At 38.9% G+C, this 69,240-nt stretch overlaps 2 protein-coding genes and 1 non-coding gene across 3 annotated transcripts; 1 reads left to right on the top strand and 2 right to left on the bottom strand.

Annotated features, from left to right (window-relative positions):
- Positions 1–10,718: 10,718 nt before the first annotated feature.
- Positions 10,719–10,824, bottom strand: LOC118480795. Its single transcript, XR_004863773.1, has one exon. It is a non-coding gene; the product is annotated as a small nucleolar RNA R71 (small nucleolar RNA).
- Positions 10,825–43,650: 32,826 nt separating this feature from the next.
- LOC110926048 (scarecrow-like protein 15) lies at positions 43,651–45,567 on the top strand. Its single transcript, XM_022169809.2, has one exon. It carries the CDS (start codon positions 43,764–43,766, stop codon positions 45,387–45,389), a length of 1,626 nt encoding a protein of 541 aa, XP_022025501.1. The 5' UTR covers positions 43,651–43,763; the 3' UTR covers positions 45,390–45,567.
- Positions 45,568–45,704: 137 nt separating this feature from the next.
- Positions 45,705–50,851, bottom strand: LOC110926049 (G-box-binding factor 1). Its single transcript, XM_022169810.2, has 10 exons — positions 50,541–50,851; positions 49,499–49,560; positions 47,780–47,824; positions 47,582–47,668; positions 47,361–47,506; positions 46,796–46,827; positions 46,578–46,720; positions 46,416–46,496; positions 46,220–46,345; positions 45,705–46,121 (listed from the first exon to the last, which is right to left on the bottom strand). Exons 2-10 carry the CDS (start codon positions 49,553–49,555, stop codon positions 46,035–46,037), a joined length of 804 nt encoding a protein of 267 aa, XP_022025502.1. The 5' UTR covers positions 49,556–49,560; positions 50,541–50,851; the 3' UTR covers positions 45,705–46,034.
- Positions 50,852–69,240: the final 18,389 nt, after the last annotated feature.

Genomic DNA, 69,240 nt, shown 5'->3' on the forward strand with positions numbered 1-69,240 from the left:
ACGGACATCCGTGCATTTGATCTTCGTCGCCTCGGTGGCTCCGGAGGCGGCTGCTGTACTGGTGGTGGTGGCGGTGGAGTAACTGCCACAAAGCGAGAATCCTAAGAAGGATCCTGTTGTTGCTGCTGCTGGTGGGGCGGCGAGTGGTAAGAAGGTGTAAACACCCAATCATACTGGGTGAACCTCGCCTGATAACTATCTGGACCACGATAAGGTGATCCATGAAAAGAGGACCCATCAGAGATCTCGATGGGGTGGTTAGGGGTCCCGGTTGCAGGCTCGGCGGGATCCGTGTCCTCGTCCATGTCCATTGCATGGTCTCCCGAAAAATGGTCTTCAGGTACAAGTGGGTTAAAACCCACTGGTTCTTCAATATAGTTTGTCGGGTTGAACCGGCTATGGAAGACAGGAGTGGGGTCGCCAAAGGAATGGTGCGAATTGGACCACTCGGGAGGTATAAATGAAGGCTGCGGGTTGTTGGGCTCATTTCCGGACTGAGGCCCAAAGGAGTGGTGGTAAGAAGGTGATGAGCTTAGAGAGACAGATCGTCTCCCGGGCTCTATGTAAGTCCTCCAAGGTTCTTGAGGACTCGTACTCATTGTTATGGATGGGGTTCACCGGTGTGAGGGCCCGGCTTCATGATCATGACCCGTCATTGGGGCCTTGCCTCTTCCTCTTCTCATTCTTGGTGGCATATTTGTTCCTGTCAACATAAACAAAGATAACAAACAAGAATATATATAAAAGACAAAAATAAAACAAAACAAGATTTGTCGTATGTTCTTTGTCTAGACTCGAACATCGAGGAATGTGCAATTGTGTAACTGAGATTAAACACAAAAGGCTAGTGTTTAATTCATTCAGTGTTGGCTCTGATACCAAGCTGTCACACCCCGATATTTCCACGTATTACCGGTGGGCCCGGTGGGGAGTATCGTGACGTAGTTGATATCATCATAGTCAAACAACACAAACTTAAAATGCACAGCGGGAGCAAAAGATAGATTTATTTCAACCGAATAAAAGTGTAATATTAAGTATCACAAGATGGCTGAAAAAGATCCACAGGCGGATCAAAATAAAAAGGAAACTTTGTTCAACAGACTTTATAGGCATCTAAGCTTGCGAGACTTCTATTTGATGCTAGGAGAGACCAGCCTATTCCGATTAGTACCTGCACTTAGCCTTTTTGGGAAAATACGTCAGTTTACACTAGTAAATATAATTTAATTGGCTCATTTTGAAAATGTTTAAGAAATTGATTTGAATGCACATGGCACAAAAGATTTTTATAACTTGGGATAATTATTTATATATAAACTTATAAAAGAATTACATGTTTCTTATACGTTCAGTAGCCCGGGCTGAACACCGGGTTAAAGATTAATAGACACACCACATGATATAGTCCCGCGGCGAGTTATTCTCGAAACCTGCGGTTATATCTCTTTATTTATAAATGCAATGGCGGGTGTACGCCTACACCCGCGTGCTAAGGTCGTGGCCATTTCTACGAATGATGCCAAGGATATCCGGGACATGGTCATTAACCCCCCAAAGGCTTTAAGCAAACAAAACAATTTAAATGGGTCATTTCAATAAATTAACCTTCATACGATCAAAAATTCAATGCCCGACCAAGCGGTATTTTATATACGTACCCCAAGCCCGTATAGGGAAAATAAGTTAAAAGTATTTACCTTTACAAGTAATAATCACAAATAGCAAGTGCATGTAGCTTTTACCGGGTCTCCTATTCTGGAATGAAGGTTTATAATAACCTATTAGATTCCTAGCGGGTCTTTAATTAAGCCTAAACTTAGACCGGTTAGTTTTAAAGAAAGATATGGTTTACAACGCATGAATAAGCGAAGACCGGAATAGAATGTGATTTAGACCCGACAAGTTTGAAGACTTGTAAAATATGGGTAAACTAAACACATTCTGGATTTTGAGACAAAAATGATAAGGTTTAACCCGTTTTGGTCAATTTATGCAAACTAGTTACATAAACCGAACTGAACACGAATAATGCGTAACGGGTAACCATAAGAGTCATATACAGGTTTCCTAAGTTAATATGCCTTAAATATGTTGTGACATCAGTAAGATATCTTCTATTATGCCAAAACGAATTTAAACTCAAACTATGCCCCGTAGGGGCATTTTGGTCATTTTAAAGGTTATAAAAGAGTTTAAATAATAATCTGAGTTACAGGTCTAATATAATCAGTAAAAATACTTAATTTAATAAGTTATAACAGTAGGATATAACATATATGTGAAATTTATTATTTATAACCAAACTTTGCACCTTAGGGGCATTTTGGTAATTTCACATAGGCTAAAAAGGTCAAAACTGGAAATCTGAGTTTAAAACTTTTGCTTACTATTAAAATATAAAAATTTACTGAAATTATCAGTAGGCATTAAACCTTATATGTTTAAAATAGTTTTAATACATACTATGCGTTAAAAACGCCTAAAAAGGCGATTTTAAGCTATTTCCGGGTTTTATAAGAAAAGCTGATATTTTTATTATTCCAGAAGGCTTAAAATACTTTATTTATCGTATGAGATCAGTAGAAAAAGGTTTGGTATCAAAATGATTTGTAAAACTCATTTTATAGGCCAAAAGGGCAAAACCGGCAATTACCTAATCAAGCTTAAAACCCTATGTTATGCTCAGCCGAAAAATAAATAAAAATCTTCAAAAATCCCAAAATATTATATTACATTAGTGGGTAAAAAGTTTGGTATTAAAAATTGGGTTTAGATAGGCTATATGCTAATTACGCCGATTAATTAATAAAAAGCTTTTTCATTTACGCTAATGAGCATAATTCCTAATCTAGACCTCAAACTGATGTCAAATTTGAGGGACAAGTCTATAAATCAGTAATGAAGGTTTCTATTCTTATACTTTTTCAAAAATCACGTTTTAAGGTGAAAAGGGCATAATAGTCAACATTTAAGCATTTAACGAAAACATGCATATGAATCGGATAACTAATGAACCAAGTTGTATAATCACAGAGGGTTATACTAACATGAAACCTGGTCCTAATAAAGCTCTAAGGAATTTCTAAACTATGCTCTAACGGGTCAGAACTGAAAGTCAAAGTAAAAGTCAACTTATGCGACTTTCGGTTCCAATCCGAGCTTAAACTGAAAATTGTCGGGTTGAACATGTTTAGACATGTTCTTACATTAATTACCAAGTTATATTAATGATAAAACAGGTTGCATGGCTTCTACATTGCTAATTATGCATTTATTTGAAAATAAGCTTTCTGTTGACTTTTTAAGATTAGCTTTGACCCGACATTTGACCTACTTAGAGTTGGAATCAGAAAGTACCCTTTTAAGGGTTTATTACCCACATAATTACCAACTCATAGGTATTTTCAATTCGAGATTTTACTGGACAAATTATGAGTAATCTTGAAGTCAAACCTTAATTACGACAGTTTGACTTTAAGCTAATTAACTAAACAAAACTGAATTAAGGAAAGTTAAGGACACTTACAATAGTCCTAAGTACGACTAGAGACTCCTAGGAAGGGTGCTTGAGCTCCAAAATTCTCCAGAAGTGAAGTTGTGAAGTTTGCAAGTGGGTGTGCTCAATGTTGCAACATTGGAGCTTCTTAGGGTGTCCGGGGCACTTAGCGGGGAGGCGTGCGGTGAGTGAAGTCCCCGAGCGGGAACACCGCCGCCATCAAATCGGGGAGTGTAAGCGGGGTGGGGGAGCGGTGTGTGTTCACCGCACAAGAATTCATGTTTTAAACGTTAGGCAACGGTCGGATATAATTAAAAAAATCAGTTTTAACCAATATAAATAACCAACTTAAATCTAATTTTTTACCACACCCATTCTCAATCTTACTCTAAAAATCTTTCAAATACAACACAAAGCCAAACCGAGCAATGGAGAACCAACCCCGCGAAGCCAAGAAAAAGTCCGTCGGCTCTAACACTAAGGGACACGGCTCGCAACCGTCTCGTGGTGGTTCGAGCGGTGCAAGTGCACAATCACAACCCCCTTTCGGATATACTTCACAACCCCCGTTTTTTTACCAACAACCTTCACACCCCTCCTTTTACAACACCTAACCACAACCCCCTTTCGGCTATTTTCAAAATTTGTTATCAATGGATCCTCAATCCCCCGCCTTCGACCCGTACGGTTTTCGTTCCCCACAAGTTCCATCTCCACGAGAAAATGTTGAACGTCCTCTACCTATTAACGAGGACGACGACGAGGACGACGAAGTAGTGCCCGAAACTCAAAATTTGGGCGACTATGAAGATGACACCGACGACGATGAATACAATGTGAATGAAGACGCCGACAACGAAGTAGATGACGCTCGGGGAAAAAAGGCAAAAATGGAGCGCCAATCTTGGACAAAATACCAAGAAGAGGCGTTGGCGAAGGCGTGGGTACATTGCTCTACCAACAAAAAGAAGGGCAATCAACAAACCCGCGATGGTTTTTGGCGTAGGATTTTAGATCTTTATAACGCCACCGTTGGCGGAAGTAACCGGACCGTGCATCAAGTACGGTCTAAATAGAACCCGATGATGACGAAAATAAGCTTTTTCAACGGCCTATATCAACAAGCGGTAAAAATTATATTTTTTAACGTTGTATATTTTTTTAAATTATTTTTTTTAACGTTGTAAAAATTATATTTTTTAACGTTATATATTTTTTAACACTTGTTATTTTATAATATGTAGGATCGCACAAGAGAAAGCGGGTGTAGCGATCTCAACGTGATGAAAATCGCTTTAAAGGATTTTCAAGATAGATATCCGAGCGGTTTTCAACATGTCGAGGCATGGGAGGTCATTTGAAAACACGACAAATGGGCCCAAGTCCAATTGTTGGGTGAGGAAGGGGAAGGTTCGGCACAAAAAAGAAAGCCCGTTGACGTGGACCCTTCCATACCCGATATGAACGAAGACCCCTCGCCACAAAGAACACAACCGCGAGACAAGCGTCAAGCGACATCGTCCGAGGGCTCGGCCGAGTTGGTGGCACAATTCAAAGAGTACACCGCCATGAAAGAAGCGAAGCACACGATTGAATTGGAGGCGATTGAATTGAGGAAGAAAAGAGAGTCGGAGGCTCGCGATCTCATAACGAAACAACGCGAGACGATGAGAAACTACGTGCACGATCGAGATATGAGAATATTCCTCAAGCCGCACGACGATACTCCGTCGGAAATGTTGCCGTTCATCCTCGCCCGAAAGCGCGAGATCGCTAACAAGTACGGGTGGCCGTGTAATTTCTAAAATTTTTAGGTAGTATTGCGATGTAATTTTTATTTTATTAAATTAAATGTGGTTTTTTATTTTATGAAATTATGTTTTACTTTTTATAAAAATATTTTCTTAATTAAAAAAATAAAAAAACAAGTCCCCCAAGAGAGGAGTGCCGCCATCAAATTGAGGGTGTGAGGGGAGTTAAGAGGGGAGTTGACATGGCCCGTGTTGATTGGCCGTGAGTAAGAGAGGTCACTCCCCTAAGAGAGGAGTGCCCCTCTCACCCTTATATAGTGAATTTAGATCACCAAGATCATGACACATAGGTCTACAAGTGTTACAAGATGGTCCCATCTGTCCCTAATGCATGAAATAGCAGTGGAGGAGTCCCTGGTATATAAAAACAAGCTTTTAAGTCGGTTAACAGACCTGTACTCGCACCTACAGGTGATTTCTATCGCTGGCATGTCCACGCGGCCCGCGTAAGAGTCCCTAAGGGGCTTACGCAACCGGTATGGCTCCCCAGAACCAGCCAAACAAGTTTCAACAATTGCAATTCAGCCCCTGGTCCTTTTTAAACGTGGTTTTAAGTTGTTTTCTTGCATTTTTACCCCTTTAACTTTACTTTTAAGGGCTCCATCGCATAACCAAACACCGTTAAGTCCTTGGTTAACTTTGTGATCACCCGTAAAGCCTTAAATTTCAACGTTGACGCTTTTAACCCCTCGTATACGAATATTATCATAACTTTCTCATACTTTATCGAAACCTTGTGAAATTTTTATCACTTATTCTAGTGAGCATAATTAACCGTTACAAAGCTTCGGGTTTGCTAAAAGGTCACTCAGAGGTATACTTTAAACATGTTGACACATTTAACCCCTGTAGTTTGTAATTTCTCACTTTCTTTCACAATTAGCTTCGTATGATCCATGATTCATTCGTTTAAGGGTATAAACATCATGTATGGTTATTTAGAGGTACATTTATCCATTGTTGACATTTTGAACCCTTTTATTTACATACTTTCCTTGTTTGACAACTTTAGTCCCTCTAAAGTAATTCTTTACACGTTTTGAGCTCATGACACGTGTTGATATATTATTGGACATAAATTTACGAGGTGTTACATGATTTCACGGTTAAAAGTTAAGATTTAAAAGATAGAAAGGTGTAGGAGTGCGTGTAGATCAAGAAAGTACAAGATTTAGGTTGGAAACTTACAAGAATCGCGAGAAATTGAAAGAAAAGTGGGCTGGAGCGAGCTGGTCGAGTAAGAGCTGTCAACATCAAGTGATGTGACATATGAGGGGTATTTATAGGGTTTCCATAAATGGAAAGTGGGGGAGTGGCTGGTCGATCGGGTGGCAGCCCGATCGGGTGGCAACTCGGTCGGTTGGCCACTCAATTGGAGACTTCGGCGCGACGAGTTTTGCGGTTTCGATTCGCGTGTAGAGCATTGCGATGCGATAGAGTTTCCCATTCAAATTATTTTTAATACCAACTACTATATGTAACATACAATCATCCTAATTAACTTGCGTTTAGCGTCTGCGATTCGATTGCGATTGAGTTACGATTGAGTTTCGATTCATCACCACAATGTAAACATAAATAAACATGCACAAGTAACACATAAAGGCACACACACGTAAAAACAATATCCAGAACACATAATTCGAGTTGTGAATGCGATTGCGATGCGATAAGCGATAAAACATGCGATAAACATCGATTAACCTCGATTATTTAACAAGTACTCCACATAATACAACTAACGTAGAATCATAAATAGACTATCTACAAGTCTAAGAAATCAAAACAGGAATTGAGTAAGGAGAGACAGATCACAGTTAGCAATCTTTTCTCCCTTTGACTTCAATCTTGACTTTGACTTTGACTTTCGAAACACGGGGTGTTACAGCCACCCCTACTTAAGGGAATTCGTCCCGAAATTAGGCCGAAGCCGTAACGAAAAACTGTGGGTACTTCACCTTCATGTCGCTTTCGAGTTCCCAAGTGAACTCTACGCCTCGTTTGCCTTCCCAGCAAACCTTCACAATGGGAATGCGCGAGCGTCTGAGCTGCTTGGTTTGGCGATCCATGATCTCGACAGGCTTCTCCACGAAGTGTAGTGTTTCGTTCACCTGAAGATCTTCTAGAGGTACATACAAATCATGCTCAGCCAAGCACTTTCTGAGGTTCGAAACGTGGAAAGTCGGATGGACGTTGCTAAGTTCCTCCGGTAGTTCGAGTCTGTAAGCCACTTTTCTGATCCTTTCCAGAATCTTAAAGGGTCCAACATATCGAGGCGCAAGCTTTCCTTTCTTGCTGAATCTGACCACACCCTTCCAAGGTGATACCTTTAGGAGTACATGGTCGCCGACGTCAAATTCAAGGGGCTTTCGTCGTCTATCGGCGTAACTTTTCTGACGACTACAAGCTTTCAGCAGATTATCTCGTATTTGGAGGATTTTGTCAGTCGTTTCTTGCAGTAGCTCAGGACTGGTTAATTGCGAGTGTCTGATCTCGTGCCATACAATAGGCGATCGACATTTTCTTCCGTATAATGCCTCAAACGGTGCCATTTGAATGCTGGAATGATAACTGTTATTGTACGAGAATTCGACCAAAGGTAAGTGTGCTTCCCAATTACCACCAAAATCTATGACACACGAACGAAGCATGGCTTCAAGCGTACGAATCATTCTTTTAGTTTGACCGTCGGTTTGGGGATGGAATGCGGTACTTAGATTAAGCATAGTACCGAGAGCAGTTTGAAATGTTTCCCACAGACGCGAGGTAAACCGGGCATCACGGTTAGAGATGATGTCGCGAGGCGTCTGCCGGGTGGTTCGTAGGACAACCCTAAAAAGGTTTAATACAATGCACATTCTATACTTATTTCAGTTAATTGCTTGAATTTGGTAACCACTAGATGATTTGATGTGCAGGTGTTACAATGCTCAAAATGCAGGTTTTAGGAGGCTTGATTGGATGTTAGAAGTTGGCAGAGTCAAAGAGTGGAAGAAACGAAGATTTGATGAAGAAATAAAAAAATGGCCCCACTCAGCACCGTAACCTACAGCTCTTGCCGTAGGTTACGGCCACCACATGTGCATAAGGTTCTTGCCGTAGCTCAGTGTATAAGGATCGTAAAGAAATGCTGGCCGCCGTAACCTACGGCAGGCGGCGTAGCTTACGGCGGGTTGTTGACTTGTTCACACCCGCTGACCGCCGTAACCTACGGCAGGGTGCCGTAGGTTACGGCACCGACTCATCCAATTTTGTAACTTATGCATTAAAATCACTTTTGATGAGGGTTTTTATGGACCAATCATGCTAGTTGCGGTTACCACTTGATAGTGAACGAATTTTGGAGTATCTTGGAGACTTGGGAGCTGGAAGAACACTTGTTAACTTTTTGTTTTTATGTTGGTGATTCCTTTGAACATTGAAACTTTTGTTATGATGTTGCTTCAAGCCATGAGTGGCTAAACACTTGATGATTGTCCTGGATTGAAGGTTTGGTTGAGACATTTCATGTTTGATTTTTCTAATTTCTAGAATAACAATCTTTATCTCTATGATTTGTTGTTATGATGTGTGATTGTTTGTTAGTAATTTGTTGATTCTTATGTTGAACTAATTAGAAACCATACGTTCTTGGTGCCGTTGGCAATAGAGATATCATGGGTATAGTTAGGCTTGGGTAAGGGTTGATTGATCATCGGGTAACAACCTCACATTCTAGGAATCTGAGTACTTAGTTCCCTTTCAACACTGCAAGTAATCACACATGAGCTATATCTATGTAGTTCTTTCTAGTGAAATGATAATATGAATGTCGAAACAAACCGGAAATCTAGGATGGTCATTTGTCTCTAATTTGCTTACAACTAAAACTTCTCCTTTGCAATTTACTTAGTTAAATCTAGTTCCTAAACCAATTCACTCAAATCAACTCTTGAATTTACTTTTATTGTCATTAGTTTAATTTTAGTTAATTTAGATAAAACTTTGAATAACACATATTCCACAAACTCCCTGTGTTCGATACCCACTTGCCACTAACTATTTAGTAGTAATTGGATTAAATTTGATTGTGACCACGACATCACGTCAAATTTTGGCGCTGTTGCCGGGGAGTAGTGCGCAACGTGTGTTACTTTTGCTTTTCTTAAGTTTGGTGTGTTAGTGTGCAGGTATTTACAGGTGCATGCGTACTAGAAGCTCTCACAACCTTTCACCATTGGCATCCGGAAATTGAACGAACTTTGCGAGCAAACAGAATTTTGTTAAGGGAAAACACAATTAGCGGTTCACCAACAACACCAATCACACCGGTTACACCACTGAGATACGTGGATCGGGATCCACCACCACCACCCACTACGGGTGAACCTGTACCACCGTTTATACCAACATCCACTCAACCTTCACCAAATACCACCATTCCAACCACCACCACACAACCCATTACCTCTCAAGAAGAACCAACCATTACTTTCAACCCTTCTACTACTATTCCACCATTGTCCCATTTCTTCCCGGGTGCAAGTCAATCATATTCAAACTATACCATAGCACCGAATTCAACTGTTGTCCATGCCACTTCTACTTTTAGACCTTCAAACCAGTCGGGTTTTCAATACTTGACTCTTCCATTTGGGTAATCTTCAGGAATTCAAGGAGATGGTTATGATGAGGGATATGAGGATTTTGAGGGATATGATGAAGATGGTTATGCTTATGGAGGTGATGGGGATCAAGGAGAGTTCGGTTACGTGCAAGGCCAACTTCAAGGAATGCCAAGTGTTGGTGGAGTGCCACAACAACAACTTATACCACAACACATTAGGACAAGGCCACAAGGGCCGCAAATGCAACGTCCCATACCATTGCAACAAGTTCGTCCACCGAATGTTCAACAACAATTCCAAAGGCCAATTCAAAACCCACCGATGCCACAACAACAATTTCAACAACCAATTGCACGACAAGGGCATATACCAAGACTAATGGTTCCTGTTCGTCCAAGGGGGCGGTTTGGTGTACCAAGAAGGCATCTTAGAGAACATCCGAGGGTATTGAAGCGCATTTTAGGCCAGTGATTACTCATAATCCTTCACCGGTGGTTATTCCTCACAACAACCAAGGAAGAACTTTTGAAGTAAGAATAAATTCCTTGCAAAGTTTGCCGAAATATAAGGGTCTAGCAACGGAGGAACCCTATTTCCATTTGGAGGCCTATGATTCAATTTGCAACACTCTTGGGAGTCAAGGTTTTTCGGCCGATGATGTAAAGTTGGTCTTGTTTCAATTTTCTTTGGAGGATAAGGCAAAGAAGTGGTTCTACACTTTGCCTTCAGCATCTATTTACACTTGGGCGGAAATGCAACAAATTTTCCTTAATGAGTTTTACACCGCCCAAAAGACCAATGATGCAAGAAAGGGGTTGAGGAGTTTTCAACAACAACAAGGCGAAATGTTTCATGAAGCCTTCGAGCGCTTCAATATGATGATCAAGGATTGCCCGCATCGTGGGATTGAACTTTGGGAGTTGATGAATGCATTTCATGAGGGGTTGTGTGCTGAAGATGCTCGTGACTTAATGTCTATCACGAATGGCACTTTTGGCATGAATTATGAAAATGATGATTGGGAATTTTTGGAGCAAATGGCAATCACTTCAAAGAGGAAAGCTCAAGCATCGAGGAGAGCACGACCGGCCGTTACCCGAACACAAGTGCATGCGGTCGATGATGGTAATGTTCAAACCTCTAACCAAATTTATGATGTTTGTGCTATTTGCAATGAAATAGGTCATGCGGCTGAAAATTGCCAAGGAATGGTGGAAGGGCAATATGAAGAAGTTCATGCAGTACAAGGTCAAGGAGGGGGTGGTAGGAACTTCAACATGAATTCTAACACTTACCACCCCGGATTAAGGAACCACCCAAACTTTCGTTATGGGAACCCTTCAAAGCAAGCAAACCCGAATTTCCAAGGTAACCAAGGTAACTATGGTTCGCGCCAACCTTACAATAACCAAAGTGGATATCGAGGTGGGAACAACCAAGGATACCAAAGGCAATATCAAACAGGTCAAGAACAAGGGGGGTCTTCGGGTGGAAATGAAATGATGGATATGTTGAAGAGCATGCAAGCGGAGATGCAAAAGAGAAACCAAATGGATGACGCTTGCATACAAAAAGATGAGGCCCGAGATAAAGCAATTAAAACATTGACCACCCAAATGGGTCAACTCGCAACTGAAGTGTCAGAATTGAAGAAAAACAAAGGTCAATTACCAAGCAGTACTAAGGTAAACCCGTCTCATAGTACTTCAAGAGGTAATAATGTTAACATTCACCATGTAAGTGTTTTGAGAAGTGGGAAAGAGTACAAAACCAATCCTTCACCGGATTTGGTTGATGGGGTGGTTGAAGATATAACGGGTCAATATAGTGAGGAAGAAAATGAACCACCTATTGTTTCGTCTAAAAACCCGACTTTGAAAAACCCGACATTAATAAATAAAACGAAAAGAAAAATGAAGATGAGGGAACTAGTCAAGTACCATCTCCTTCGGCTTTATTAGATCTGGGTAGGAAAAATTTTATTTCAAAATGGGGTCCTCAAAAAGAGGAAATGTGGGAGGTTTTTAAACAGGTTAAAATTAATCTTCCTTTACTTGAAGCTATCAAACAGGTACCCGCTTACGCCAAGTTTTTAAAAGAATTGTGTACCCAAAAGAGGCAACAAAAAGTGCCTAAATTGGTTGACTTGACGGAGCGGGTAAGTGCGGTATTGAAAGGGGATCTTCCTCCTAAGCTACAAGATCCGGGAACGCCTCTAATATACATCCAAGTTGGAAATTTTCAAACTGCGAGGATGTTATTGGATCTTGGAGCTAGAGTGAGTATCCTACCGGGGGGGTTATAGGACCAATACGATTTTGGTCCATTGAAACGGGTTGAGACAACGGTTGTACTAGCCGACTTGTCTCACAAACTTCCGTGGGGCATTGTACGGGATGTGATAGTTAAGGTTGATGAGTTTTATTATCCCGTGGATTTTCTTGTGCTAGATTACTCATCCGCGGACCCAATTCAACAACAAAATGTTATTTTGGGTCGGCCGTTTTTTAACACCGCACATGTCGTTATTGATTGTCGATATGGTACGGTCGACATGACATTCGGTAATAGAAAGATGAGATTAAATGTTTTTACTAATGGTACTAACGTTTATGGTGATGAGTGTTTTCTAGCAGATTTCATAGACGGATACGACCCGAAGGAGTTTGAAGAAGAGATTGTGGGTTCTTGTGTTTGTGATGTGTCTTTGCAGGTGCATGCATGTGAGCTGGAAAATGAGGAGAAGGAGCAAGAGGCTCTTGCGGTAAAAGAAGGACGACCACCATGGACCCACCAAACGGATGCTTTACCGGTGGAAATCAATTCGGGTACAAAGCCTTCTTTGGAATGTCCACCAAGTGTGGAATTGAAAGAGCTACCAAAGCATCTAAAGTATACATTTTTGGGGGAGAATGACACTTTACCGGTGATCATTGCTTCCAATTTGGCGGTAGCTCAAGAGGAGGAATTAATATGGGTGTTGAAGGCTCACAAGGCTGCAATTGGGTGGACGATCGGCGATTTAAAAGGTATTAGTCCATCTATTGTGATGCATAAAATTATTACAAATGACGACGCAAAGCCGACCCGTGAAACACAAAGGAGGTTGAATCCGAATTTGAGAGAGGTGGTCAAGAAAGAAGTTATCAAGTGGTTGGATGCGGGGATCATTTATCCCATTTCGGATAGTGCATGGGTAAGTCCGACTTAGGTAGTGCCTAAAAAATCCAGTATCCAGGTAATAAAAGATGAGCAAGGTGAGCAAATTGCCACCCGCCCGGTCACCGGGTGGCGAGTTTGTATTGACTATAGAAAACTAAACGCTGCTACCTCCAAAGACCATTTCCCGTTACCCTTCATTAACCAAATAATTGAAAAACTTTCCGGTCAAAAATATTATTGTTTTTTTGGATGGGTACACGGGATATAACCAAATTGCTATTCACCCGGACGACCAACACAAAACCACATTTACATGTCCATATGGTACATTTGCTTTTCGGCGAATGCCATTTAGACTATGTAATGCCCTGGCCACATTTCAAAGATGTATGATGAGTATATTTTCAGATATGGTTGGGGAATCCCTTGAAGTGTTTATAGATGATTTTCCATTTTTGGCCCAAGTTTCGAGTCTTGTCTTGACGAATTAGAAAAAGTTTTAAAAAGGTGTGTTGAGACAAACTTGGTGCTAAGTTGGGAAAAGAGCCATTTTATGGTTCAAGAGGGTATTGTGTTGGGGCACGTGATATCGGATCGGGGAATGGAGGTAGACAAATCAAAAATTCGGGTAATTTCATCTCTACCCCCACCTAAGAATGTTAATGGGGTGAGATCATTTTTTGGACACGCGGGTTCTATAGAAGGTTTATTAAGGGTTTTAGTGTAATTACAAAACCTTTATGTAACTTATTATTGAAAGATGTTCCATTTGATTTTACTGACGAATGTTTGCAAGCGTTTCATGTGTTGAAGGAACAGTTGGTGAAGGCTCCTATCTTGCAACCACCGGATTGGTCAAAGCCGTTTGAAATTATGTGTGATGCTAGCGACACGACTTTGGAGTGGTTTTGGGTCAAAGGGTCGATAAGAAACCGGTGGTGATCTATTATGCAAGCAAAACTTTGTCCGAAGCGCAACTCAATTACACCACAACCGAGAAAGAATTATTAGCGGTGGTGTATGCCTTGGACAAGTTTAGATCTTACATTTGGGGGAGCAAGGTGATCGTGTACTCGGATCATAGTGCAGTCCTATATTTAATGAAAAAGAAGGATGCAAAGCCCCGGTTGATTCGATGGGTGCTTTTGTTGCAAGAGTTCGATCTCGAGATTCGGGACAAAAAGGGATGTGAAAATGTTGTAGCGGATCATTTGTCCCGGATCCCATTGGAAGGTGTTGATGACCCGAGCGAAATTAATGAACGGTTCCCCGATGAACAATTGTTAGCCGTTTCTACTTTTGTTGCACCTTGGTATGCCCATTACGTGAACTATTTGGCCAAGGGTGCAATTCCGAACCATTGGACGAAGAAAAGACGACAACAATTTCTTAGTCAAGTGAAACAGTATATTTGGGATGAACCGGATTTGTTCAAAATCGGACTCGATCAAGTGATACGAAGATGTGTTCCCGAAACTGAAGTTTTAGAGATTTTGACCCATGCTCATTCATCGGCATGTGGAGGGCATTTTAGTGGGAACAAGACAGGTTATCGGGTGTTATCTAGTGGGTTTTATTGGCCCACAATTTTCAAGGATTCCTGTGAGTATGCCCGAAATTGCATAAATTGTCAAAGAGTGGGAAGCATTTCAAAGCGGGATGAAATGCCGTTACAACCAATTTTGGTAGTGGAGGTATTTGATGTTTGGGGAATAGACTTCATGGGTCCTTTTCCAAACTCATATGGGTTCTTGTACATATTGGTTGCGGTTGATTACGTTTCAAAATGGATTGAAGTTATCGCTACAAGGACCAACGATCACTCCGTTATATGTAAGTTTGTACAATCCAATATTTTTGCTCGATTCGGTGTGCCTAGGGTGATAATAAGTGATGGCGGTTCACATTTCAAGAACTTCAATTTTGGGAAATTGTTAAAAAGGTACAATGTGAATCACCGTGTTGCTACACCGTACCATCCGCAAACGAGTGGTCAAGTGGAAGTGTCTAACCGGAAAATTAAAGAGATTCTAATGAAGACGGTAAGAACGGATCGGAAATATTGGTCAAGCAAACTTGATGATGCATTGTGGGCTTATCGAACGGCCTACAAAACTCCACTTGATACAACTCCTTATCGAATGGTGTATGGAAAAGGGTGTCATTTGCCTATGGAGTTAGCACATCGGGCATATTGGGCGATTAAAACGGTGAATGCAAACTATGACGAAGCGGGTCGGGCGAGAAAGCTGCAATTGAACGAGATTGAGGAAATACGGGATCAAGCCTATGAGTGTGCATCCGCATATAAAGACAAACTGAAGAAAGTTCATGATGCAAAGATAAGGAAAAAGAACTTCAAAGTGGGTCAAAAAGTGTGGTTGTATAATTCAAGGTTGAAAATGTTTGCGGGGAAACTCAAAAGCAAGTGGATGGGTCCTTACGTTGTCCGAAGAGTGGGGAGATTTGGTGATGTCGATATACAAGATGAACAAACAAATAAGCAACAAACGGTGACGGGCATCGGCTCAAACCGTATTGGGAAGGTAACGACATCAACAATCTCGAGCTTGACAAAGTGGGTTACATTCTACGCCCATTGGATGACGAAGAAACTTGAAAGAGGCCTAGATTTGGTGTTTTGTACATATTTTAGCTTAGTTTAGTGTTTGGAATAAAGTCTCGTTTAGAATCGGTGTTTGAAACAAGTGTGGGAAAATCAATACGAATTTCCCGAACGTAGTGTTGAGGACAACACGGGTTTTTAACGGGGGAGGGTTAATTTTCATGTTTTCAAAAATTTAGAAAAACAATAAAAATTAAACAATTTTATAAAGCTAAAAACTAAAAAAAAAACAAATAATAAACATAAAAAATTTTGACATATAACAGCTTGTGTCGGCCCCCTATGCCCAGTACCCGCCGTAAGCTACGGTGGGGGGGGGGCGTAGCTTACGACGGCTGATGAACATTTTTGAATCTTACACCGTCCCACTACTGTTTTACGACGAGAAAAATTTTGCCAGTAACCACCGTAACCTACGGACTGTGTCGTAGGCTACGGCGCCGTGAGAGGCCCTTGGGGTGTTTTTTGTCGTGGGTTACATATAAAAAAATATAAAATAAAAAAAACCGAAAACTTATTATTAATAATAATAATAAAACAATTAACAATAACTTCTCTCCACCCTATCCACACATATCGTTCCTTTTTCCCCAACCACTCAATCATCTTCTTCATCTTTCTTCTTCTAAGAACCCTAGCCACCATAACCTCAAAAACTCCATAACTTTTGCAAAACTTATCCGATTTTTGTGATTCTTGAGTCCATCTTGGGTGAAATTTTACTAGGATTCTAGTTTTATACTCATATCTCGAAGAATCCTTTGTTTTTCGGTCGGATTTACACATAAGGGTGCCGAAAATTTTGGGGCTTTTGTGGGTTTTTGTGTGAACTTCAAGTTCTTGTGATTCTCATCTTCTTCAACACTAAGGTATGCAATTTCTTGTTGCTCTTTTATGTACATTGAGGTTTGTAAGTTTCCATCTTCTTTTTTGCTTACACGCATTTGCTTGTACATGATAGATGTAGGAATTTGTGAACTATTGAATGTATGAGTATAAATGTGTTGATGTCTAATTAAAATTTTGGAAATATTCTGAATTATAGGGGACATCATGCCGAATTTTTGTTTGAAAGAATGAATTTTTGGTTTTTGCACACTTATACCCATAACATTAAGCAAGTGTGGGGAAGAAAGAGAAGGTGAAATAACTTGAAATGGTTTGTGTGGTTTATGAATGTGTGTAGGTATGGTGACGAAAAAAGGAAAAGCGGTTGCAAGTTCGTCTAACGAGCCTCAAGGGGATGATGCACAGCAAAAGAGGAGGAGATTGACACGGATAGGTGACCCGGACTCGGAGGAGGATGCACCTCCAAGGGGTCCGAAGCCGGATTGGACATCTGGTTCATTGCTAGACCAACCAGCGGAATGGCGAGAGGATTTATTTCACGAACAAATGAACAAGTTAAAACAAAGGGATGAAGCATTTATTTGTGAAAAGGAGATCCGGGAGGTCGATTTCGGGCCATTTGGGATAACGGCAAAGTTCAAGGAATTGGGTTGGGATGCAGCTTTGAAGTGTTATGATGGCGAGGTGAAGAAGATGTATGACACTCAGATTCAAGAGTGGGTGGCCTCACTCGAATGTCCCCCGTTTAAGGCCCCAAGCAAGATGAGGCTTGTTGGATGGTGTAACGGGGTAAAAGTTGAGATGTCTTATGATTCTTTGCACCGAATAGCGAAGTTTGACGACGGACCAGCCAATGAATACATCTACCCGAGACTCAAAGATCTCTACCACGAGCCCAACCAGCATCCGCAATGGCAAAATATGCTTGACTACCTCTTCCTTCCGGGTACGACACATGGAAGTTATATAGACGCAACTTGAGAATGGAAGCAAAGTTGTTGTTGACATTGTGCATGTACAATGTTGTACCGAGGCGGGGTGACAAGATGGAGGTTCGGTTCCAAGAGGTGCCGATCCTATATATTATAATGCATGGATCTCCCAAGGTCCCTTTCCGATTTCTAGTGCTGAATAACATCTTGTTGAGCAAAAATAGTGGAGAAAGAAAGATTATACCTCATTTCCGGTTGATCACGGCATTGTTGAAAAAATATGGGGCAATTAAAGGCGATGAAAAAGGTTCTTACAAGAGGTTTAGACCATTTGACCTTAAGAATCTGGGGCCAGGATGGATTTACACAGAATTGGAGAGGTTTCATAAGTTGAAAACAGATGGGAGAAGGTGGAGAGCGTTGAAGGTGGATGCAAGACCGTTACGACCGGGAGAGGCCGAGGAGCCCGAAACATCGGATGAAGAAGTGAGTGGAGACGACGACTACCGTGAAGACACATTCATGGTGGATGCTCAGATAGGGGACGTTGGTCAGGCGGGAGTTCAGGGAGTTGGGGTACAATCTGGTTACGTGGGGAGTGCATTTGATTATGCACAACAGGCTTATGATCCTTATTGGGCCCGTTCGGGGAATATGGGCCAAATTATTGAACAGAGGCGGCCACCCACTTTCGGTGAATGGAGTGAACAAAACCAGATGCTATTTGATCAACAAACTTTTATGGGTGCTAGCATGGAAAGAGCTATCAAACGGAGCTATGATAGAAACGAGCAATGGAACCGAGCTCAAATGTATGCCCATGAGGAAGAAGTGAACAACCGCTACCTAGATGATCGCCAGAGACGCATGCATGATCAGTGGCATGCGGGCCAACCACTTGAAGCGGATCTGCCTGTTGTGGACTATACCACATTGCCACCATATGATGGTAGTGTGTCATACCCCACCCCACCATTGCATCATTCTCAGTGGGTGGATCCACACACTATGAGTTATCAGCAGGCGAATCCAAGTGGTGATCAAGGAAGCAGCAGTAGCAGCGGAGCATTTGGCTTTGGCGAGTGGAATGATATGATGACATCCATCTTCGGGCCACCACAGCCGAAGTACTACTAGCCAGGTCGTATCTTGCTCCTTTGTACATTTTTGTATATGTTTATTTAGCATGTTTATGTTATGGTTGGGAGGTCGGGTGGTGTTTTGATGATGAGGTATTTTTGTTGGGGTGTGAAAGTTGGTGGTGTTTTTAGTAATAAAATAAAAAAAATAAAAAAATACAAAAAGAAACTTGGGATTTGAGATTATTAGCGGAAGCTAATTTTGTTGGTTTAAAGCGATCTTTTTCCTCAAAACCGTACATTGGGACAATGTATCCCAAGTGTGGGGATGGGGGAAATTTTTGAGAATTTTTAAATTTTTGTAAACCCAAGCGAAAATTGTCAAAAATTTGAAAAACTTGATATTGTTCCATTTGACACACCGACACCCATTCCTAGTTTCTTGGTGAGAATTTGAGACACATATGATTGTTATTGATGTTTCCTTGTTTGAGTGGCGGTGTGTATAGTGTGTTAATAGAACTTGTGTGTGAATCCTTGTTAAATCCAAGAGTTAGCATGCTTTTGAAAATGATAGGGGACTTTTAGGAAGCTTCGTCTAGATGTGTGAGAGTGCGGGATTGGTGGGTTGGACCTCATACTTTACATATATGAGCTTGGTATTGTGAGGGGTGGGGGTTTGGTCCTTAGAAGGCCACGTTTGAGCCTTAAACCATTCGGTTGTGACCCAAGCCTACTTCCTATATAAATTTTACCTACTGAGATGACCCGGTTTAGCAAATTTAGTATGTAGTGTTGATGTTCTTGTATATATTATTGAAGTTTATGTGAAAAAAAAAGAGAAAATATGAGGAAAATACAAAAAGAAGAATTTAGTTGTGTTAGTTGTTGAAAAGTTGATGGTGTTTTGTATATAGTTGATGTTGCTTTGTTTAGTAGTTAAAATAAAAAAAACCGGGTCAAATCAATTAGTTCTTTCATATGTGTTCCACCACTTTCCTACCTTTGCACCTAGCCCCGTTACAACCCGTAAGTTCCTTTGATTCAAAAGCATGCTAGATATCAGTTAGGAGGAAACTTGATTTTCATACAAGCTTAGTGTCGCACACACACACACGCATTGAGTGGTTTAGCATAACATGCTGATTTTTCTTGTCACCGAGAGTTTTTGTGAGGGGTGTGTCTTGTGGTATGACTGAAAGTTAGTAAAAGGACAGCACTTTAGCTTTGTTTGCATGATTGATCGCTTGAGGGTTGAAAATGGTTTTTGAATGAGTTGCTTGGGACAAGCAACGGGTAAGTGTGGGGATGAAATGCGGTACTTAGATTAAGCATAGTACCGAGAGCAGTTTGAAATGTTTCCCACAGACGCGAGGTAAACCGAGCATCACGGTCAGAGATGATGTCGCGAGGCGTCCCATGTCGACAAATGATCTCATCGGTGTAGATCCAGGCTAATCTTTCTACCTTTTAGTCTTCTTGTATCGGCAGAAATGAGCAGATTTGGTCAAACGGTCAACGACAACCCAGATGCTGTCGTGACTTGATCGCGTGCGTGGAAGTTTCGTTATAAAGTCCATAGCTATACTTACCCACTTCCACATAGGGATCGGGGGTTGCTCAAGCAAGCCAGAGGGTCTTTGGTGCTCAGCCTTAACTTTCGAGCAAGTCAGGTACTTCGAAACATAGAGGGCGATATCTCTCTTCATGCCCGACCACCAGTACTTGTAGCGAAGGTCCTGGTACATTTTATCGGCACCGGGATGAATAGAATATCGAGACTTGTGGGCTTCGTCCATCAAAATCTGTCGTAAATCGGTCCGCTTAGGGATCCAAATTCGGTCCAGATAATGGAATATCCCATTCGACTTATTCACAAGATGGGCTCCATCTTGGTAAATTCTTTCCTTCTTCAAAGTGTGTTCGGTAAAACATGCATGTTGGGCTTCGCGGATAAGGGTTTCGAGATGATGCTGGGCGGGAACATTACGAGCGCTATGCAAATAGCTTCGTCGGCTTAGAGCGTCGGCAACGACATTTGCTTTGCCTGGATGATAACGGATCTCACAGTCGTAATCGTTGAGAAGTTCTACCCACCGACGTTGACGCATATTAAGTTCTTTCTGGTCAAAGATATGTTGTAGGCTCCTATGATCTGTGAAGATCGTACACTTGGTACCATACAGGTAGTGTCGCCAAATCTTCAACGCAAAAACAACTGCGCCTAGCTCGAGGTCGTGGGTTGTATAGTTCTTCTCGTGGATCTTTAGCTGACTAGATGCATAGGCGATAACCTTGTCTCGTTGCATGAGAACATAACCAAGACCAAGGTTCGAGGCATCGCAATAGACAATAAAGTCGTTGTTTCCGTCGGGTAAAGTGAGGACAGGAGCATTGCAGAGTGTATGCTTGAGGGTTTGGAAAGCAGACTCTTGTTCGGTTCCCCAAACAAAAGGCTTGTCTGTATGCGTGAGAGAAGTAAGCGGCACAACGATTTTAGAGAATCCTTCGATAAATCGGTGATAATAGCCCGCTAGTCCGAGAAAAGAACGGATTTCAGACGGGTTCTTCGGCATAACCCAACTCTTAACTGCTTCAATCTTCGCGGGATCGACATGAATATTGTCACACCCCAACCAATGGCGGAAACATCGGGATGAGACGAAGTGTGAAGATTGCTAGAGACATCATAATGCTATTTGTCACAATATTTAGATAATCCCAATTTCATTTCATAACTTCAAATAGTCAACATTACATAAACTCAAATAACAACAAGTTCCAAAAGTAATACATAACAACATAAGCAAAATTGATACAACATATTAAACCTAAACGTCTATATGTGTATCTAGGCATCAACGCTACTTCTTTTCATAGCATCGTCATCATCAACCTGTAACATGTTTAAAAATACAATTCAATGCAAAAGCAAAGGCGAGTATACAAGCTTGGTACGTACATAGCAAAAGATAAGTTTTAAACAATTCCTCATAGCAAGCATGTGATTCAAGATAAACAATAAATATGGCATGTGTCTAACATATCAAACCAAGGAAACGCAACATGCTCATGACATAACCACAAGTTTACGGGTGGGTCGTTAATCCTATAGCGCTACATATGTCACGGTTTGGCTCGTACGAAGTTAATGATAAGTTCAACACATAAGTTTCACCCAAGTTTAAAGTATCAAGTCATCACGTATACAAGCATGTCATAGGAATGTTCATGTGTTTAAGCAAAATGTTCATGTGTAAGTTTTGATAAGTAAACATGTTACACCCCAAAAGTGGTAAAAGTAAAAAGGGAGAAAAATACGAGTATACTCACAAATTGCTAAGTCTTCCGATTATCCATGTGTTGACGAGTGTATAAGTTCAGGAGGATGGAACACCAAGGTCACCCTATATGGGTAAACGATGGTGCATGAGTAACGGAATTATGACAGATGATTTGAATTGGAAATTAAAGTATCTAGTTGATATAAATGTGTATATATATATATATATATATATATATATATATATATATATATATATATATATATTTATATATGTATATATTTTATATAGTTTTAGTAATATTTCTAAATTAATTCTTTCAAAAGTATTATTGAAAGGTTGTCCAAAAATAAAAATAATTATGCCTTTATATCTATTTCATAAAATTTAGCCGAATTGATAGGTTTCGTTTTACAAAATTTACACGTTTTGTTTTACGGAATTTTACGAAAAACGGGCAGGGTTTCCTCTATTTTTGGACGATCCCAACAACACATGTTGTCGATTTATTTGTCAAAATTCAACAATCAACTACAAGTTTTATAACGAAAACATATATGGGTTTACATGAGTTTTATACAAGTTTTGCGTAACTAAACGAGTTCTATACGAGTTTTATACAAGTTTCAAGCGACTAACATACATGAACAGTAATAATACAAATATTGACGTCGTTTAAGATCATACCGAGTATCGGATCGACAGTTGACCAGCTTGGCCAAATTGACTCGGTTTGCCGAGGTCAAAACTGAACCGAGCTAGTCCGTTGACGGAACCAGAATGAACACAAAACTGAACCGGACAAGTACGACTGTTGACCAGCCATGGACTTCTGTTGACCCGACGGAAGCCCGACCAAATCTGGAAACGGAACTCGAACCACAAAGAACCGAGTCGACTGATAACCAGATGGGAACTGAATCGAGACCCAAAGCTGAACCGAGACTGGTCATAATCCGAAACGAAACCATCTGCACGCAACTTGAATCGAATAAAGTCAAAACAAAGTCTGAACGGAACCGGGACTGAACCGACTGACCTGAAACGAAAACCAATCGGAGCTGAAACAAACTGACCGAACTGAATCGAATAACTCAAACCCGTACCTGTACCAACACAACCAGGCCCGATGTTGATTGGTGCTGATCCGAACTCGCGATTGAACTAAATTGGAACTCGACCAGGACTCGAACCGGGGAAGAACGCGACCCAAAACGGAAACGGGTTATACCCGAACCGAAGCGAACTGCCGCCGACCCCTCCGACGCCGCTGGTCCGACGTCGTCGCCCTGACCTCTGATCTCTCTCTCTCTCTCTCTCTCTCATCTCTTCCTCTCTCTCTCTCCCTCTCTCTCTCTCGGTGCTCTCGCAGTCGCCACAACTGATGGTGGTCTCGCCGGCGACAAACAAACAAGGGGGTGGGGTGTCGGCTAGGTTAAAGGGGATGGTTAAGAGTTTGTGTGGGCTTGCAGGTTATAGATCGAGAGGTAGAGGGGGAATGGAGAAGATGGGGTTCTATTGTGTGGATTAGGGTTTAGAAATGTTGAATATGAAGGAGCAGTGCTTGTTTGGTTCTGAGTTTTTAGATGTATGAGAGAGACAAGACATAGTAACGGCTGTTATAAAAGAGGATTAGGGTTTCTTGCATTTTAGTTTTAGGAAACACCATTCTAACCCCTAAACTTTGAAGAGTTTAAATAAATTAGCTGAATTAACTTATTGCAACTTATATAGCATAGTTGACCAAACTAACTAGGTTATACGTATATTCTAAAAGAACTAATCTTTACAGTTAAATTAACTGGGTTAATTTGTATCATTTTCTAACTTTAAAGTTCAACGAGACTAATTAGATTATTATAAAAATAAACTTTTAAATAGTAAAATCAATTAATTTAATTAATTAAACCATAAATAGATAACCATTCTTATAACGAATTAGATTAAAGAAATATTTTCGATGATTATAACAAAACGACTAATACAAGGACACAAGGTTTCCAAAGATAGGAATATGAACAATGGTTTCTAAATATGGAAAGTTATGAAAACGCGGGGCGTTACAAATACCTTGACTATTGACAATGTGACCGAGGAATTGAACCTACTCCAGCCAAAATTCGCACTTGGAGAACTTGGCATAAAGTCGATTCCCTTGGAGTAGCTCGAGAACCAAACCTAGATGTTGCGCGTGTTCGGTTTTCGACTTGAAATAGATCAGGATATCATCGATGAACACGATGACGAAGCGGTCAAGAAATGGTTTACACACGCGATTCATCAGATCCATGAAAACCGCGGGTGCGTTGGTTAAACCAAAAGGCATAACAACGAACTCATAATGGCCGTAACGAGTGCAAAAAGAGGTTTTGGGTATATCCTCCTCTTGAATACGTAGCTGGTGATAGCCTGAGCGTAGATCGATCTTCGAGAAACACGTAGCACCTTGTAGCTGGTCAAACAAATCATCGATTCGAGGCAGGGGATAGCGATTCTTGATGGTCAGCTTATTCAATTCTCGATAGTCGATGCACATCCAAAACGACCCATCCTTCTTTTTGACGAAAAGGACTGGTGCACCCCATGGAGAGGTGCTCGGGAGAATGAACCCTTTATCAAGCAGTTCCTGGAGCTGACTCGAGAGTTCACGCATTTCGGACGGAGCGAGTCAATAAGGAGCTCTAGCAATAGGGTTTGCTCCAGGAATGAGGTCGATACGAAAGTCGATATCACGACTTGGCGGAAGGCCGGGAAGATCCTCAGGAAAAACGTTAGGAAATTCTCGAACCACTGGAACATCGTTTACACTAGGTCTTCCTTTCTTTTCCTTCTTCGCTACTACAATATTAGCCAAGAAAGCTCTGCATTCCTTGCGGAGATACTTGCTAGCTTGGACACATGACATGAGTTTAAGACCTTTCGAGGGAGTTCCACCATAAACACACAGTTGGTCACCATTCGCGAGCGAGAATCAAATCATCTTATCAAAGCACACAACTTCAGCATGGTTTTCACGAAGAAAGTCCATGCCTACTATGATGTCAAAGCTTCCGAGTGGCATCGGAATAAGATCGATCGGAAAAGACGTGATTATTGAGCTCGAGAGTACAATCACAAAGAATAGAATTGACAGCGACAGTTCTTCCGGTGGCAACTTTAACATCGAATATCGAGGGGAGTTGGGAGCACTTACGTTTAAGGAGCTTTTCGAACTCAAACGATACAAAACAGTTATCGGCTCCAGTATCAAACAAACACGAAGCATAAATACCATTCACGAGAAACGTACCATTGACCACGTTGTTGTCAGCCTGGGCTTGGCGCACATCGATGTTAAAAGTTCGGGCGCGGGCGGCTTGTTGTTGTTGCTGATAAGGCTGTTGCTGCTGCCATTGCTGTTGCTGAGGCTGCTGCTACTAGGGCTCTTGCTTCACAACCCTATTCGGGCACATGTTTGCGAAGTGGTTGAGATCACCACATGCAAAGCATACTCTGTCGTTGACCGCGGGTGCCAGAGCAGCTTGTTGGCCTTGAGGGGCAGGAAGTAGAGCTTGATGAGCAGTAGCTTGAGATGGTGCTTGTCGAGGACCTGTACGGCAGTTGGCGGTGAAGTGGTCGTACATGTTGCAGTGCACACAAAATCGGCAGGAAATACCCACCGGATGATGATAAGTACATGTCGGGAAAGCAGGGTGAGGACCAGTGTAAGCACGCTTTGCAGGCAGTGCTTGGGTAACTGGTGCTAGAGCTGATCGGTGCTGAGGTTGCTGCGGAGATGGTACAGCTTAAAGCGGGGCAGCAGTTGTGACAGCACAGTTCTTGTTGCTGGAGTTGGTGTTCTTCCTCTTGCGATGAGAGGATTTTGAAGATTGGGAAGCGGTGGCGGATTCGGCGGTTGGTGCGGCGGTAGCTTGGTGCAGATTCTTGGTGGCTTTATCCCAGTAGCCAGACTTGACTCGCTTGTCGTTGATCTCAGCGGCAAGCAGGTAAGTCTCCTCGATTGTTGCTGGATTTGAAGCATGCACAAAATCTGTAACACAATCCGGCAGAGCTCGGATATACTTCTTGATCGTCATATCAGCAGTCTTGACTTGATAAGGACAGATAATACTGAGTTGCTTGAAGCGAGCAGTTAAAGCAGCATTGTCACCATCCTTCTGCTTTAGATGCCAGAATTCGTCCTCCAAATTTTGGCGCTCATGGGGAGGGCAAAACTCTTCCAACATGACGTTCTTCAACTCATCCCATGTTAGACCATAAGTTGCATAGTTTCTGCATTTGTTCCTCTCGGCCGTCCACCAGTCTAAAGCGCGGGACTGGAAGACGCCGGTAGCATTCAAAGTGCGGAGATTGTCAGGACAGCCACTCTGGCGCAGGGTGACCTCGATCGAATCAAACCATTGATATAAAGCTGTAGGGCCATCTTCGCCAGTGAATTCTTTCGGTCCGTAAGCTTTGAACTATTTGAAACTAAAAACAGCTTTAGGAGTAGCTTTAGGAGTTTCAGTCCTGGACTCTTCAGACGATTTGCTCACATTCTCGTATAGTTTACTCACGATCTGAGGAACAACCTTCGCCACTTTCTTAGCGACGAGTGCAGCAAGGCGTTTGTCTCTCTATTCTTGACGAGTAGTTCGGGGGTGACGGGGTCCAGATGACGACATTGTCTGCAACAGACATCGTCATAGGACTCAGACACAATATAATCGAATCTCACCTCACACGTCTAATACGACTAAAGCTCAGGAATACGATCACGTAAACACATAAGCACATAGGCACATAACCACAGATTCACATTAGCACAGAAGCATATAAGCACGTAAAGCACAGAAGCACAAAAGCACATAAACACAAGAGGCAGTCAGATTACATAAACCTATCATTCAAATTCCGCGAGCGTTCGAGAATAGCGATTGCGGTTAGCGAATACACAGCGAGTAGCATAAGCGTGTAACATAGCATGCGATCGACCATAAATAGCGATTTGTTAGCATTTTGAGGTAGGTGTGTAGTGCGAGTCGTGTGTGTCGATTAAAGCGAAAAGCGAATAAATCACCAAAAATCGTAACACATAAACAGATAAAATCACATAAAACACATAAAAATCCTCATTAAAACGACACATATCAGAGTCGGCAGTTGCGAGCTCAGAATCGAAATACATAAAAATCGAGAATGGATTGTCTTAGGCTCGATAGACATCGACTGCCCAAACTGATTCGACTATTCACAAGGACTTTCAGTGCACACTTTGACCTTCGGGACTGTGCTCTCGCCTCGATTTTGGGCGAATGGCACGCATCCTTCCAGTTATAGTGTGACTTCGAGTCGTTGGAGTCTGTTGAGACTTTGGTGAGAGTTTTGTAAAACCAAAATGAGATCGGAACAAATCGTCAAGGTTCGGGTTTCGCCCCTGTCTTAACAACTTCGTTCCTGTTTTGATAAAATAAGGGAGAATTATGCGTCAAAGTATGGATTTCACTCCTAATTCAACGCGAATCCTCCCGTTTATAGATAAAATGCGGGTCGAAAAAGCAATTTAGTCAAGAGTTTGCAGTTTTCACACCTAATCTCGACCTAATCGCTCATTCATTTTCGAAAATTAGAGTGCAGTGATAGTGTAGCGTAAGAGAAAATTGCAAGAAATAGCAAGCAAGCTCGTACAAAACCCCTACAGGGTATGCACAAGTCGGTCTGTTGGTACCTAACTATAGACTAGGTCGTTTCTAAGACATCAACCCGGACTAGGTCGAGTCTTGCTTAATTCCCTATAGTTATGGCTCTGATACCAATCTGTCACACCCCAACTGATGGTGGAAACATCGGGGCGTGGCAATGAGCGAAACAGATTGTCCAGAAGTTTCCATAACAACTACGTTTACCAATTATTTAAAGCATCACGTCCCATACCATGACATAAAAAGTAACATAATTATTACAGGCAAAGTCAAGACAAATTGTTCTATTCTGACAACTCAGAATTTAAATACAGACAATTCGTTTATTTGTTTCTAGACCTTTCCTAGCCTCGATTTCACAGCAAGCCAAGCATTTAAACATCTTAAGCACATGCCACATACGTTAAAGTAAAAGTCAATACACATAGTGTAAAGGTGAGCATACAAGTTTAATAGATATAATAGATTTCGAAATCGTTTACGCATAACAAGCAGGTACACAGTGTGAAATGAAGCACGTAAGTTATCAACATGATCCTATCAATACCAATGACTGCGGGTTCACTGCCCGAGGCGGTTCGTAATACACACTCACCAGTGTGAGCCATGTAATTAATTGTCCTTAACAACCTCTGAGTGAACAGGTGCTGAGTCCAAACTATAGTACTATCGTTGCTAACGCAGGTAGACAGCAATCCATGTGTAAACATAACAAACAAGCATTCATTAAGTCACGTATAACATGCGGTAACGGTTAGCGTTAAAGTATTGCGTAGTGTGTTCGATGTGATTTAGAATAAGTAACGTATGTAACACCCAAAAGTGCGTAAAGCAAAAAGGGTTCGAGTATACTCACAGCGATGATGGATTGAAGGGAGCGCTAGAGTGAGATTAGCCTGATCAGAACGATAGCATAAACGATAAGCGGCGCGTAAAAAGGTGTAAAGTGTCAATGGATCGGAAGGTAATCCGATCGGGTGGCAATCCGATCGGATGGCCGGTCGATCGGGTGACAATCCGTTTGGACGGTCATCCGATCGGGTGACCATGCGATTGGATTGTTACCTCATTTGGGATGGATATGTTTGTGTATGATGGCTTGTCTTTTGAAGTTTTCGTTGTAGCATTTTGAAAACAGAGAAGTATCTCTACCCTTCACGTCGGTTGATCGAACGGCGGTTCGATCGGATGGCGATCCGATTGGCGAGGCTTCTCAGGTTGAGAACAAGTTAACTGCAGGACGGTCACTCGATCGGATGGCTATCCGATCGGGTGGCAATCTGTATGCATTGAACAAGTTGAAAATTGTTTAAGTCCCAAACGTCACACGATCGGACGGCTACTCGATCGGATAGCAATCCGATCGGGTGGTAATCCGTTTCAACATTCAGATCCTTTGAATAGTTTGAGAAATAGTTTAAGTATGGAACCAAGTGCAGCCCGATCGGACGGCCGGTCGATCGGGCGGTAATCCGATCGGGTGGTAATCCGATCGGACGGCAATCCGTTCCGACGGTTTGTTCGTCCTAACACTTGTTTCTGTTTGAAGTGTTGTAGCTTTGAATGAGACGTTTTGATATCTTGCTTGAACAACAGGACTCTTATCTCGTGCCAAGTGACCCGGCCGAACAGGAATCACCCTAGTCCGAACAATTCACGGTTCGAGTCGGTCGTTCATGTTCAAACCCGAAATCAACATCTCTTGGATAGAATCCAGATCTTGAACCAATACATCACTAAGAAGGAGTAGAAGATCAGAACAAGCTCTAATTCTATCGGTTTTGAGTGCATTGAGTGTAAAAGAGTTGAAAGAAAGTTGGAAAACCATCTTTCAATCTTTTTCACCATGAATATGTTCAGATCCATGCAAGATCTTTGTTTATTTATGTGGAAATCGTTCAGATCTAAGTTGTTCTTGGATTCGATTGCGATTAACTTGCGTTTAGCGTCTGCGATTCGATTGCGATTGAGTTGCGATTGTGTTTCGATTCATCACCACAACGTAAACATAAATAAACATGCACAAGTAACACATAAAGCCACACACACGTAAAAACAATATCCAGAACACATAATTCGAGTTGCGAATGCGATTGCGATGCGATAAGCGATAAAACATGCGATAAACATCGATTAACCTCGATTATTTAACAGGTACTCCACATAATACAACTAACGTAGAAGCATAAATAGACTATCTACAAGTCAAAGAAATTAAAACAGGAATTGAGCAAGGAGAGACAGATCACAATTAGCAATATTTTCTCTCTTTGACTTCAATCTTGACTTTCACTTTGACTTTCGAAACATGGGGTGTTATAGTATTAGCCTGCAATACTACAAAGCATAGGCCTATACGATCGTATTGGCCATAGTAGCAAAAATTGTTTTTTTCGTGTTTTCCTCGGTTCGACGCGTATACGTGTCGTATTTTGAAGAATTTTCGCGTATTTTGTCATTTTATGAAGTATACCTTCAACATGCGTCGTTTCGGTGACGTTCGGCTGCGTGTGATTATTGTATTCTATGATTACATACAATTTTCTTTGAAATCAACTTGTATTGTATAGTGTCGTGTTGTATATATACGCGTCTTAGAATATCATTAGTTGCGTACTTTGACGTATTTTTTTGCATATTGTAGCGTATTTTGACATATTTTAGCGTATGTTGACATATTTTAGCATATTTAAGCGTATTTTGACGTATTTTAGCGTATATATCTATTTAAATGAATGTATTAACTTTAGAGAAAACGCACATTTACTAGGAAGGTGTCTCTGAAGGTTTGTGAGGTTATAATCGTATAATTCCTCGTTAGCAGAATCACACACTATTTTCCACTGACGAACAAAGTCCTCCCAATCTGGTTGAGTAAACGAATTTTTAAAAATGATAAATACAACTATAACATAGATAGTATAGTATAATAAACATGTACCAAACCTATACGACATGAAAAATTTTTAAAAATGTTTTTTGTTTAAAAAATAAAAGAATTCTTTTATTAAACTTTTTTTAAAACTATGATTAAATGTATACAAAAAATGTAAAAAAAGTGTAGTATATAATACGGTTATAACATAGATAGCATAGTATAATAAACATGTACCAAATTTATATGACATGATAAATTTTTAAAAATGTTTTTTGTTTAAAAAATAAAAGAATTCTTTTATTAAACTTTGTTAAAACTATGATTAAATGTATACAAAAATTTGTAAAAAAAAATAACCAAAGCAATACGATCTGTATAGGCCTGGTCCCACCACCACTGGGGATTGGACATATATAGAATCTTTCTTCTAAAAAAAGTCTTCTATACGACCCGTACTGGTCCAGCTAGCCGTCAGACAAGGATTGACGCATGTAGATTTGACTTTTGGCATTTGAACCTATACGACCCGTATAGGCTTATACGACTCGAATTGAAAAAGAAATATGTACGGATTGATTAGGTGGCGTGCCAATAGAATTCCCCGTAAGAAATAGTTGTCCTTTCATAATCTTAATCTTATTTTATTATGTTTTATTCCTACGTATAACTTAAACAACCAACAAATATATGTGCCAATGACTAAGTAATTATTAGTAGCAAAAGGGTAACAATGTTCTAAACACATATTTTCTTTCCTTCATACAAAAAGAAACTTTAAGGCATCTTTCCAACCAAACACATCCACATTATTGGTCATGAAGAACCTTATTGTCACTAGTGTATGTTTTTTAGTCTGCTTTTCTCATTAAAATGCAAATAAAAGCTATATATTAAATTGTATTTATTATTTCCATTACTTTAAAAATGGCCAAACTGCACCCCCTTTCCCTCTTTTTCTTCGTGTTTTGCCTCAATGGCAGGGTTTGTGTGTGATTTAGACATGTCTTTCTCTACCTCCATTGAGAGTGAAAGATTTAAATCAAGAAGAATCTCACTAGCCATCTTTTTATATCACCTTTTGTGATCTACAAGTCTCTTATTTCTTCGTCTTTTCGTCCCTCTTATTTCGTCGTCTTTTCATCCAACTCGCGTCTAATTTTAAATTATGATTTCACATGCTTTTCTTTATTTTGAAACCTTAATTCCTAAGTATTAGTATCATGATTTTGAGCATATATTCGCCTATCCTCCACATACCGACTTATATCTTTTTCTTCCCGACTAATCCGACCTTTTATTTACTATATATAGCTTGTTAGGTTTCTTTCTTATTAATACCTTGATAGTATACTTATAATAATAAACAGAATTAATTAACAATTATTCTTTAATATGGCTGTAAGTAAAACTAACTACAATGGTAAACCATTTACAATGATTTTTTATTTTTAAGGTTTTAAATTTAAGGATGTGAATTCGTAAATAGTAAAACTTAATATATTCATATAGGGGCAATTTGGAGTTAAGTAAAATAAATTACAATTTCACCCATCTTTTCAACTCTTTTTATGTCCATTTAAAAACATATGACTACCTAAATTGGTATTTTTGTCATTCTAAGTTTTTTTTTTCTTTTTGATGCGTACCACGTCGTATTCTCTGAAGAGTTGTGAAGGTCGGGCTAGGTAAAGCGCCTGATGGAGGTATCAGAACTCTTTGGCTAGACAAATAAACAATAGAGGTGAACGATAGGAGGACTCTAATAGAGTAGGGAACCCTATTAGTTGGCAAGATATCACTAGAAAGAAATTAGATTCCGATAGACGAAATGTTCACATAGAAGGAAATACTCTAAAGGGGAATGAAAGGGCTATCATATGAGTGGAACGAGCGTCCGATGAGATCACAAAAGATGATATGTTCATGTGGTTCTAACACACGAGTCATAATGTAGCGAAAATATGAAGAAGCCTACATGGTGACAGAATCTTTATATGCTAGAAGCAGTGAATATTTCTTGCATCAAAGTTTTATCTTGAAGCTCCCAAAAAGGCTCAAAGCGGTTACTTCTCTTGTTTTAGGTCTCAAACCGAATGAATATTGTTTAAAACCCATCCTTACTTGAGGATCTACCAACAAAAATAATGTTAATCATATCTAATAAGCATTAAATATCTAATAAAACATGTTAATCATATCTAATAGGGAAAGGTTCAAATGAAAACCACTAGTTATTGTGAAAACTCGAAAACTAATTAAAAAAGCCAAAAAAACATACAAAATTTTTTTTTTATTTTTTTTTTTTTTTGCAAACCAAATTTCGCAGGTTTTTTTATATAAAAAAAAATTTCAAAAAAAAAAATTGTGTAGTGCACATGTGTAATACTACACATGTGTATTATTACACATGTGTACAACACAATTTTTTTTTAAGTTTTTTTTATATATAAAAACCAGCGATTTTTATAAAAAAAAAAATTGAAAAAAAAATTTGTGTGTTTTTTAGGCTTTTTTTATTTAGTTTTCGAGTTTTCACAATAAAAGTGGTTTTCATTTGAACCATCCTCATATCTAATAAGCATTAAATATCTAATAAAACTTTGATATTAAATAAAGAAATAGTTAACCTTTGCCATTAAAAAAATAGCTGATATTTATAATAACTATATGGCACATATGGAAAATGAGAAACGATAAAGAGTTTAAATGTATTAATGGCTCGGGAGAAAAAGTAATGGAAGACATCAAGGCAAACTCATATTTATGGATCAAAGGAAGAATGAAACATAAAGATTTGGTGTGGGATAAATGGGTGGCCGACTTCAACGTGAGGTGAGAGACATAGTATTGTAAGCATAGTAAGTGGGTGTACAATATATGTTTTTCAGTTTTCTTTTTCGTTGTAATCACTGTATACTTTGATGGGTTTCCAAAGCATATGCAGATCATGTTTTATAATTATAGAATCATGCTGTTAAAAAAAAAGCTACTTAAATTTTCAACGTTTTTTGTTTGCAAAATTATTTAATTTGGTAATTTGGTAGGTGAATTGTTTAACAAAGTATAAGCTTAGTGGAAGAAAAGTTGGTTTAACTTATAAGGTTAATTAACGAAAAAAACTCGAATCTTGGGATCAAATCTTAAGAATCACACTTTAAAATTTAGGCCTCATATTAAAAAGAGTTCCCTTTCCACGTGAAATGAAATGTGTTCACACCTTAACAAAAATATTAGTTCTCACAGATTTTATGAATGTATCAAATCAGATATAATTAATGAAATACACCAGTCAACGAAGCTCACTCATTATAACCACGGGAGTTAAAATTTGTAAGACCTTTTTTTCAACATAATTTATATCAGATGTTGACAAAAAAAAGTTTAAACATATATACATATACAAATTTATTTAATTTTTTCTTAAATTAACAAACACAGGTTATTAGAGCAAAATCAGTCCAAATTTTTTTACAAAGGTTAAAAACATATATTAATCAAAATATAAGAGTTAAATTTGAAAGAAAGTATGACATGTGTCACAGCGTGAATGAAGCAAGCTACTATTCATAAATCATAACCCAACCCAACCAATAACGGTATATATAATTTCTTTAAAACACTTTACGAAGAACAATGAAATAGAATAAATGTAGCAAGTTAATTTATCATTTTTATAAAGTAATTATTTCTTCGTCATTTTATTACTAAAGACTTGAACCAAGATTATTTTATCATTGTTTTAGTAAAGTATAAAACTTAAACTCAACTATCTTGTAATCAATAAAATATTTGCTGCTTCCAAAATTCGCACCATCGAGGTTCAAAACTCGACATCGGTGTAAAGGTAGTGAGTCGTCCAACCGTGATCCACCTTCCAGGGGCGGTTCTTAGAAGGCCTATGGCAGGGCCACGGCCCGGGCAAGTTTTTCGGCCGTAGTGCTAATTTTCCGCATTCCGATCGAAATTTTTCATATATACTATGTTTGGCCCGGGTTTGCCCGGGCTTTTTTTAGTGCCCGTGTCTTTCGGCTCTGACACGTTCAACGGGCAAGATCCGCCACTGCCACCTTCCATATGATATGATATGTTTTTTTTTTCTTTTTATCACGAAGCTGAAAGCCTGAAACCATAAGAAACCCTTGTTCGAGAGGCCCATGAACCAAGGGATGAATGTGCCTCTGTATGTATGTGTCCATGGATATTTACGTTTTGTAATTTAGTGTATGTATGTGTGATTGTAATTATTTTCGCAAACATAATGGGAAATAAAGGGGTTACATGTTGCTTAAGGTGTCCAACTCTTAGTTATAGGGTTAGGTGGTTTTGTTTTTCTTTAAGAACATCCGTAGTGGGCGGTATTTTTAAAAAAAAATTGAAAAAAAAACGCCCCCCCCCTCCCCCATTACACTAGGCGTTTTGGGGCATTATTTTTGAAAAAAAAAATTGCTGCAGCGTTATATATAAAACGCCTACAATGGTTTGTGGAATGGTTGATTGGGTTTGACCCACCAATGAGAAACTAGTATTTTTTTTTTTTTTTGTTTAATGATTGGAAGGGGCATTATTTCCACTACGCAACTTTTGCAATAACGCCACATGCTGACTGCACTGCCACGTGTCGAATAATGCCCCATGGTGGGGGCATTATTTGGCTAAACCACTACACATGGTCTAATCATGATTTGGTTATTCATCACAATGGAGAGATGGTGGTGGTTTAGAAATTTTTTTGAGGCGGTGATGATGTTCAAGGTTGGAGACGACGGCAATGCTTGCTATGTGTCGATCGACGATATTTTGAGTCAAATTTAAGCGGTGCTATCGATTAAAGAAGATTGAAGATGATGGTGCATGCATGTTGAGGACGGGGTTAATTGTTCTAAGGGACCCAGTGCGGTGAGGTAAAACCCGCTCAGTTCAGGGATCAAACTAGCAATGTCCACCTGTTTGCCTAGTCTCCCATCATCACCAGTTGCTGCAGAAAATAATGGGGAGAGCAGGAATTAAACTTGGGTCCCTTAGAACAACAAGCTACTCCCTTATCACTCCACCACCACCTCATTGGCAGTTGATCATTTTACTTGAGTAAATGAATGAATGACAAATTAAAAGTAACCAAGGATACCATGGAAAACTTTGTAAATTGCTTTAACAAGAGCCCATAATATGTAATTTTCGAACAAACCATAAACACAATTTATGTAAATTACTTGCGCATTCTCATCACGGTTATTTATATCATCACATCTAGCATATCGTGAACAAAGCTTATTTAGTTGAGTTAAATTAAGTGGTTAGTAGGAAAAAGACTAGATATTATTAGATAATGACATTTCAATAAACGAGAAAGAGAGACCTTTCATGATTATTTGTTTACAACTCTAACGTTGCGTCGTTCTTTTTATTTAACTTTTCTAGACAAAATATCAGAAAATCATTTTTGGTTTATATGTTACTTAAATTTGAAAAATGGGGATTCTTTGGAAAGCTTTATCAAGGCCATTACTATTTTGTAATTAACAACAAATAGAATAAAATGGAAAACGATTTCATGGGACCAAACCCTTGACATTTAACCCCAAACACAATTTGCCTTAACCATCGAACAACTAGATCCTTTTGGGTTATTTAACTCATCAATTTAACTTGATATAAACTTTAATATTATTATTAGCCAATCTCACTTTGTAGATTAGCATAAAAATAGAATATTTATCTAAATGGGTGTGAATGCAAATCCATCCAAATGATTTGGGTTTAAATCACTACAAATACAAATTAATTAGGTGATATTAAAAATAAAAATTATTGTTAAAGAATTTCAATTAGCATTATAGATATCATTGTATTTGAAGGTGGTTATACTTTCCCGACAAGATTTTTTTTCTTTTTTGAAAAGGAGGATTGTGTAGATGAAAATAGAAATAGGTAATTTTGCCGTTGAAAAAACAGATGCAAAAAGAAATACACAGAAAAGTGAAGTTTTACATAGCTTTGCGTATTAAAGGCACTTTGTGAGGTGAAAGGAGCACCCAAGGATATTATCATAACCCCATCAAATCATGCATTCTGATCTTCTACACTCTCAAGTATCTTAGAATTATTAAAATACCTGTTGGGAAAATTAGTGAATTAATATTTAGTTAATTTATAATTGAATGAAATTATAATTATTAATTAAACTCCATATGTAAAACTCTTGAGTAGAGTTTTATGTCACTTGATTAGCTTTTATTAGAGTTTTATGTCTCTAATAAAATCACCAAGAAACTCTTCACTATGGACAATTCTTGTAGTAAATGGTAGGCTATATGACTCATTGGAATCATGAGAAAACTACAAGAGAAAGATAATATGTATGAAGAATTCTTGGAGAAGTGGTGAAGACTTGAACATCCATATTTTGGGAATTATAGAGAGATGAGTTTTCTCTACTCGATTCCATCAGCTTCGTATCATTATTTTTCCACAAGTTCAAACACTATAATTCTATTCGGTGTAACCTCGGGCACGTGGCCATTTCCGGCAGTACAGACTGCTTTGGCTGTTGTACCCTGGGAGACAGACGCGTCGTCTTTAGTAGAGACGCGAAATATGTTTTAAGGGAAGCGTGTTGAACACGTGCCTCAGCTATAATCGTCAACATTTGTTTGTTCTTTTTGTAGGAAATTATTGTACATGAAGACGTGGTTCAAGACCTCGTTGAATCCTACACAACGGACTGAAAACACAACGAACCATACAAATAGACGCGGTTAAAGATCAAGTTGAAGACTTTATCTTTTGAAGATATTGGTTTGAATCGATTGTTTTATTAAATATGTTGTAGTTCATATTTATTTTCGTTTGAATTTGTACACGGTTCATGTGCTACAATTTTCCAAATGTTTAAAGAGAGTATCTTCATTTTTTATTAGTTTTATTAATAAAAATGTGACCCATTTCCTACAAACTTAAAACAGATTTCATTAGATTGTTGCTACAATCTTAAAACCTTATTTATAAGGATTTTGGGTTCACAAAAGGATTTATAATAAAAAAAATATTTTAAAGATTATGATCTTATAAATATTTTCTTTCGGGAAATATGTATGTAGTACAACTTATTGTGTTTGGATTTCTTGAGATTGAGATACAATCTTAAATCCTATACTGTGGTACAAAACGAATGGTTTTGGTTCAACCGTTTGGTTTTTTAAACGATTTTGGGAATCGTTAATTTTTCTAACTTTTGTGTTAGATCGGGTTTATTAGTGTAAACCATACGTTTTTTGTAAACGTTAAATTTTTCTAACATGTGTGTTAGACCGGAATTATTGGTGTAAACCATACGTTTTTTTGTAAACGTTAAATTCTCTTAAGTAGAGTCTTTTATGTCTTTAAATAAGAGTTTTATGTTACTTGATTAGAGTTCTATGTCTCTAATTAAGTCTCTATTTAAAGTAGACTCTTCATCCACCCATGGATTGTTATGAACAAATAAGTCTTATAATGATTTTTGTAATCATTTGTCTTCTAACATGTGTGTTAGAAACGTTCATGAAACGCGTTAGTTTGGAAGCAATTTTTTAATTGTTTAGTTTCTAACGTGTGTATTAGAAATGACTTATTTATTTGAACCATATATGTGTTTTTAGCAAGTCGAATTAACATTTTGTGGAAATGTTAATATTTCTAACGTGCGCGTTAGAATTTCTTTAATTTTAATATGATTGTTAAAAATGGTTAAAATACAAATGGTTTGAAATGTTTTATGTTGACATTTTATATAAGCAATTTGTTGTAGCATTGTTTTTAATGCTTTGTGTGATTTACAAATAAAATGTCATACATTGAAGTTGATGTATGATTGGCTTCAAGGAAGTAAATCACCATAAAGTGATGGTGTGGTATTTATATGAATTTAATGAAATTAAAATCATTTACTTAACTCTTCATATGGTGAAACTCTTTAGTAGAGTTTTAATGATAACATTTGATGAGTTTTATTAGAATTTAAGTGTATAATTATTGAGACTCTTAACTCTTCATATGGTGAAACTCTTGAGTAGAGTTTTAATGATGACATTTGATGAGCTTTAATGATGACATTTAATGCTCTAATTTGGTCATGTTTTGTATATATAAAATGACTTAAATTTTCTAACACGTGTGTTAGAAAATATGTATCACGAACACGAGGTTAGAGATTGTTCATAATGAACAGAAATGTTTTATGTAAACATTTAATTGGCTATGTGAGCATTAAAGATGATGAGAAATGGTTTATTTTATAAACTATATCTTTGGAAAACGTTTTATATAAACGTTCGATTCTATAATGTGCTTGTTATAACATTTTTTTTCTAACATGCGTGTTAGAAAATGTTATTTGGTGAAAAACAACTTGGTGTTGTTGTGAACAAATTTAATTGTTCAAGTTTACTACTTAAATGTAGTATTTGTAACAACTTGATGTTGTTTTGAGCATAATTGTCCATTTTTAAAGTTTAAAGATGAAATGGGGAACTTGTACTTACAAGTGCATGGAGTCTTATTGAGGGAGTACCTCAAGACATGCCATGAGACGATATTGTTGAGAAGATTTCGGTCAGATTATAAAGTGTTGAAGATAAAGCACTTTGTTATTTGATGTCTACATATTGTCTATGCTTTCGTTTAAATTTCAAAAGTGATTGACACTTATGATTTAGTTTCCAATGTATTTTATTGTTTCGTGTTCAATATCTTCAGATAACACATGCGATTTTTTACAAAGAAATAAATCACTAATGGTTGTGACGTATAAATTATTTTTGTGGAAAATAATTATAACGTCGGTTATACATTGTTTAAAAGAATATGGTTTTAAACGGATAGTACAAGAAAATACTTGGACATAAACAACTTGAGAGTTGTTACATTGACTTAAAGTCAAAGATGAAACATCAAATGTATAACCAAATCATGAATGAGTAATGAAAGAACGTAGTGAGTGCATTGAGATGAAATACACTAACGACATTCATGTCGCATACTTCATTAGAAGTCATTGAAAAAATTCACAAGTGTGAATTCTAACATATGAAAGTAAAAGTACTATATGTTATTGTATACCTTTAATAAATCTTGCGAGATTTATAAGTAGATGCGTCTACCACTTGATTATTGTTAGATCTATATGGAGATTTTACATTCATTTGGGAGAGCATCCTAAATATACATATCTTCTAATGAATAACAATGGATGTGTGCAAATCACTTATGGCAAAATTATGAATGCCATGTTGTTGAGTGTCGATCTAGTTGACTCTATCTCACACATAATAGTGATTGTAGACAAGAAACATTCATCTTGTTAGTGATGAATGTGTTCACCAAGTGACTTGGATTAAGACTTATGTTTAAGTACTTATGAGTCAATGGGAGATTGTTGGAGATCAAAGGTAATCAAGTTATGTTCCTTAAATGAATGATGAAATTTAGCTTTGTGTTATATACAATAATTTGTGAGACCTTCCTAAATATTGATGTTTTAGGATTATGAATAAGTCTCATTATTTTGTCTTAACAAGAGATGATTGTTGCAAAGTGATATTATGATATCCTTAGGGCTATGAAGAATCAGAATGATGCATCTTCTGTTCACATGCTAAAGTATTGTAGTCTAAAGCATGCTAGACTAGTACTTGGTTAATTATGGGTCTTGACGGAGACTAATTAACTCTAAACATTCAAATGTGTATGAACACAAAAAGAATTTGTGTATGGACAAAGTTGTGAGAGAATTTTCATTCATTATAAGGAAATGACATGTAACTTTTAAAAGTTTGTTCGAAAAGCTAATGAGGAAACTCATTGTCTAAGCTTATTCTAGATGTTAAATTAGAATTATTCTAAGTTGATGACAAACTTATGACAATGGCATGTGTTGCTTTGGTCAGCTCAGAAGCTTGTGTAAGCTAATGCAATATGAGTTGAATTCAATGATACAATAAGGTTGGTCTTATTCAATCATATGTGTATAAATGTCGCCATAAGTGGTGTTACGGAAATGTTGATCAAATGGCAAGAAATGTGGGGGAGGAACCATTTAAGAAACAACCCTATAAGGGTATGTAGAAATGGTTCTCATTAACACATCTAAATGTTATCCAATAACACTTAAATGTGGGGGGTGTCTTGCATTTGTTTTTAGTAATAAGGATTTTGTAATCCAATCTAACATTGCAAATAGACGACTAAGTGGAGGACACAAAGGTCGTAGTGCATAATGGAGATGTGTTTGCCTTAAATGATACACGTATCTTACGAAGACATATGTTATAACCAGATTCAGATGGCCACTGAGGTTATAGTCTTAGAAGTTGACAATAGGCAAAATTAACTTATGAGTTAAGAACACATCATGACAACTGATCTCAAATACGCAAAGTTATTTGCTAATGTTATGGATCCAACAACCTGAGGGTTTATTAGAGATCAAGTTGTGGAATGGGACTCAAGCCCTTGAAAAATGAAGTTCATATGATGGAAACCTAACTCAGTAGACTGGAGATCCCAAGAATTGAGTTCAATAGGAAAACCTAATTGTATGAATAAGCGAGGTCACTGCGGGGGAATAACCCTACGCATTTAATAAGGTAGTTTATTATAAAGATTAATAAACTTCCTAGTCCATTCCTAAAAGTGACAAGTGTGAGGCTAAGCATAATATGTGGTAAATGATTTGGATAGATCATGATAACCACAATGCTTTTAATGATCTAAGGAGAATCACCTATGTTAGAGAGAAGTGTGGTCGCTTCGAATGGAATTGGGGGCACAATTCCTAGAGCTCTCGCAAAACCAGGAAAGTGTTCCACGACCATTATTGGAAACGACTATGAGGAGATGACCCGGCTAGGGAGAGTCTTGTGTGAAGTGTATTGTCGTCTACACAAACGGCAGACGAGTTCAAAGACATCAAGATCTACTTAGAGCTAGTGGGCTAAGTGCATTTCATGAGCGAAAGTTCAAAGGGTAACACCTATCTATCATATGCAAAACTCAACTGTCGAGGTTACATTGGAAATTTTAAGTGTTTTGAACAATCTCCATTCATGTGGGGGATTGTTGGGAAAATTAGTGAATGGATATTTAGTTAATTTATAATTGAATGAAATTATAATTACTAATTAAACTCCATATGTGAAACTCTTGAGTAGAGTTTTTTGTCACTTGATTAGCTTTTATTAGAGTTTTATGTATCTAATTAAATCACTAATTAAGTGAAACTTTTATTAGAGTTTTATGTCTCTAATAAAATCATCAAGAAACTCTTCACTATGGACAATTCTTGTAGTAAATGGTAGGCTATGTGACTCATTGGAATCATGAGAAAACTACAAGAGAAAGATAATATAACCTTCTTGGAGAAGTGGTGAAGACTTGAACATCCATATGTTGGGAATTAAAGAGAGATGAGTTTTCTCTACTCGATTCCATCACCTTCGTATCATTATTTTTCCACAAGTTCAAACACTATAATTCTATTCGGTGTAACCTCGGGCGCGTGGCCATTTCCGGCAGTACAGACTGCTTTGGCTGTTGTACCCTGGGAGACAGACGCGTCGTCTTTAGTAGAGGCGCGAAATCTGTTTTAAGGGAAGCGTGTTGAACACGTACCTCAGCTATAATCGTCAACATTTGTTTGTTCTTTTTGTAGGAAATTATTGTACATGAAGACGTGGTTCAAGACCTCGTTGAATCCTACACAACGGACTGAAAACACAACGAACCATACAAATAGACGCGGTTAAAGATCAAGTTGAAGACTTTATCTTTTGAAGATATTGGTTTGAATCGATTGTTTTATTAAATATGTTGTAGTTCATATTTATTTTCGTTTGAATTCGTACACGGTTCATGTGCTACAATTTTCCAAATGTTTAAAGAGAGTATCTTCATTTTTTTATTAGTTTTATTAATAAAAATGTGACCCATTTCCTACAATACCGGCGTCGACTACCCACAAGTACCCTATAACTATGGACCCAACCCGTTTATTCCACCCATCAATCACACACACTCTAAAGAAATAGACCCTACGTCCCCACCTCCTCAAACCACTCTCTCTCCAAAAAATCACGGTAAAGCTTTGTTGTCTAAACTACCCTAAGCCGAACCCAAGGGGGTGGCGGAGGTGTTGCCTAGCGGCTTCTAACCCTAAATGGGTTTGCCGTTTGGCGCCCCCCCCCCCCCCCCCCAGAAACACTATAATAATCATGTTTGAACAAGAATAATAATAATTATTATTATGCTACTTTAAGTGTAACGTAATAATAATTACTCTAAATATTTTGTTATAGACTTATAGTGTAATACTATTACATCACAACAAATGAACTAGAGGAATTATTATTACGATAATTTGATAGTGTAATAATCGCTCAACTTCTTTTGTCGTAGTGTAAAAAGTAATAATTAACATGTTAACCTCAGTTACATATAAATATTTATGTTTAAAGTTAGAAAAAAAAATCATTTTCCAACTTTTGTAAAAATAAAATAAAAACTCAATTTTCACATATTTTCCAACACTACATGTTCAGAATAAAAGTCTATTGTTAAATTCATTTGGATTTACACTTACATACTAGATACTACATGATGTTAAATTATATTTGATGCGCATATGAACATGGTCCATATTAGGTTAAATCCCTCATTGAGGTGCTAGACGCCTTACGACCTCACATCGTTGACGACAATATATCCAGCAAATGACACATGCAACGATAACTTAACGCATAACGTAAAAGCTTAATATGATTTTAGAAGAACAAACTTATAACTTAAATTGATTATATTAATTCATTTAAAACATGTTTTGTCACAACTTACAAGATTGTAACACTTCAAAAGGCCGATCGAAGGAGTTGGAGGTCAACCCACTTACCTCTAAAAAGGCAAAAACCAAGAGAATCAACAAAAGGCAAAAGATAAATTGTTTTCCCAACATTTCTATTTCATCAACTTGCACCACATGCATTACAACTTGTACCATATGCATCACAACTTGTACAAGACCTGAGCTTTTGGAATTTGATAATCCCCAAAAGCAAAAGTGGTTCAAATTTTTATAAAGATCTTCATGAAGAAGTTTCTATGATATAGCACAATCAATCAATCTTATGACCCCCCCCCCCCCCCCTCTCAAAGCTGTATTGTCAATTCATTGTCCCTCATGCCCCATTAACCATGGCCGTCCATACCCCACCACTTTGATCGGTTACAAAAGCTCATAATCATCACCTCATAAAACCCTCTTTACACACACCATCATATTCAATAAATTCAATCAACTTTACACACACTTGTGTCACCTTTGAGTAATGAAATTGCCCTTTGCCTCGTCCCAAAACAATATTAATTCTCCCAACATCAAGCAACAAGTCACTAGTGGTGGTGCTGGTGGTGGTGCTAGTGCTGGTATCGTAACAAACCGATACGAACCAAATTCGGTACTCGACGTGCGACGGAGCCCGCCTAGTCCGGTTTCTAGCAAGCCTTTGGAGTTTCGACCGACTAGTCTTAATAGTAACAATAACAGTAACAGTAACAATAACAGTGTCGTGTTTTCGTCCTCGGGTGATCAGCTCCCGTTGGATGATACCATTGAGCATGGTATGAGCCATCAGTTTGAAGAATGGGACTCTCTCATGAAGGAACTAGGGCTTCATGATGACTCTAGTAAGTCGGGTTATCCGCTCGATCTCCCCGAGCTGCCGCCGATTCACACCGAAGCGAATATTCCAGCAACCGCGATGTTATTTCACTCCGAGTTCGAGAACTTGAACCCGAGCGCCAACGCGCTTGATTTCATGGGCCAGAACGATGACGATAACGATAACAATAACAGTAACAGTAACAACGGTTTTGATTATGTGGACGAGCTGATCCGGATAGCCGAGTGTTTCGAAACTCGGTCTATCCAGCTGGCTCAGGTGATACTAACGCGGCTCAACCAGCGGCTCCGTGCGCCAAACGGAAAGCCGCTTCAGCGAGCCGCGTATTATTTCAAAGAGGCGCTTCAGAGTCTACTCACCGGGTCAACTCGGTTGACTCAGTCATCTGCTCCTTCAGATATTATTCAAGCTATCAAAGCGTACAGAACGTTCTCGAACGTCTCTCCGATCCCGTTGTTCTCCGACTTCACCGCGAACCAAGCGATGCTGGAGGCGGTGGACGGTGCGATGATCGTCCACGTCATCGATTTCGACATCGGTTTAGGCGGTCATTTAGCCTCGTTCATGAGAGAAATCGCGGAAAAAGCCGAGGCGCGGAAAGTTCATTCACCCGCGGTTAGAATCACCGCGGTTGTAGCGGAAGAATATGAAGTCGAATCGAAATTGATCAGAGATAATCTCTGGCAATTTGCTCGCGGTTTGAAACTGCGGTTCGATATAGAGTTCGTCTCGTTTCGAACCTTTGAGTATTTATCATTTAAGTCTATTAAGTTTATAGATGGGGAGAAGACCGCGGTTCTTTTGAACTCAACTATCTTTTATCGTATCGGAGCAGGTTTTATTAATGATATCCATCGGATTGATCCGCAAGTTATCGTTTGTGTAGACGGCGAAGGAGTTATGGCAACCGAGCCGTCATTTTTCCGCCAGACGGTTATCGACGGACTCGAATTTTATTCGACGGTTTTAGAATCGTTGGAGGCCGCGAACAGCGGCGGTGGTGATTGGATGCGGAAGATTGAGAGGTTTGTGTTGCTGCCGAAAATTACGGCGGCGGTGGAAGCGGCGGGGCGGCAGGCGCCCACGTGGCGCGAGGTGTTTGGTAGGGCTGGGGTTAGGGCAGTGGAGATGAGTCAGTTTGCTGAGTTTCAAGCTGAGTGTTTGTTGAGGAGGGTGCAGGTGAGGGGGTTCCACGTGGCGAAACGACAGGCGGAGATGGTGCTGTGTTGGCATGATAGGCCACTTGTTTCCACGTCAGCATGGAGGTTTTAGTGTTGTAGGAAAAGGTAGTGGTGAAATAATAGTCATGTAGACGGATACTATTGTCATAGGGTGGTGTTTTGTTTTTGAATTTGGAAATAAGTTGAAACTTGGGATTTAGGGATATGTTGTGGAGATGTAATCACCTAAACAGAAATACAAGCACATATTAATGAAACACTTGATGAGATGATCTTGTGTTAATGTTTTATATCAGTGTTTACACGTATTAGTGAATTTATACGTAGATGTAGGGTGTGAGAATAAGATGTAGGGGTGTGAAAACAAGACATTCGAATAATATACACAAACAGACTGTGACTGAAATTAAAAACCACAAGAACACTTAAATCATTAATTACCAAATATTATCCGTGTTTCTTTTCTGATCAAGGACATAAACCATAATAGTTGTTCAAAGTTGGGCATAAAAATTGGACCCCAAAAGCCTAGGTTCATAGTAAACCTGTCAAGGGTCCTGCCCTTGACACCTTAAGGTCAAGGCCCATTTGAGTTTGACCAATGGCATAAAGTGCGCGAGATACGCAACATTTAAGTTTCATCAATCAATCCTACCGTAACTTCTTATAATACGGGCAAATATCATTGTTCTAAATTTGCAGTTTTAGCAACTAACTGTCTGATCCGGTCACATTCTCAATGCTGACCTTCATCTTCTCGAGACTTAAGATGAGCATCAACATTCGCCACAACCTCAGGTTCACAATACTCACTTAACTTTCCCTGTTCAAGCAAACATTAAGTTAATAACTACAAATATAAAACAAATAAAAAAACGTTTTTTCAATAATAAGTGTAAGTTATTTGGAGTTGACATTAACCTTCATAGAATCATTTTCAGACGTTATCTTCTTGCATTCCTCAGAGAGTCTCTGCAGCTCATCTTTGAGCGTGTGATTTTCATTACTTAGTACCTCGACTCGTGCTTGTAGCTCTTCACACTCAGCCTGCGCATACATTATTTAAATAAAACTAAATAAATATAAGATACATTTATATAATTCCTTCAATAACTACCTGCTTGCGCATTCTCGATCTCCTAGCTGACTCTCGATTAGATTGCTTTCTCTTCTGTCTCTTCAGTTCTCGTTCATCTTGCTGTATGATAGTTGCATTACTTAATTAACTTAAATTTTGCATCCATAAAATATATTAAAAAAAAAATTAGTTGAATCATACGCGTGGCCACTGTCCCATTATCGGTGGTGGGACCGCTGTTTGAGGAGCATCAGACGGATTCGAATGCATTTCAACCGCTAAATTTTTAGCGGTAGCAGGCGTATGAACAACGGTATTCCCCGACTTGTCATTCTGCAAATTGGCTGCATAAAATGAAAATTATATTCTAATTCTATATCATGGATTAAAAGAGTTAAAAAGCTGAGAGTTTAAATTACCATCTGAAGAACCATCATTCTCACTCTCAGCACTGTTAATGTTCAAATCTTATAATTAGATTTGCATGATTTAAAAAGATAATAATGTGGTATATTAAATTAAAGAGTAAAATGCCGTTTTCGTCCCTGAGGTTTCGCTAGTTTCGCGACGTTCGTCCAAAGGTTTTTTTTCCGCATCTGGATCCAAAAGGTTTGACATCTTGCCATTTTCATCCGGCTCATTAACTCCATCCATTTTTCTCTGTTAAGTCAGGGGTAATTCTGTCTTTTTGTTAACTTAAAGGGCAATTTGGTCTTTTTCAGCGGTATTCGGTCTTTTACATAAAGTGAAAAAGATCGAATTGCCCTTTAAGTTAACAAAAAGACGAAAATACCCCTGACTTGATGAAGAAAAATGAATGGAGTTAATGAGCTGGATGAAAATAGCAAGATTGCAAGCCTTTTGGATCCAGATGCGGAAAAACAAACCTTTGGACGAAAGTTGCAAAACCGGCCAAACCTCAGGGATGAAAATGGCATTTTACCTATAAATAACCAGTTTAGAATATGTATGATGCATGCACACCTTTGGGTAGTGTTACCGTCATTCCCTGAACTTGATGCTACCTTCTGGCGGACTACCATAGGCGTGCCGGGATGAGCATAAACTTCCGGCGGTGAATATAGAGTCGGATATGGAACTGGAGCCCCATATGGTGGCATCATAGGATGCTGAAATAAGTTACATAACCATACATCAGGATAACGAAATCTAACAAACAACTAACTACAGATGATGATGATAACCTGGCCTCCCCACATGTACGGATGAGGAGTAGGAGATGCAACGATCGACGGAAAGAATGGTGAAGGAGCTCCGCCACCATAATACGCCTAACACGAAACGCATCAACCTCCATAAGAATCAATCTCAATACTCATAACCAAAGAATTATAAACATAATGATTATATGATATTATCAAAACAAGGTTATGATCATTCACCTGCATTGAGGCTGACCAATCAGCATAGGAGGGTGGATGTGTTTCCTGAAAATAATGTAAAGGTTGTAATGATTTTGTGACACGATTAAAAAATCTTTCTATACTAATAAATGAAAATCTTTTTGTACACGTGTCGTTCTCTGGTGACTCCTCACCTTTAATAATAATATTACATATTCATTTTTGTACACAAATTATAATATAATATAATAAAGTATAATATAAATTAATATAGTTAGAGATAGACGTATAAATTCAAATTTAATTAATAATTATCTATAACTAATATATATGTATCAAATAATATAATATAACAGTATAATATTAATTAATATAGGTAGAGATCAAACATATAATTTCAAATTTAATTAATAATTTCAAATTTAATTAATAATTATCTATAACTAATATAAATGTATCAAATAACTTTTCATATTCCGGATACGGTGAAATGCCTTTTACATGGTTTTTTTTTTATATTTTACATCAATCGGATATGGTTATGTTACTTATGTATGATATAGTTGTAAAATTTTGGATTAACAGAAAACCCCCTTGAGTTGTGAGACCTTAGTGAACTCCAACTTTTCATGCGAGTTTTAATTTGAATATTTAAATGTCGACTACTAATTAAAGAGGTTGTTGTGGACACTCAAAATTATAGTTTAAAAAACTTTAGTCCTATTTTTTTAAACGTATACTTTATTGCCCCAGTGAGTTGTGAGAACTCCGACTTTTCATGCGAGTTTTAATTTGAATATTTAAATGTCAACTACTAATTAAGGAGGTTGTTGTAGGCGCTCAAAATTATAGTTTAAAAAACTTTAGTCCTATCTTTTTTAAATGTATACTTTATTTGTAGTATGATTTTATTTTAGGAAAAATTACAAGTTTTGTCCTTTATCTTTATACCACTTTTCAGGCGATGTCCTTTTTAACGAATGTTGACAGGCGGTGTCCTTTACTAGATATTTTGTTGCAAGTTTAGTCCTTTAGACCCAACCCAGTTAAAAAACACTGTTAATTGTTGACAGGCGGTGTCCTTTACTAGGTATTTTGTTGCAATTTTAGTCCTTTACCTATGTATTTTGTTGCAGGTTTAGTCCTTTACACCCAACAATTAACAGGGTTTTTTAACTGGGTTGGGTGTAAAGGACTAAACTTGCAACAAAATACCTAGTAAAGGACGCCGCCTGTCAACATTCGTTAAAAAGGACACCGCCTGAAAAGTGGTATAAAGATAAAGGACAAAACTTGTAATTTTTCCTTTATTTTAATATGTAATATTTTCTATATGATATTCATATCTCGTCTCATGTTCCATATATCCAAAAATAGTATTTATATCAAAGTATTTATTATATCATTAATATACATAGTAGAAATCAGTTACAATTCATTTACCATAACCTCATAACTGATAATTATTTTTAAAAATACTTACAATTTTATGATCATTATTTTTTTAGTGTTACTTCTCTTAACTCATAGAATAAGATGGATTGTAGTATCTTAAGAGAGAAGTGAAAACTTAGAAAATTATTTTGAATAGCTGAAAATATAACTGTTCTTTTGTTTTACTATTTTATCTAATAAGTCATTTCATTAATAAGGATTATATACAAGTTTATAATTTACATTTTTTCGTCATTCAACCCGTGTAATACACGGGTTTGTAAGCTAGTTTGTATTTGTAATAAAAAGAAATGGTAACGCCACCTGAGATAAGGTAGGTTTAGAATGCTTAGCAGTTGAGCTTCCTTCACCAGCTCCCATGAAATCTACAGGTCAAAAGAGCAATTAACATACAAATGAACAGATCTCATAAACTTAACCACAACACAATTCATTTCGTAAAATCGCAGAAACCGCTCTAATTACCAGATCCAGATCATAATAATCGTTCAACAAAACAGATCAAACTTAACCACAACACAATTCATCTCATAAAAATGTTGAAAACGCTATAATTACCAGATCCAGATCAAAATAACCGTTCACAAAAACAGATTAAACTCAAGCACAACACAATTCATTTTGAGAAATCGTTAAAATGGCTATAAATACCAGATCCAGATCAAAACAACCGTTCGCATAGACAGATCAAACTTAACCACAACACAACACAACACAATACATCTCATAAAATCGTTAAAAACGCTATTATTATCAGATCCATATCATAATAGTCATTCACAAAAACAGGTTAAAGTTAACCAATACACAATTCATCTACAAATTAGTTTAAAACTCTATAACTACCAGATCCAGATCACAATAATCCTTCACAAAAACAGATCAAACTTAACCACAACACAATTCATCTCATAAATTCGTTAAAAACACTATAATCACCAGATCCAGATCAGAATAATCATTCATAAAAACCGATCAAACTTAACCTCAACACAATTCATCTCATAAAATCGTTAAAAACGCAATAATTACCAGATCCAGATCAGAATACTCGTTCACGAAATAAATCATTAAACGCTAATAATCAGATCCAGATAAGAATAATCGTTCACAAAAACACGTCAGACTTGAACACAACACAATTTATCTCACAAAATCTTAAAAAACACAGCAATTATCAGATCCAGATCAGAATAATTGTTCACAAAAACAGATCAAATAGGATAGCTATATGCGTACTAATAAATTTATAACCAAAAACAGATCAAATAGGATAATTATGTGCTTACTAATCGATTTATAATCAAAAACAGAGAAAACCTCAAAAAAATTGTCAGATAGTAACCTGTTCAGCAGATTGCTGTTTCTAATGGCGAAATAGATATGAAATTATCGGAGAGATTGATCGGAATTGCGAGATTTAGGAGAAATTGAAGAGAAACCGCTCGTTGAGAAGGCTGATTTGGCTATTCCGCCGTGAGAGGGTGGTGGTACGGTGGTCCGGAGAGGAGGTGAGATGGAAGGGGATTAGGTTAAAGAGATGACACGTAGGGTGGAAATGGTGCCAGGTGTCAAACGCAGAGCGGATGGATGTGACGAGGCAGCAAAGTTTTGATCGAGTGGTTGGTGATCTGGACACAGATGGCTGGTGTTTGTTTTTTTTGTATAAAACATGGAAATGAAGGTGATTTGTATAAATTAAATATCTAAGAAAAGTGTTAAAGACTCCTTTTTCTCTTTAATTTCATTTATCATCAAAGTAGTAACCTAACAGTAAAAGGTAATCTCACATGCCCTTTAGGAATAGCAATGAGTTGGGTTTAGGACGGATTTAGGTAATCTCAAACCCAAACCCAGTTAGATAATCTTGTCTCAAATCCGTTCTAAAACCCGTCGGGTTTCTAGCGGGTAAATCTCCATCGGGTTTCGGGTATACCCACGGGTTTTGGGTAAACCCGTTAATTTAAAAAGATTATTCGTTGGGTATACTCATCTCAAAACCCATTGGGTATCTATCGGGTAACTACTAACCGGTTACATTTTGTATTGTCATTGTAAAAAATATAAATCAAATAACTACAATGTATACGGAATAGAATACCTATATGTGTAAAAAATGGATGTATCATATATATATATACATATTTAATAATATAAAAGAAATTATATCGGGTATACAATCGGGTAAACGGGTACACTTTATCGGGTAATCGGGTCGGGTAAACGGGTATATCACTAAATCCCAAACCCGCGAAAAAAATAAAGACTATTCCTAAACCCGTCCCAAATCTGATTAACCGACCCTAAACCCGTCCCATATGTGTCGGGTTTCGGGTTTACCCAACGGGTTTGGGTTTGATTGTCATCTCTAATGCCCTTGGACTAAAAGGTGTGGGGATGTAGAGGATTGTCGAGATCCGTGGACGCACGTAGTGGCGGACCTAAAAATTATTTGTTGGGGGTGCGGATGAGGTGTTTAACCATATTTTTAAGGGGTGCGGTCGGGTTTTTTTGTCTAAAATATACACTAATTTTTTTTTTCAAGGGGTACGGCCACCCACCCTAGCCAAAAGGTAGGTCCGCCCCTGGACGCACGTCCACACCGCCCCTTTGGTTCGTCCCGACCCCTTCAATGTCACACCCCCAAAAACCACATGCGGAACACCACCGCTTGGAGGTGTGACCGACCAGGATCCAGCCACCAATTATACTGAGCATTGATTAATAGTCGAAATATTTGCTATCCAAAGTAGTTAGCAACATCGTAGTTTAAGTTCGATAATTAGTTTAAACAAAACAGCGGAAGCATAAACCAAATAGTTTAAAGACAGTTCATAGTTCAAGATAATTAAAACCTAACACACGGGTTTTGACGACCACTACACGTCCCCAAGCCGCGAGCTCCTCAGTCACGGGTTACCTGCAAAGCATGCAGTAAGGGGTCAACAATAATGCTGAGTGAGTTCACTAGTTGTCCAGTTTTAGTTTACCAAAAACTTAAGTTGTTTAGATAAAGCATTTATAATCACGTTGTGGGGAGCTACCCCATCTGTAAGCTCACTAAACTGTAGATACCGAAACTGTTGACGAAAAGTTGTTGTGCCCCGAGTCAATGTCTATCGTCATTGACCATGATGCAAGGTCTACTAGTTCACGCCCGATCTCCCCCGGTCACGGTGTGAGGTTGTCAAACCTAATAGCGCTATCAACTAATAACCCGTTCGCCCCCGGCGATTAATCGGTACTGTAAGCAGGGACTTAAGGTGATAGAGTTTCGTTTAGCATGGCTAGTTGTGATTTATAAATAATATCCAAACGTATCTCCCCCGGAGATAGTTATTACCCATTCTGTTTTCCCCCGGAAATAATGGTTCAAAAGTATTTTTCCCAGAGTTGGCAGTTGGTCCGTGACCCTCCACGGGACGCATGCTTTTAGTGTGTGAACTCACCTTGGGTTGCTCGGCAGATTAGGTCACTTTGTCAAACACGCTGGTCACCACGTCCTAGCATGGTCACCAGTAGGTCAGGTTTGGTGTACAAGCAATCACGTATAATCTACACATAACTAACACATAGCATGCATACAAACAGACATGGGGTTATTGGGCCGGCCCTAATACTTACACAATCAAATAGCAACACATAGTCCAGTCAACAGGTAGCCCATATAAACACATTATGGCCCAATAACCAAAGTGGACAGCCCAGTCGAGACAAGGTGGTCTCGACTCGAGAACATGCGGTCTCGAGTCGCAACCAGGAGGTCTCGGCTTGTGCTGGCTGGTTTCGAGTGGTGCAGGCTTGACTCGCAACCTCAGAGGTTCCGGGTCTGGTCTCGAGTTGTCACGAGGAGGTCTCGAGTCGCAACCGTCGCGGTCTCGAGTTGTCACGCTGTGGTCTCGAGTCACAACCGTTGTGGTCTCGAGTCGCAATGTTGTCCTTGTCTTGTTCACGTGCAGATTCAGTCATATCAGGCTAAATTGTACTATGTAATCAGGCCCAAATCAGGAAACAACCAATAGGGTTTAACTAACAACTTACCCAAACTATCTATTAATCAATTATGGATCAAATCATAAGGGTTTTCACATATTCAACTATCATTCAATCATGTTCATAACAAGTTCATCATTTTAGGGTTTTCACTTTAACATGATCATACATTTTTATGAACCAAAGTCACATATTTTAACAAGATCATCATGCAAGAACAAAGAAACATACATTTTGTAACTTTAAACATGACTTGATTGGTTTAAACATTCCTAAAATATCATTCTTTTATTTATTTTGGTCATTTTGCAAGACATCAACATGGAAAGGTTCATATACCCACAACCATTCACAATTCATACAAAATCATGCAAAAGATTTCTAACTATTATTCTTTTAGTTCATCAAACACATATGATCTACACATTCTACATTACTAACCGGTTGTGAAGAAGGTGCCGAAACAAAGGAAAGGAACCGAGAAAATGAAGTGTCCGAGTGATGATGATCTTGACCGTGTTTCTTGTGAGATCCGAGCTTGAACCGAAAGTTGGAAGAGAATGGGATGTTATTTGGGGTTTCTAGTGAGAGAGAGAAAGGAGTGTTTGTGTGTTTGTGTAAAATGAAGGAAGTAGGGGAAAGGTTTGGGATTTTATATGAGGTTTCAAAATAGGCTTAGGGGGTTTCGGCCCAAACCGGTTACGGCCCAAGAGGCCCACTCGAGACCGAGTGGTCTCGAGTCGTGGTCTCGACTCACTAGTTTATACGCATAAATATATATATAATACATACATACATACACATATCATGCAAAAAGTCACGTTTCCATTTAATAATATATATATACACAATGATATTACAAGATGTTCGTTCGGAAAAACCTAGAGTGTCACATTCAAGACGCCAATGACGGGCCAACTTTTAAACTTAAGCCGTTGATAAACGGCTATATTCAATAAAAAAATTATTTTATTTTGATAAATAAACCAAACATCATATACATTTTCAAAAGAGTAAACTGCCATTTTGGTCCCTGTGGTTTGGGCAGTTTTGCCATTTTAGTCCAAATCTCAAACTTTTTAAATCTGGGTCCCTGTGGTTTCGCATTTACTGTCATTTTAGTCCAAAATTCAAAAACTCCCTTATTTTACTGTTGCAACCTGCCTATTTTGTCCTTTTGTGCAGGGGTATTTTTGTCTAACTGCTTTTCATTTAACATTTTCTTAATTAAAAAGGTAAATTAAATACATTATTAATTTCTTTAAATACCCTTATTTATATTCATCTTCACCATTTACAGAAAACCTTAACCAGAGATCATCTTCAACCCCCAAATATCCTCTTCATTCTGTCTCAGAATCCCAAAAAATTACGTAATCATTAGAATCACTAAAAAACTAATATCACAGAACCAAAACTCTCAAATATTGAAGATGAATTAAATTATTAATCACCAGAACTAGTTTTCTTTTAATTACATTTCCAACCATACTCAGATCTCGTACTTTCCACATCCGCACAATTCCTTCGTGTATAGATGCCGATTCTCGTTCTCAAGAGAAACTCATGCTGCGGAATCCGGTGACCAACACCGTAGTCAAACTCGTTGGAGTCATCGTCGACGATGTCTGCACCTCCGATTCTAATGGTAATCTTCCTTTAGTGTCTTCGACCAGTCCAGATTATTGACCGCTGCGACGACGTCATGGCTCCGATCTCCGATCAGAAGCAAAATTAAACAAACGCATCTGTACTCGTTGATTATCTCCGATCAGAAGAAAACCCGATGTATAGTAGAACAGGGTTCTGGGTTAGGGTTTTATTTGGGGGTTGAAGATGATCCCTTGTTAGGGTTTTCTATAAATGGGGAAGATGGATATAAATAAGGGTATTTAAAGGAATTAATAATGTATTTAATTTAGTTTTTTAATTAAGAAAATGTTAAATGAATAGCAGCTAGACAAAAATACCCATGCACAAAAGGACAAAATAGGCAGGTTGCATCAGTAAAATAAGGGGGGTTTTGAATTTTGGACTAAAATGGCAATAAAAGTGAAACCACAGGGACCCAGATTTAAAAAGTTTGAGATTTGGACTAAAATGGCAAAACTGCCCAAACTACACGGACCAAAATGGCAGTTTACTCTTTTCAAAATAATCTCCACCAAACTCTCTACTTCTTTTATAAAACTACCACAATTTTTTTAAAACCATTTAAACTTTTGCCATGGATCCAAACAACCCAAATCCAAACCTGAGTCCAAACCTTTTCGCAGTATCCGCCTACACTCCAACGCTCGATCCGGAGTGGTCAGCATCACAATTTTCTTTTGCGAGTTTCCAACAAACCCCCAATGCTTTCACCCAAATGAACCAAATGCTAATGCGAAACCTGTTTAACACGCAATTTCAATCGCAACCTCAATCATCACCACCACCGACCGGATCGTCTCAGTCGATAGACACGATGTAGAAGAATTTGTGCGATAAATGCAACCCCAAACTTCCAAACGGAAAAAAATAAGCACCCGATGCGCGAAAGTGGTAACCAAACTTCGAAATCAAAACCACAAGCTTGGTAAAAAGTCATAGAGGGGGCATTAGCCAATGCGTGGTTGCTACGTCCAAATGTCCAATTATTGGTATGTATCATTACATTTTTTAAATGTTTAATATATATATTGGGTTAGGTTTATGAGTGAACAACATCCTTGTTTGTGAACAGGGTGAACTAATCTCAGCCATCCATTTCCTTTTTTGATTAAAAGGATAGAATTGTAATTTTACCTTTAATTTTCATAAATTAGATTTAAATCATTTTGTTTTAATTCTTGATTTCAGTTACATGTTTCCTATTTTGTAGAGATTATACATTTTCTCATGACATATTTACATTTTCTCATTTTCCAACTTCCTTGGATGATGATTCTATTATTAATAATTAGTAGTGCATGCGGAGTTTGGAAAAAAAACAATGATTTTTTTTATTTTGTCTCCATGGCCTCTCAAGTAAATATGGGAAGTAAGGTAAATAATCTTTAACACCGGATCTTCTCTTCTAATAAGAATATAAAAAAATCGCATCAATAGCATTCGTAATTTTTTTATTATATATAATACAAAGGGGTATAAATTTAAATTTAAATTAATTAAAATGAAGAAATCATCAATAAGATTTTCAATTGAGTTCAGTTTACTAATAAGATTGTAAAGATTTTGCCATCTGTTTCTTTTTAATAAAAAAGATAAATGTCATACCATATACAAGCACCATCTGGTAATACACTAAAACTTGTTTCTTTTTAATAAGTTTTTTTAGTTTGTTTATCATCAATAAATACTAATTCTCACTTTTTAATTCTTTTTGTATAATCAGTTCGAATGTTTGACATCAAGTATGAAGATAGTTATATGTGATAATGTGTCTGTTCCTTAATTTTTTTTTCATCTTTTGTTCAATACATTCCATTCATAGAGTTGTTATACATATATGTACTTTTTAATTTACATGTGTATGTATGTCTATAACAAAAATATACATATTTGTATAAAACAGTTTGGCTGAATAGAAACTGTGTATAAAATACACAAATAGAACTAATAAATGGTTTATACACATATGTACTTGTATTGGATACTCAAAGTACATATATGTATTATTCAAATTACATATGTATGCATGTGTATAAAACGGATATACGTATGTGTATAAAACAGGTTGGCTGAATAGTAATTGTGTTTATTTTTAAATTAATAAACTAGTTAATTGGTGAGACAAATGAAGAGAGAGAATGTAATTAAATATTTAATTGGAAAGAGAACTAGTTAACAATTTACACTTATACCCTTTTCATTTATTTTCTAAACATAAATAATTAGAAAATTGTCATTATTATAAATGTCACACCCCGACCGCGTTAAAACAACGAAACCGCGGCGGAAACATCGGGGAGTGGAGCAACAGAATTATTGTTTCACAACCATGGATTTCAAAAGTTTCATTTTATTAAAATATTAACCATTTACATTGTCTTAAAACAAAACAAACAAGTTAAACATAGTCTATCATCGTTATTAGGTCACTAAGGCCTTGTCCAGTCCTAAGTGAGCATGCATCCTATTCGTAATCAACATCATCAATCACCACCTGAAACAAATGTAAAAATAAAGTCAGCAAAGAAATGCCGGCGAGCACATAGGTTTTGTGTGAGTGTCAGATTAATGGCTCGTTTACATGTTGAAATAATTTGTACAACTTCGTTAATCGATATTGGAAAACCTTGTTTTGTAAAACATTTGTATTGTAAAATGAATAATCAAGTCAAAACAGATTTGTTATAGTTTATAAAACTTCGATGCCATGAATCATAACTCAAAACATTTGTTTATGTAAACCCAAATCATAAATCGTTCTCATAAAATAACTCGTATGGTTTATATCGTTTAGTAAACATCATTTGTGTGACATCGTTTCAAATCATTCGCCCAAGTGAACTAAATAACGCCACGGAATGTAATATGATAGAAACACTTATATATAAGAAGTACCAGCGGCGTATCTACCATGTTTCTATCACACTACACCCGTCTCGTTATCTAATCACAACCCAAAAACCAATCGTGCGTTCAATTCGTTTAACTTGTTTAAATCGTTCAAATCATTCTATTGTTTCAAATCGTTCAATCGTTCGATATCGTTCAAAGTCATTCAATCGTTCTCGTTTTAATTATGAAAACTACTTTTGGTCGTCTCGTGGAATACATTCAAACCTTCGTAACTCGTCCATCGTTCAACTCCTCCATCGTTCAACTCGTATTAACAAACCACCATAGGGTAAGTTAACAATTAACAGGTTCAGTCGTTACCCACATAACCCCCACACATAACCATGGGTGCAGTCCGATAACGGTAGAAACCAACAAGCTAGTATACAAAACATCGAACAACAAATAAATCAACTAGCCCAAAATTTCTCCGAGAGACCGCAAGGCGCGCTACCAAGTAATACCAAAACAAACCCAAAGGCGCAAGTTCATCTCATCACCTTACGGAACCATACCGAGGGTCCCGCGGAAGGGCCACCACCTACTGAGGAGATCACATCACCGCCCCATCAAGAGAAGGTTACTCCTCCACCATCAGAGCCCACTAAGGCTCCTCCGGTTTCGTACCCCGATAGGTTAATCCGTCAAAAGACCAATGAGCAATTCGCAAAATTCGAAAGTCTACTAAAACAATTGCATGTCAACATTCCTTTCATTGACATCCTAACCCAAATGCCTAAATACTCTAAGTTCATGAGGGACTTCCTCACTCATAAAAGGAAAATTGAAACATTGCAATGAGTTAACTTAGGCGAAGAATGCTCTGCCCTCGTACTCAACAAACTCCCCCAAAAGAAAATTGATCCCGGAAGCTTCACAATTCCTTGCTCGATCAGGGACTCCCCCGTTCGTAATGCACTAGCCGACCTTGGGGCTAGCATTAACCTCATGCCCGCATCAATGTTCAAAAGACTCGGCCTAGGAAAAACGAGTCCTACAAAAAGGAGTATACAACTTGCTGATCGATCCGTCAAATTCCCGCAAGGTGTCATTGAAAATCTCCTAGTCAAGGTCGACAATTTCGTCTACCCGGCCGACTTTGTCATACTTGATATGGAAGAAGACACCAAAGTCCCCCTCATACTAGGGAGACCATTTCTCGCCACCGCACAAGTAGTGGTGGACATGAATGACGGAACACTCACTTTAAAATATGGGGATGATGAAGTAAAGTTCGGGGTTGGGAAGAGAATAGAGGACGATGACCCGGTCAATTACATGAAGGTTATTGATTCGAGTTTGGATGATGCTCTCCGACGGTGCAACATGGGATGCAAAACATCCCGCTCGGAAAACATATAACCTCGCCTTGGGTCTAGCCAAGGACCCTTATAAACGTGGCGCACCACGGAGGCATTTCGCGGAACTATCCTTAGTTTAATTTAATCTTTTAGTTTTAATTTGCAGGAATAAAACACACTCGGGATGGTCAAGGATAACAAGGGAAACGAGACACATGGCCCCATGCACGAAAACAAGGCCATTCGACAACAATTTCTTCATTACAGTAAGCTCAGCACGGGCCGTGTCCAGCCAACACGGCCCCGTGCTGAACATCCTGCAGAAAATTGCCCATTTCAGGTAACTGGACACGGGTCGTGTTCAATGAACACGCCCCCGTGTCCAGGCTTCTGTTTCTTTTCTTTAATTTTTGTTACTGGCACCTGAACACGAGGTCTTGCCCGGTCACTACGGGGCCGTGTCCAGACTGCCAGTAACATAAAATTTTGCTTTTAACACCATTTTACACATTCAATTAACCTAAAAACTTATTTTTGGGACACATTGAGGACAATGTGTAATTTAAGTGTGGGGGGGATGCTAAAACCTTGAATTTTGCAAGTTCTAATAACAAGCCTTACACAAAACTCTATTGGAACCGCTAATCACCCCAAATTTTTTCAAAAATTTTCAATTTTTTACTTGTCTAAGTTTAAGTTGGGAATTCTAATTCTAACAAGGTTATATTAACATATTATAAATTAGCAACAAATTTGTGCATTGATGTGTTGTAACCCATGCTTTGGGGGATTTTCAAAAAAAAAATTTGATGTTACACTTTAAACCCAAAAGTCCTTGATTTTTTTACTTTCAACCCAAAAGTTTTCTTATTTTTCATTTTAACCTCACAACTTTTTTTACTTTCAACTTTGTCCGCTATACTTTATATACTTCTCAAAATTTTCATTTTACGTTTCATTCTAAACTTTACGAGTTAACACGACGCAATGTACATCTATAGTTCGACGTTTTTACGTTTTATTTTACGCTACGCTTTAAATTTTGTAAGTTAACATGGCGCAACGGTGCGTGTGTGATTCAACGTTTTTACATTGTCTATTTTTCCCGTTTGCCAGGTTTGGCGCAATGCGCGGGTCCTAAGTCGACTTAAGTTTTATTTTCTATGTTTTACGTTTTGGTCTAATCCTTCGCACTAACACGCCGCAACTTCAGTGTTAGTAGTCGCTAGCGGTGGTGTGGCATTAATGCTATTTGTCAACGTTTTACGCCCCCGCCGCAACGCGGGGGACTTAATACTAGTTTTTACAAATTTACAACCGATAGCGTCGTGATAAAAAGAACCAACATAAGAAAATTATGAAACGGCATGACAAGCTTAGTTAAAATTTGATTATATATACTTGATCACGTAAAAACCTATTCCCACAAAAGTGAGTTTTGAGCCTTTATAGAGCATACAAATATACATGTTTACACCAAATGCTCATTTTTCGTTTCTTGTGTGAATAGCCGCTTGGTTCTTACAACTCTAGAACTTGCCACGATAATTCATTCCCGGTCATTACCAACTTAAATCTAAGTAAGTAAATGATGGAGGCATTAGGACTAACCCTTTTTTTTCTTTCAACACCATTATTTTCATTTTCTTTTCACCTACCCAAAAAATCCCCTAGTTAACCCCTTTGAGCCTAAACCTTTTCATTTCTTAACCCAAAACCCTTTTACCCACCAAAATCCCTTTTTCAATTTTAACTCCTTATTTTAGTAACAAAGCTTGGTTTTCGTTCGACTCTTCCAAAAAAAAAAAAAAGAATGATGATGAAGTTGGAAATAAACAAACAAAGCTCCTCAAACAAAAGCTTGTTTGAATAAATACTTCATTAAAAATAAAAAGTCACAAAAACAAAATGTTTTACGAAAACAAATGCTTTTTACGCCTTTCGCCCTTTTCAACTAACCACTAACCCAACCACCCACCTTTAGCCCAAGCCTAACCATTCACCCAAAAAGTCCTCTTGATATTTACAAAGATATAAAGTTAAAAAGGAGGAGGATTGATTGCTTGGCAAGCTTATGGTAGAAATAAGTTCCATGCCGCTCTCGAGTGATTCACAAAAACTACACCTTCGGCCGAGTGTGAATGATTTCACCCGTGAGGTACGTGAACTTGTATAAAAAGGGAATTTTAAAAAGGTATGTTATGCCTTAATAAATAATTTATCTTATGAAATGTTTTTAATAAAACATGACGAATAGGATTGTAAATAAATAAAAATAAAACCTAAACGATCTTGGAAAATCCCGACACTCTATGACAAGCCCAAAAACCTTCTCTTCTACCCATTCCATTTGGGAGTGAATAAAGCCACATTATAAAGAGTTTTGCTTGACGACAAGCAAAGATTCAAGTGTGGGGGTATTTGATACGCGCAAAATGCAACATATAAATTATATCAATTTTGGCATAAAACTAACCCTTTTTTAGTACTAATGTTGGAAAAAGTGTGCTTTTGTCTTCCTTTTGTATTTTCAGGATTAAATGAGCTCAAATTAACAAAAGAAGCAAAAAGACAGCAAAATCTAACATAAATACAAGAAAAGGGACAAAAGTGGATTGCCCGACCCCTCGACAGCATCCTCCCGAGCAAAACAAAGAAGGCAGAAGACTGAACACGCCCCGTGCTCAGCGAACACGGGGCCGTGCCCAAGAAGCAGCAGAAAAGACAAACTAATAGAAGCTTCTATTGCCCACCACGGGGCCGTGCCCAGCGGACACGGGGGCGTGGTCAGAGTACTGCAGGCGCATTTATTGTAATTGCGAATTACAATTAATGAAGAGAGAGAGTGTCAGACGGACACGGGGCCGTGCCCAGTGGGCACAGGGCCGTGCCCAGGCTTCTGTTCAGCCTATAAATAGGAGTGCTTGGAGCCATTTCAACTCATCCCTTGGCACACCACCTCTCTCACACTTCACGCACCACCCACCACCATCACAACACCATCATCCACCACCATCATCCATTGTCCATCCTAGAGTGTGTGAGTCGTCTCGGGATCCAAGATTGATCGTAAGAGTTCTTGACAATCAAAGGCCATGTTTGCCTAAGTCTCTTACATCACTTGGTGAAGACAAGTGTCTAGTGTAATACTTTTTATTTTTAATCTTTTGCACTTTTTATTTGGTTTTGTATTAATGACTTTAATAACTAGTTTCTTATGTTGAAGGTGATTCTTCCTTATCGTTTGTCCGTGGTGTCTTGACATTATTTTACTGTCTATATAAAATAAAAGATTTTCACCATTCATATCTCCACGGTCTATATGGAGGTATGTTGGCTACCTAGTCGGGGGTTAAGGGAACGGTTTGGTAAGAGTCTTGCCCTTGTTCAACTTTTAGAGGTCCTGCAAGGGACCTGGGTCAAATTTAGTAGGATCTCCTTCAATACCCAAAGGTATTGGATGGCGGGGATCCAAACTCTTTGACCCCCTCATAAGTTAAACTACTATTAATACTATAACCCGGCTATTTAGGACTGTATCCCTGCTGACTCAGACTACTTAGTCGAGGGTAACGTCACCTTCAAAAGAGGGGCCTACCATAATTTGCATTAATAACTTAATTAATTATCTTTCAGTAATCCGACCCTTTAGGATTGTATCCTTGTTGACTCAAACTACTGGGTTGAGGGTAACGTCACCTTCAAAAGAGGGGCCTACTACAATAACTAAGATAATCTCTTAAACAAGTGCAAAAGTGCGAAAATAATCAAAGGTTACACTATACACGAGTCGGATCCAAGTGATTCATCTTGTCTATCTGTTTTTATTTTTATTTTTCAGCATTTAGTTAGTTTTTTTTCTTAGTTTTAAAATCTTTTTTAACATTTTGATTTGATTAGACGTTGAGGATAAACCGGTACTAAAAGCTCTTGTGTCCTTGGACGACTTCGGTATCTTACCAACACTATACTACGCCCACGATGGGTGCACTTGCCCATATGTGTGTTTAGTGTTAGTAAATATCGTGTTTTATAAATTTAAAACTTGGCTAAAAAAGTGTAAAAAGGGCTTAAAATATATACCTAAAACATATACACACTAACACGCATCAGTAAGCAATAACTTTCTCACGTTGCATTAACACGCAACCGAGCCCATGAATAGACGCATCGCAGTAAACCACAAAGTCGCCGGTACCTTCAGGTAACGAGAGAATAGGAGCACTACAGAGGTTATCCTTCAGCTTCTGAAATGCAGACTCCTGAGCTTCATTCCATTTGTAAGCAATACCTTTCTGAGTGAGAGTCGTGAGGGGCTGAGCAATCTTCGAAAATCCCTTGATAAATCTACGATAGTATCCTGCCAATCCCAAGAATTGGCGAACTTCGGTCGGAGTTTTAGGTGTAGGCCAGCTCTTTACAGAGTCGATCTTAGCTGGGTCGACGTGAATTCCGTCCTTATTGACCACGTGCCCAAGGAAATGGACTTCTCGAAGCCAGAAGTCGCATTTCGAGAACTTGGCGTACAGTTGTTCATTGCGAAGGAGTTCGAGAATAAGACGCAGGTGTTGTTCATGCTCCTCTTGACTTTTCGAGTAGATCAGGATGTCGTCGATAAACACAATTACGAACTTGTCGAGGTAAGGCTTGCACACTCGGTTCATGAGGTCCATGAAAACTGCAGGCGCGTTAGTCATTCCAAAGGGCATGACGAGGAATTCATAATGACCATAACGAGTTCTGAATGCAGTTTTGGAGATGTCTTCGTCACGGACTCTTAGCTGATGATAACCTGATCGCAGGTCAATCTTAGAGTAGTAGCTCGATCCTTGCAACTGATCGAATAGATCGTCGATACGTGGGAGAGGGTAGCGATTCTTGATGGTAACCTTGTTCAGCTCACGATAGTCGATGCACATTCGGAATGTTCCATCCTTCTTTTTGACAAAGAGTACTGGTGCTCCCCAAGGTGACGAACTAGGATGGATAAATCCTTTATCCAATAATTCTTGTAGTTGCGTAGAAAGTTCCTTCAGTTCTGCAGGGGCTAACCGATAAGGTGCTCGAGCTATAGGTGCTGCTCCGGGAGCTAGCTCGATTTGGAATTCGACCTGACGGTAGGGAGGGAGTCCAGGTAGTTCTTCAGGAAATACCTCAGGGTAGTCGCGTACTACTGGAAAATCTTCAATCCTCTTTTCCTTCTCCTGTGTGTTGGTGACAAGGGCTAAGATAGCGGTGTGCCCCTTTCGTAAACACTTCTGGGCCTTTAAGAACGAGATGATGCCTGTGACTTCTCCGCCTTTGTCACCTTGTACGATGAGGGGTTTGCCAGAACGACGGGGGATGCGAACCATTTTCTCTTGACAGAGGATTCCAGCACAATGTTTGGATAACCAATCCATACCGATGACGACGTCGAAGCTTCCAAGAGCGATAGGGAAAAGATTGATGCTATAGGTCTGACCAGACAATACTAGTTTGCAGTTGCTGATAACATGTGAGGCCTCGATGTTTCTACCATCAGCTAACTCGACGATCTGTTTAGAACTTAATAACGTATGCGGGTGCTTAAGCTTCTTACTAATACGTAGGGATACATAACTAGCATCGGCTCCAGAATCAAACAATACAAAAACATAATGATCATCGAGTAGGAACTTACCCGCCACGACGTTGGGGTCATTCCTTGCTTCTCCAGCTCCAATAACAAATGCCCTTCCTCTTGCACCATTCCCAGCATTGTGGTTGTTTTGATTGTTGTTCCCGGCGCCCTGATTGTTGTCGTTCTGATTCAGCTGGGGGCAATTCCTATTAATGTGTCCCTCAGCTCCACACTGGAAACAACCCTTGACATTCCCATGATGCTGCTGCTGCTGTTGTTGGTTCTGCCCTACGGGACGGGGACTCCTACAGTCCTTGGCCTCATGCCCCATCTTATTACATCGCTGACACTAACCTTTCCCACAAGGCCCGCTGTGGTGTCGGTTGCACTTGTTGCACTTGGGTGGTTCCCTCGATAGCCACCCTGTTGTTGAGGGCCCTTGTTGTTTTCAGTTTTCCTTTGCTGAGACGGGACCTGAGTGGGGTTAGCATCCTTGTTTTGGTTTCCTTCCCACTTACGCTTGTTATCACTAGAAGTTCCAGCAGTAACACTGATCCTCTTGGGCAGCTTGCCTTGTTCCACAGCCTGATCAGTGAGTTTGTGAGCAAGACGGACGACTGGCTGAATGGTATTGAGGTTGGCTACGGTCACATGGCTCCGGATTTCTGGGGCCAAACCCTTGATGTACAATTCGATCCTTCGATACATAGGTCGAGACATGTTTGGGCAAAGAGTAGCATATTCGTTGGACTGTTTGGTGTATGTCTCGATCTCTGATCCAACCATCTTGAGCTCAAAGTACTCGTTTTCGAGCTTGTGGATGTCATCCCTGTGACAATACTCTTCCTTAATCATGTCCTTGAAATCTTCCCATGCGGTAGCATTAGTAGTTTCCAAACCAAACATCTGAATTTGCGCCTTCCACCAGGAAAGCGCGTTTCCTTCAAGCGTACCAGTAGCAAACTTCACCCAATTTGCAGGGGGACACTCACAGACAGCAAAGATGGCTTCGACTTTCTCAATCCAGTGTAGAAGACCTATGGCACCCTCAGTACCATTGAAAGGGAGAGGCTTGCAATCCATGATGGTTTTGAAAGTACAAACATGTGGTTCCGCAGGCGCATGCTGACCTGTTGTGAGAAGCGAAGCGAATAGATTTAGGGGTGAAAAGACGATGCGGCGGTAGGATCTAAACATCCTAAAGTAACGAGTTTACCTCCAGGGCGAGCTGCGAACGCTGCAGCCACCGTGTTAAGCAGGTTAGTGAATTGAGCCTGAGTCATGTTAATGTTTCCTCTTCCACGTCCACTCATTGTCTTCATAATCAGAAAACATAGTATGAGTGTGATGTCGTAATGTAGCGAGAATGAGATAGAAGAGGGAGGTGTATCTATCTAACTAGGCACACTAGTACGTATAGCAGAACGGAAAGCATAAAGTAAGCAAGCAAGTAAACACTAGTCCGAGCTATGAGGTCTATTGTGTTGAGTCTTGCACTTGGAGTGTAGTGTCGTCACGAGTCACGGGTTATAGTTTGGTTTTTCTCAAAAAGATCCCCTTTTTAAAACCAAGTTCACTATAACCAATGGCTCTGATACCAATCTGTCACACCCCCAAAATCCACATGCGGAGTACCACCGCCTGGGGGCGTGACTGACCAGGATCCAGCCACCAATTATACTGAGCAATTTAATAAATAACATAAGTAGCATTCACCAACCACAGGGTTAGCAAATATCATAACCAAAGTTCAAATAGTAGTTTAGGTATGTAGCGGAAGCATAGACAAAATAGTTTAAAACAAAGTTCATAGTTCAAGTTTATTTAGAACCCAACACATGGGTTAGACGACCACTACACATCCCCAAGCTGCAAGCTCCTGAGTCACTGGGTACCTGCAAAGCATGCAGTAGGGTATCAACATAATGTTGGCGAGTTCACGAGGTGTCAAGTTTTAGTTTTCGAAAATGTAAGTTGTTTAGATAAAGCATTTATAATCACGTTATGGGGAGCTACCCCATCTGTAAGCTCACTAAACTGTCGATACCGAAACTGTTGACGTAAAGTTGTTGTGCCCCGAGTCAATGTCTATCATCATTGACCAAGATGCAAGGTCTACTAGTTCACACCCGATCCCCCGGTCACGGTGTGAGGTTGTCAAACCTAATAGCACTATCAACTAATAACCCATTCGCCCCCGGCGATTAATCGGTACTGTAAGCAGGGACTTAATATGATAGAGTTTCGTTTAGCTTGGCTAGTTGTGATTCATAAATAATATCCAAACGTATCTCCCCCGGAGATAGTAATTTAAAAGTACCCATTCGTATTTCCCTCGGAAATAATAGTTCAAAAGTATTTTTCCCAAAGTTGGCAGTTTGTCCGTGTCACTCCCTGGGACGCATGCTTTTAGTGTGTGAACTCACCTTGGGTTGCTCGGCAGACAGTTTACTTGGTCAAGTACGTTGGTCACCATGTCCTAACATGGTTACCAGTATAGGTCAAGTTTGGGTACAGGAAGATCATGTATATCTTTCACGTTGCTAACACATAACATGCATGTTATACAAGCATTCCTAATGTTGGGCTGATTCTAGATTAAGCAGTAACAGTTAACACATAGCATACAAACCACAAGTGCTATTGGGCCTATCCGATCACACTAACAGTTAATCAGCAGCATGGCACAGCAGCATAGATACAAGCCCAAAACACGTTGTCACATTTGGTGGCCTAATAACTGAGTCAGACAGCCCAATCGAGACTAAGTGGTCTCGACTCGAGAATATGCGGTCTCGAGTCGCAATCAGGAGGTCTTGAGCCATGGACGTCCGGTCTCGAGTAGTGCAGGCTTAAGTCGCAACCTTAGAGGTCTCGAGTCCAGTCTCGAGTTGTCACTATGTGGTCTCGAGTCGCAATCACCGCGGTCTCGAGTCGCCACTTAATGGTCTCGAGTCGAAACCAGAGGTCTCGACTTGTTTGCCTGCTGATTCTGGTACATCTGCAAGACTTGTACTAACCAATAGAATTTCATGTTCATGATTTTATGTACTATCCAATGAGGGTTCACAAACATGTTTTCTTGTCTGAATTCTAATTAAAACAGATCAAAACACACAATTTCAAACATTCAAACACATTCAACACCCATTCATATCATATTCATATAGTTCATCACTAGGGTTTTATCATTCATCTTTATATTCAAAGCATGTGCATAAATCCCCAATACTACAACATTTAACACGAGATTTGTGGACAAGAATCATGTGACATATATCCTAAATATCAAGACAATCTTGTAAACCATCATTAAACACAATATTTGTCCTATTTTATCTAACATGAATCGGATGGTCATAAGCATCATCTATTATTTATCATTCAAAGCGCAATAGTTCACATCTCATTCCTCATTTAATCATTCAAAACAAACATCCATTAACCAATTCATTTGATCAACAAAGTGGTATTATTATGTATTCTAAATCATCAAGGATTAAACAAACCATAGGGCACTAACCGGCTAGATATGGAGAGTGTATGGAGAATCAGTGAAGAAAGTTCCCGAGTGATGATTCTTTTAGCCGGTTTGATCCGAGAGAGAGAGAGAGGAGAAGGATGTTGCTAGGGTTTTGGTTGAGAGGATGAAGGAGAGTGTGTGAGAGTGAGTGTGAGTGTGAGGGAATGTTGGTTGCCCAAAAATGGCAAGGTCGGCTAGGAGCATGGGTTTTATGCTTGTTCCAAGTTGGTTCACCCTAATGGGCTCCGAATGGATTAAAGGAGGGGTGCAGCCCAAACGGCCCAACTGTTCACTCGAGACCGAGTGGTCTCGAGTCGGGTTCGTGGTCTCGGCCCACTACATACATATATACACTACATATTCATAACTTAGTGCAAGGATCACATAGAACATCAAGATAAAACACAACTTTCATTTAATAATATATACACACACCATGTCACTACAGGATATTTGCTCGGGAAAACCTAGAGTGTCACATTGTTCCCCTTCACAACCGATGTGGGATGTCACAATCCACCCCCCTTAAGGGGTCTCGCGTCCTCGCAGGACCTGACACCACTGGTCCGGCCCTGGCTATGATACCATCTGTAACAGCCCAGCGTAACCGCACCATGATATTGTCCGCTTTAGCGGCCAGCACGCCCCCGGTGTCCGCCCCTCACGGTTTTCAAAACGCGTTATGATGGTGAAGGTATCCAACCCCTTATAAGGAAGCCTTTGTTCCCCTTCACAACCGATGTGGGATGTCACAATCCACCACCTTAAGGGGTCCAGCGTCCCCGCAGGACCTGACACCACCGGTCCGGCCCTGTCTCTGATACCATCTGTAACAGCCCAGCGTAACCGCACCATGATATTGTCCGCTTTAGCGGCCAGCACGCCCCCGGCGTCCGCCCCTCACGGTTTTCAAAACGCGTCATGATGGTGAAGGTATCCAGCCCTTTATAAGGAAGCCTTTGTTCCCCTTCACAGCCGATGTGGGATGTCACAAAGCAAGATACGATCGTATACATTGTATACGGTCATATACTTCTTGAAGAATCAATCTGTATACGATCGTACACAATTTGTACGACCG

This window comes from Helianthus annuus, chromosome 7, assembly GCF_002127325.2.
Source record: "Helianthus annuus cultivar XRQ/B chromosome 7, HanXRQr2.0-SUNRISE, whole genome shotgun sequence".
Classification (NCBI taxonomy): Eukaryota; Viridiplantae; Streptophyta; class Magnoliopsida; order Asterales; family Asteraceae; genus Helianthus; species Helianthus annuus.

Excerpts from the sequence above, each read along its gene's own strand:
- LOC110926049 (XM_022169810.2), bottom strand. The coding sequence starts at position 49,555 with ATGGGAGCTGGTGAAGGAAGCTCAACTGCTAAGCATTCTAAACCTACC. Across the intron at positions 47,507-47,581 it reads CGTACATGTGGGGAGGCCAG|CATCCTATGATGCCACCATA; the intron begins GTTATCATCATC and ends AACTTATTTCAG. Across the intron at positions 46,497-46,577 it reads TAATGGGACAGTGGCCACGC|CAAGATGAACGAGAACTGAA; the intron begins GTATGATTCAAC and ends ACTATCATACAG.
- LOC110926048 (XM_022169809.2), top strand. The coding sequence starts at position 43,764 with ATGAAATTGCCCTTTGCCTCGTCCCAAAACAATATTAATTCTCCCAAC.